We start from the raw sequence: 71,192 nt of genomic DNA on the forward strand, positions 1-71,192 counted from the left end.
GGACATAGAGACGAGCATAAAAAGAATAACACAAACGAGTGTTTGGACAAATACAGACGAGTATTGAGGAAAGACACAGACGAGCATCAAAGAATAACACAGACGAGTGTTTGGGATAATACAGACGAGTATCGGAAGAAGGACACAGACGAGCGTCAAAGAATAACATAGACGAGTGTTTGGGACAATACAGACGAGTATCGGAAGAAGGACACAGACGAGCGTCAAAGAATAACACAGACGAGCGTTGAATCAATACAGACGAGTATCAAAAGGAGATATAGACGAGTATCAAAGGAATGACACAAACGAGTGTTTGAGAAGCTTGGTAGATGGACTTACTAGGGATTGGGATTTGGTTTTGAAATGGTTTGCCAGGACGGAAGGCAAAGGATTCACAACACGGGGGGTTGGACTTGAAAATTTTGTCCGTATGAGGAAAAATAACCACGGAGACTAGTGACGACTAGACTCGACAATAAGATGACAGTAACCACGGGGGATTACAGGGATATCGGTGCTTACGAAGCATAAGAATTACATTAATCCCTCAGGCCAAAAGGCGGGGTATAATCCTGTAAGAGTGGCAATCGTTCGAATTGCCACACACCAAGTATGGTTATCCAAACGATCGAAAAATGAGATGGGTTGAATGCTTACCCTTATTCGCACTCTAATTTGCACGCAACATACGGGAAATAACCATGACAAGACTAGAGACGACTAGACTCGACTAGAAGATGATAGTAACCACTGGGGATTACAGGAATATCGATGCTTATGAAGCATAAGAACTACATTAATCCCTCAGGCCAAAAGGCGGGGTGTAACTCTTCGGAGCGGCAATCGTTCGAATTGCCACACACCAAGTATGGTTATTCAAACGATTGAAAAATGAGATGGGTTGACTGTCCACCCTCATTCACACTCTAATCTGCACGCAGCATGCGGGAAATAACCACGACAAGACAACGATTCTGACGAAGAAAGACATTGTGTCCGATCTATACTAGAGAGAGAAAATGAGACTTCTTCTGGGGATTGAAGATACCAGGTACCGACACCGTGGCTGGAAGAGATTTGTAATATAGTAGCAGATATCAATCAGAGTTTGTAAGGATAACATCTCTGTGGGGATGTAATATTGTCTTGATTGAGTGCTGATTTGTATTATATGGCTTATGCTTTGTATGCATGTTTGAATTTTTCTATGGCGTAATGATCCGGTTTAACGGATATGCTATGCTTTTGAGGATGCAATGTTATATGCAGTGAACATTATATGTAGAATGCCAAATAAAGACATTAGTGGGGTAAACACCAGGGAGAATCCCCTTAGTGTTAAGAATCATGTAGAGATGCCAATAGATATTGGACTTTGACTTGCAACATGCCCCTTATGGTTGTTGGCTTGTAGAGTGTAGAATAACTTCTGACTTCTCACCATGTGCCTCTGCTTGGAGGATTTTCAACTTGAGGAGATTCCCTCGATTCACCATGTCGGAGATGATAGATCCAGGTAAGGAGCCTTGATTAGGGAAATAGAAAAGCTCCTAGGAGAAATAAACTCCTATGCTTTAGGGATGGAACAAACTCTCAGGAGAAATAAACTCCTTGCTTGGGGAGAGAATAAGTTTCCAGGAAAAATCCGATGATCGGGGAGAGACAGGATAACTCAAAAGATTGTGCCCTAAGCTTCATGACCCATGAAGGAATTTTCCCTAAAGGATCCTTGGAGAGATTTTTCGAATCTCGACGTAACTGCCCCAGATTGGTTGAACTCAAGAGAGATTCCTCGACTTGATTACCCCAGATTGATCGAAGCTTGAAGAGATTTATCGACATGATTGCCCCAGATATGCTGAATTTGAGACGTCAAACCTCGATTCAATTGCCCCTGATTAGGTATATCTTACTAGAATCCTCAAGCTTTCTTTGTTTTGAAGTCAAACAAACATGGAAACAACTTTACCGCACTAAACGGAGTCTTCAAACTCTTCCCCTCAGGGTAATCAAAGAAAGCATTAACTGTTCATGCCCAACAGAGTTCTTTAGAGAACCTACACCTTGATGGTCAACATTTGGAATGATTAGCTTTTACTCCTCGGAGTTCTCAAGTCTCTTGAACTTTGACATAGTCAAGTTACTCACTGATTCTCACCATGGTAATTTCCTTGATGTTAAGCACATATTTGTATGCAAAAGAATGTTAATTCTAAGAATGATGATTCTAATGCAAAGCCTATGTTAGTCTTGAAGTTTAAAGAAACTTTTTATGAAATGAGGTTGCGACCTCTTGTGAATGGATCACTAGTTGACACAACCTCGATTTTTGCATATGGAAGATAAAGCAAGCATACGAAACCCACATAGATATGTATCACGCTTCATTGGGAGTTAGTTAAACGCTATCTCATCGGAGTGCGCTTTCGAAATAAACCCTACTTCAATTAGGACTTTTAAGGGTTGTAACTTGGCTGGGTTCACGGTTTTCAGAAAACAAAGGATTTTTAGGCTCAAAATTATTTGTATCCACCCCCTTCGTGATGTTCTCCAATCCTATGTTCAGTTAACTCGACACGAGTGTTCATCCCTCACAAGGAATTTGGAATGGTTGAGGAATCAATGAGGTTCTTTGGACATGGCAGTCGCTCACCTTTTATTCTTCTGATTCATTACCACACGACTTTGTTCTTGCTTGGCAATTTCATCATTTTTTCTCATGCTTCTTTTGCCATTTTTATTTTCATCATTTTCTTCTTATAATTTTTTGCCTTTTCTTTTTTACTATATTTTTTTTGAACAAGCCGTGTGATCTCACATTTATCTTTGATTCGTCGGAGATGATTGCGACTGCCTCGCTCCTTCGATATTATGAAGGATGCCATTGTGGTATCGTCATCTCTTGATCTCTTGATGGAATAAGGATAATCATTGAGGTTTTGATATTCCTCAACCTTTTGAAGGATAATCATTGTTGTATCCTTAGATACATACCCTTTTGGTGAGTTTTGAACACTCGATCAAGTTAAATGAACACTCCCCTGCCCTAGGGTTAAAATAAGGGTTTTTATGATTAGAAAAGAAACTCCTACTTCAAGGCTCAAAGGGGTTGACGAGGGTCTATCTCCCTTATATCTCCGGTGTTTGGGGATTTGAAATAATGCTTGTACATCCTCAGTAGGGTTTTATTCAAAAACACATGGTTAGAGATTTTGCATTTTTATTTTTCATCATTCTCCCTCAACTTTTTGCCTAAGCAAGCAATTAGTAAAGTTGGTATCGTAATGCCAAAAACATTTTATGAGTGAAAACGAATGGATTACTTCAAGACAAACATAAACAATGCATTATGATTTTCATTCAGAAATTAACAAGTTTTTACCTGCTAGCAATGCTTAAACAAACAATGAAATGTTACAAATGAGAACGCAATGAAGAACTGAATGTCCGCCATTGTTGAGGAGACTTGACTCCGTCTGGACTTATTGCTCTTGAATACTTCCTGCAGTTTTGAGACCTTATAGGGACTTCAATTTATGCATAAACCTCTTTGAGTGAACGACACATAATCCTCGGTTGAATGGCTTTGTGCTCCAGCATGGTAGTCACTTAGCATTGTCATGTGCTTCTTCTAAACACTTTAGATTACTTCAAAAGAGAACTCCAACGAAGTTACCCAAGAGTTGTAAATTTTTGCCTTACTTTAGGGATTCGAGCAATGCGAGTGATGCAATGCTCAAGATAAGAGTACGTCTTGCTTATCCCTCAATCGGGAGCCCCAAGCATAGTTGCTAGAGTAGTAATCGCCATCACAAATGGAAGTACCTTGCATGGTCATCAAATTGAGAAGATCTACTTGTGGTGAAGAAGACCCAATACTCGAATCTTAACCTATTGAAGTTCCAACAAATAAGGAAGCGAATGGGAACAAGGCAATAGAATCATGTCAATTTATTTCTCATATTCTTCTTGTCTCTATTAACAAGCGAAGGCCGCTGAGAAGGAAATTACGCGAAAAGGCGACTGAGATGTGAAGTAGAACCTTGAGAATGAGAAGCATTGTGTAGAACACTCTTGATTACCACACGGAAGAAGATCCTGACGAAGTCACCAAGGAATTTGTAATGCTTTAAGGGATTCGAGCAATGCGAATGATGCAGTGCTCAAGACAAGAGTACGTCTTGCTTATCCCTCGATCGGGAGCCCCAAGCAACTTCCAAACATGTACAGGAGATGATTACCTTTTTAGCTTCAATATCCAAACCAATCAGAGTGAGAGTAAATGACCTTTATAGCTCTTGATATCAGGCATTAGGCACAAATACACAATGTCTAACTCGAAGGAGTCACGACCTTTAATGGCTTTCAACCTTTTCTCCAAGAGGTCGAACCTTTTGTCAAATTCAATACTTGGAAACTTGAAGACTTCAATGATCAAATTGTTCTCATGATGTGTTTCCTTCTTAAGAGTGATAAGAATTTGAATCCATAAGACCTTCTCTTGAGGTGAGATTAACATTTGCATTTGGCTTCTGAGGAACTTGTCTCAACTCTTCGTGTCAAAGAGAAAAACTTGAAGAGACTCCATACATTGATTCATGTTAATCCCCATTTCTCGTCTCATCTTAGTCAAAAACCTCACGGAGTTGTTCCATAGTTGATCTCGGAGCTTGTGGCAGTGAGAAGTCAAATCCGTTGTTGATCTTGAAATCTGAGTAGAAAGGGTCCCATAAATCTCTGAAAGAGCCATGAAATGCATGATAGTATGAATGCATGTTTCCTTTATGAGAGATCCTAAAGTCTTTTCACACACTTTAATTTCTCTTTTATCTTTTTTGTTTTTGAATCAAAGCTTCATTTTGTATATAATATTTTTTCTCTTTTTTTTTGTATTTTTTCTCTCTTTTTTTTTTTTGGAAATAGACTTTAGGATCCCTCATAAGTGAAGTGGGTAAAGAAATGATGTTATGCAATGAAAAAGCATGAGATCAATGTCCATATAATCTTAGTAGCATCTGTGCAATCTCTGGATAATTGATGTGAAGCCTCTGTATAAGTCAAATGTCACAGGATCAAAGGTTCGACGCCTTTTTGAATACCAGAATATCAAGAACCATGAGAACAAACCAAATAAAGGTCCGACCTCAACTATGAAGAAGCAATGGTATGTAGGAGCCAAGGTTTCCTGTCCCACCCCAATCTCACGGGTAAACCAATCCATTTTATAACCGTTTAAATTTATGTTTCTATTATTTGAGGTTCTTTGAACATAGATACATATGTCAATTTGGCTCATACCTAACGGGACATGAAGTTACTTAATGTTGATTATTTATTTCTCAAATAATAATTATTAATTTTAATTTAAAAAATTTATATTAAAAAAATATACATCTAATATTAAAAAAACATTTGAAATGAGACATGAATTTATTGATCAAAATATTGATTATTAACGGGACATGAAATTACTGACCAAAATATTTTTTTTAATGGTACATGAAGTTACCTAATGTTGATTATTTATTTCTCAAATAATGATTATTAATTTTAATTAAAAAAATTACATTTGAAACGGAACATAAAGTTATTGATCAAAATATTGATTATTAACGGGACATGAAGTTACTGATCAAAATAATATTTTATTAATTATACTTTCAATTATTATTTTTTCACGAATAATCAAATATTTTTTATTAAAAAATATATATCTGAAACAAATTCGCGTCTCGTACCAGAACCCGTGCAAACGCATGGGTTTGTTATTAGTTATTATTAATGTAAAACCAATTTAAAAAAAAACTAGTGTCTGACCCGTGCGTCCGCACGGGTACCCGTCGGTCTTGCGCATTGGGTTTTAGGGAAATTAAATAGGATAGAAAATATTAATAGATATGGGTAAGTTCATATAATAATGTTAAATATTTGAAATAGGTAAAAAATATATGTTGGGCCTTATTGTTGGTTAAAATATGTAAGTTAATAGGCCATTAAAATTCATTGGGCCTTAGATGGTAGCCTTGGTGGAGATTACCTAATTTTGTTGGTGGACTTAATAGGATTAATAGGCCCATAAAAGAATCCTATTATTATGACCATGTTACATAATGTTGCAATTAAAATTAAAAGAAACGTTGGACTTCATAAGTATTCAACGTGTTGGCAATCAAAGGAAACGTTGTGTCTTCATAAGTCTGTGTTGGGCATCGTTGCTGTAAGAAACGCAGGGTTGGGTGGTAAGTTTGAAGAACAACATGTCACGGGAAAGAAGGTATCCTCTTCGAATGAGGTATGTGCATATGTTTCTGTTTATGTTGTTTACAGAAGTTATTATAAGATTTTCATCCACGACATGCTGTTTTGATTCCAGTTCACCTGATTGGTTGGAGTTGCAAACACCGTGGAAGCGTCTTACGATTGAGAGAATACTGAGTGGGTCACATGAGAGGGAGGATGTTTTGGAGGAATGGAAGAAACATTATGACAGATTGAATCGTGTTAAAGATGTTGGTGAAGTTTCTAAGTTCGGCCAAAAGATTGAATTTGTAGATGCTGCTAGGGTTGTTGAAAATAAAGGGTAATCCTATAATTTTATTTGGCTTTGCATGTTATGATAGTAGGTATTGATAAATGTATGGTATTGTGGGATGTTTACTATAGTTTATAATAGAAATTTTGTTATATTTTAGTCTGTTATGTTGATTGTAAGTGTGGTGTGTGATGTTTGTAAAGTTATATAAATAAATGGATATTGCAGGTTTAACATTACAAATTTGAATGTGTTTCCCAAAGAATGTGTTCACAACTTAGTGAAATAATTAGGTTGTATGTTATTGTGTTGAAGGAATAATGGAGATGGGATAGGAAGTGATTTATTGAAAGAGTGTGTAGAAGGTGTGAAAGGGAAGGAAAGAAATGATGCTGGTGAAGTTTTGTTGAAATGCGACAGCATAGGCGGAGATAAATTGAAGGATAAAAGTGAAGGTGAAAGGTGGGAGAAAGGGAGGGATAATCATGTAGGGTCATCTTCTGCGGGATTTTCAGATACCGCTGATTTGAAGGAATACATACTGATCTTTTCTGATAGTGAAAGGTAAAGGTTTTTTTTAAGTGATAGGGAATATATTAGAGTAATAGGTATACTGAGGTTGTTGTGTTGGCATTGAGGTGTAAATGTGGTGTTTATTTCAGGGAAATGAGTTCTATATATGAGGAATTGGAAAAAGAGTACTGGACTCGTGAAGTTAATGATGTAAAGAAGTTTTGCTCAAATGTTATGGTAAGTAGTGCGTAAAGTTTATAGTTATTAGTACAATGTTGTTATACACAGATGTAATGTAACTGATATTGTTTGTTAATGAGTGCAGCATATTCCTGCAGAAGTAATAGACAAATGTGGTCTTGCTGGAATGTCACATATAGTTCTCTATGATGTGGACAACGGGTACCCATATTACTGCAATGTGAAGAAGAGGCCAAAGAGAAAGGAAACATATTTGTACGGAGAGTGGTTCGACTATGCAAGGGCAGCCGAATTGAAAGAAAGAGATAAAGTGCACTTTGTGGTTCGATACCCGCCAGTGGAAGATATTATGGTAACAGTGGAGCGCAGTGGTGGTCGTTGATAAAGTCGTTGGTTTGGCAATGTTTGATGGTGGATGAATAGGACAGTTTTTTGTTAGTTTGGTTTGTATGTGAATTATGGTTTTGTTTTCTTATTGTTAATTTTGGCAATGGTGTATGTGAACAAAGATTAACAATTATGGTACTATGTCTGCTTTTTAATTGAATATTATCAGTTTCGGGATTAAGTTTTATTGATTGTGCAAACTCTGCCATGGTTTTATTTGCAAAACTGATTACCATTGTGTTTCTAAATTAATTATTGATTATTATAAGTAGTGAAACAGGATCTCTATCAAAATTGATTATCATTGGGTTCCTAAATTAATTATTGTTGGTTATTATAAGTAGTCAAACATGATCTTTATAAGTAGTGAAACAGGACCTATAAATGGTTGCCTATTAAATCTAAATGGTGAACATACAACAATAGACTTATGAAGAATTGGAAATTCAATTTAATAGTATATGTTAAACAATAATATAGTAATATTAAATAGTTATAAAATAGTTGTAATGTGTTATATTATATTGGGAGGTGAAACATCAATTGGGTTATGGGCAGTAAATGTGTTTTCATGAGGAATATAAATAAAATGAAAATTGTTTTGAAGTGATGTAAATGCAAAGAAGACTAATTGAACAAATGCATTGAATTCTATTGGACGGTGGAAAAGTAGCAGGTATGTGAAGAGTCCATTTAGAGTGTTATATAAGTAATGTGTAGGAAGGTTAAAAGCACTAAAAACTGAAGCAGTCATCATTTCTCTGTAAACAATAGTGTAGGCTGCGAATTTCTAAAAAGATGGAAGGAAAAGTTGATCAAGCAATGAAAGGTAAAGGTAAACATATCATTTGAGTGGTTGTTCTGTTATATTTTGAACTAAAAAGCTGAATATGGTTGCATGCAGGTGAAGAAAACTCGGTGAACAAAATGGTGGTGGGGAAAGTTGTCACTTCTGATAACTCTGTGTATGTTTGAATCAGTCTATGTTGAGTATACATTTTTATGTTTTTATTTAGAAGGTTTGATAACACATCGGTTTATTGGTCATGTTGTTTGTTTGTATTCTGTTTCAGATGCCATGAAGCTGATGGTGAGGATGTTAGCTGCCATGCAGAGCAGCCTGTCGAGATGTCATATTGTATCTGGAAGAAAGATGTGCTGAATGGGAAGATGGCTCAGTCATGTCTTCTTGTAAGTTAGTTTTCGTTTTAGGATTATTGTCTTAGGACCCTTAATGGGAAAAATTAATGTTGTTTTATATCAATATTGTAGGAAATTCTTGAGCATGTTGTGGCAAGTCGCTGGCTAAATGGAGTAAGGTTTGTAGATTTGGTTGACTGGGAAAGGGAAGTTAGGTATGAATGTGAAGTTCATCGTACCGAAAAGGGTCAGATGTTCGTGGAGCGTGGTTGGTACAAATTTTCCAAGGACAGGAGCCTGCTTGATGGAGACTCTATGGGATTCAGCATTAAGGATCCTGTCAACAAGGAGATACTTGTAACAATGTTGAAATATGATGTAAAAGTTTGTTATAAGTATCTATGTATCAATATTTTGTAATTCCCTGGTGGACTTAGGTCCATCTTTATCTTAATATATAAGATTTTGGTATTTAGATGTTTTGCTATACATACATTGTTGGCTTAATAATTTAAATGAGAAAGGTACCATAAAAAAATAGATACATATGAAGATAATCTTGTAAAAGATAAAATGCTGTTAGTAATAGGTATATTAATTCACTGTCATAATTATTGACCTAAATCTGTTATAGAAGAAATCATACATTGTTAAAAACTTCTCTGTACACAACATTTGTAGTTGTCTCCTTGAACTTGTTATGTTCATCATGTATGAGTATTTTGATTCCATGTTTTCTTGTTACTCATGACAATGTGACATAAATTTGGCCGTGGGTAAAAACATCTCTTGGTAAATACAAACTGACATTATCCAGTGACTGTCCCTGGGATTTGTTAATTGTCGTGGAATAGGAAACCATAACAGGGAATTGTCTTCTGTTCAGTTTGAATGGCCATGGTGATTGGGATGGTGACATGTCCATTCGCGGTATGTAAACCAAATTTCCAGAACCTTTTCCACCCATTATTAAAGCTTCGAGAACATCGGTTGCCAGTTTTGTTATGCATAGCCTTGTGCCGTTACACAAACCTTCAGATTGATCTATATTTCTCATGAGCATTATAGGTGTACCGACCTTTAGTTTTAAGTGATGGTTAGGCAAACCTGATGTGCGTAGTGAACTTAGAAACTCTGGTGTGAGGATATCAACCACTGTGGGGTCATGAATCTCAGACTTGTCGATCGAATTTGTGTTATAATAGTCATGAATATCCCATGTATTATTGTGCGGACATAATTAGTAAAAGCATAAAACAAATAAATATAATGTGCAAATTTATATATTTCTGTAGTATAACCTGGCATTAAGTTAAGTATATGGTCGTTGATTTGATCAACAGTATCAAGTGTAGATGCCAGGATTGCCCGACTTTTAAGGTATTCATTCGATTGAAAATTATTGATGAAATCAAGGTAGGTGCTATTGACAATCGCCTCAATGGGATCATCGAATTCTGTTATCAAAATATCTGGTGGTATTTCTATTTCGGCGATGTCGTCATTAGGCTCAGATATTCTGCCCTCTCCTATCCTCAAGAGCCAATCTGAAAACTGTGCTAATTCGTTATTTTCAGTATGTGTTGTTCCAGACCGAAGTCGCATATTTTTTTTCAATGTTAAGACCTCAACTGAGTGCCATATGTAAGATGCATTTATGGCACAGTGTACAATATTGGAACGACTACCTCTGGGAATGACAAGTAAAATCTGTCTGAAATCACCACAAAAAACAACCACCTTTCCACCAAAGACATCTTTTGAATTCTTGTCTGCACTCATAACATCTTTCAAAGTTCTGTCAAGTGATTCTATTGCATACTTATGTGCCATTGGTGCTTCATCCCAAATTATAAGCTTAGTCTGTCGTAGCATGTCTGCAACATCATCATTCTATTCAACCTTGCATGTAGAATTGTCCATAGTTGGTACTGGTATCTTGAACTTTGAATGTGCAGTTCTACCTCCTGGAAGTAACAAAGATGTTATTCCGCTGGTTGCAACAGTTAAACATATATCATGTTTGGATCTTAAAGCTGCCGCGAGTGTTCTCCACATGTATGTCTTTCATGTACCTCCATATCCATGAAGGAAGAACACGGCTGGATTCTGAGACACCACAACATGCATAATTTTTTCATAAATAGCTCTTTGCTCATCTAATAAATATAACGCACAATGTAAACTAGTATTAATCAAAAAGATTGATTGACTTCAAAGTGTAAAATAAAATTAATGTAATTGCTGGAAGAGAAACCTGTAAGAGCAGCATAAAGATTTTGAAATTCGAATTTCATTGATGCAACATCATAATTACACTCATCATATATCAGTCTATTGCCCAATTGTTGAAGAATGTAGGTATCAGGATACGGAATAGGTTTAAATTCCCTAAGTGTCCTTCTATTTGCTTGAAGGAGTTCCTCAATTTGTATCAAAGTCAGATTTTGCAACTGTGGTTCTGTGAGGATTAATTTTGCAGTGATATGACGAATTGAGTTATAACATTGTTGATAAGTCATTTTAAATTGATCATATGTAATTATTTTGTTCCGTATTTTACCAGAGTAATACCAAACCTGGATTAAAAGCCAACTATCGTTGAGCATGCAGGATACCATCAGATAGTAGGACCCAAGTTTCTTTCCAAACATGTGCAGGACGGTTAACAGCCCCAGACAACAAAGAGTTTTTGAAGTAAATGACCGCTTCCCCAATGACTTGCCTCTTTTATAGCAGCTATGTATTCTTTGTCGTCTTCAAGAAACCCTATTGCAAAACAGGCATCTCTAAATGTGTCAAATTGTTGGTCACCAACTGTTCTAACTTCTTCATAAGTTGTCGGTCCTTTTGCCACTGTTAACATCATGCGGAGATAAAACAGTTCACCAGTTGTTGGTGGAACCCATATGAGACGTCTAATCGTGAATCCTTTTTTGCATGGTCTCCATTCTCTTTGTTTTTTGTGATAAACATATTTGGAGACAAATTGACCATAAGTTAATGATCGTGCTTCTTCATATTAACCATTTGCCACCAGCCATGCAGTAAACATAGATTCAGCGACACTTGCATTTTCCAAAACATTTTCCATGCGCGCATGATCTATGTAGTAGATAGGTTTTTCCCCGACCAAATGATAGAACATACACTCGACAGCAAGTCTTCTGCCATGAATATTATAAGAGTAAATACGCCAGCATGCTTCACTGGGGGAGACATACCTGCAATCGAGATATTGTCGGATTTCATCAACAGGTTGATTGTCATTTGTTGAAACAGCTGTTGTTATTCTATCATAGCCTTTATTGATATATTTGAAAAGATATTTTATTGAAGTTCTCTGATTACACCATTCCATATTAATATGTGTGTTGTGTTTCATAAGAAATCTGGTGTGTTATACGGGACTACATGTCGGTTGTCCAATGTTATTCCATTTTTTTCAACAGTGAAGGTTTTTGATCTTTTTCTATAAAGCGGATACCCTTCTGCGTCAACAATAGTGTGTTCGATGAACTTTTTGGGATAGTATTTACTGCATCTACGATTCTTCATACATTGTGCGTTGAGTCGCGAGAGGCCGCAAGGTCCGGGCATCATATGTGCCTTAACCAACCTGTACAAATTGGGGTGGACTGTCGGGTCAGGTATCTCAGCAGAAATAATCTTGTCTATGTCAGAAGGCGTTGGGTATTTGCTCTGGGGGTGTAGGAATATCAATATGTGTGCATGGGGCAATCCACGTTTCTAGAATTCAATGGTGTACATATTTATAAAATGCAAAGTTAGATTGGCGTTGAATTTTTATAGTGGATAAAGACAACATAATAGTGTAGCATAATTAAATGAGGCGACTTACATGCTAATACTTTTCCCACGACATGATTTTTTGTAATATCATCCATGAGTGCATCAAACTTAATTTTGAAAACTTTTGTAATGATATGTGGGCGATTATGGGGTTGGAGACCAGTGCCTGATAATGCTCGTTTGATTTCAGGCCAATTTGGGTTGCAGGTAAAAGTGACAAATAAATCAGGGAATCCCAAACGACTTGAAATAGCCATACCGTCAAAATATAATTGATCCATGTATCTCTTGCTACCAACAAATGTCGAGGGAAAGACCACACATTTTCCCCATTTCTGCCGTTGATTTCTGCTATCTCCATCAGTTTGAGCACTCAAATTATTATATTTGCCTACTCTTAACTTAGACTGATTATCCCTCAACCAATTAAGTCATTCAGATTCCATCATAGCATAACCATTGACTAAGAATTACTGAAATAGACGTCTTGAGTAAAGCAGTGTTTTTGCTTTTTTGCGCCGTTGTTGTAAGAGGAAACAAAGCCAATCCTTAATGCTCTGACGATTTTTCTTAGCGACTTCAGTTTCCTGCCTATATTTGTGCATTATGTTTTTATTGTAACCATCTTCACCATAAGGAAATATAAGAGGATATTGATATGCCAAATATGTCGGATGAAACTCATCAATTCGTTGCAAACCACCATTACGGCGTTGAATTAAGATGTCTCTTTTATCATTGGAATCAATGTCACCAACAATGAGTGCAGCAACTTCTGACACGGTAGGCCTGTTATAAACACGACCATCTTCATGTCTATCAGAAATGAGCCTGAGTTTTAAGTCCGTGAAAGAATCTGTCTTTAAAACATCCCTTTCCATTCTCAAATCCTTGGCATGGATGTTGTGCTCATCTAACATTAACTTCAGTTTGTTGACAATTGGTCGGGCGATGCGTGTGTTGTCCCTGCGGATTTTCAACAGTTGCGAATAAGTCGGTAAAGAGAATAAATTTATGAAGAAATAATGCATAGGTGACATAACGGCCTTACTTAAAACATTGCATTATATTTTCAACTTCATTATCAGTATCGTAGATGTATAATTGAGCATATTGTGGATCATTTCCAGTTTCTAGCAACAACGTCCCTATTCGATGACAGTTCTGCCCATGCAGTCTCAAATTAGGTGGTCCTCCTCTTTTAGAGTATGTTGTGTCGAATTTCATTCCGGGGGAAGTGAATGAGAACATTGCGTTGTATGTTCGTATATTATTTTGGTAGTTTTTACTCTCCGAATTTGTTGTATCAAACAGAAGATGTTGCAACAGTTTTGGAGGTTCATCAAGGAATGGCAGAACAATTTTTCCCCCACGGCAGCAACTATGGAATCGAGGAACTGTTGTTGTCCTATTTCTGTCCACTTTTTCTTTGTACCACATACATGATTGACAGAGAGCACATTCATAACTTTGGTCTCTAATATCATAATATTCTATAAAAACAGCAAGATAATTAATTCTATTAAACACAATATTGAGTAGTTTCATGGTCACCATAAAAGTTAATGACTTTCCCATAACTGTAACATATGGAATATACCTTGGAGATGGGGATCTTGTAAAGGTTCAGGATCTGCATGATCATCATATTCTGAACTATTAGGCGAATTTAAATTATTGTCCGAGTTGGATCCATCATTGTTGCGATAATGTGAGTCAAGTGGAATATCAGACCGTATGAAATCACTGGACCTTTCACCAGTTGAGGTGGATGCGTGATTCATTATGTCATTCAGAAAAACCCTGTTATTGGAAATCCCAACCACATTCTTTGACGTCCTGCGCTTTGAATTTGTATTTTTAGTATCATCAACTTCAGTGGGCATTAAATTTCTTATTCTTTTTCTGTTATCCAAGATTATCTTCCTCCGCTTTCTAGCCATGGCAGTTTTAGCAGTAGATTCAACTGCTACTGGAGATGAGTGAACTACATGTAAATGGGAAGTGAGGTTATCTGTTGTGATCCCGCTTCAATATTTTCTTTTTGCTTTTAGTATAAGTTTTCTCCTATTTCTGGCAAGTGATGTTGCAGAAGCACTCCCCAACAGTTGTCACCATCATAAAAAGAAAAGTATGGAAAATATTACAAATAATATTGATTTCTATATGTTTAGTAAATAGCCTTATCTTACAGATAGCATGCTATACAAAACAAAAGAACACTAAATGGAGACTGTTACAGAATGAGGAGGCAATGAAGCTGTTGAAAACTCAAAAATCTCTTGGCCATTTAAAGTTGCATATATGGAGTTGGAACTGAATACGAAGAGAAGGCAGTTATACATTTAAATTAGAACAAAGGTTACCTCATGCATCAACAACACAGTAATTATAGTATGTGTAAAAAGTATATTTATTTAAATGATATATAGTAATACTATTTTTTTATTGGGTGAATGTGTTACACCTTTAAAAACAATGTAAGTAAATAAAATATTATAATAAAATACAAAATGAACAGTTTCCCGATTATCTGCATGTACAAAGTTGACTTCATAAGGTTGTTTTCTCTTGCATTGAACATAAATTGTTATCGAAAGGGTCATCTGCTTATTAGGGTTTTTTATGATGGCAAGTTCCCAGGGAGGTTGTTCTGGTCGGATTCCTTCCGATGATGATAACAATTTGAGGTATGAACAATTGTTTTATTTGATTTTCCAATTGCCCTACATAATATGTTAGTGCCATAATAAAAACGAAGAAACATATACTTTCCATTCTGTATGCTATTTATTGCGAAATCAAATTGTATATATATTAATCTCTAATTCTTCTAACACTTTGGTTGTAAAATGTATGGATATAGTTTTCATTCACTGTTACTGTGCATGATGTTCGATATTTGTTTGTGAATATTCATCCTGCTTAGTAAACCATAGTTAATGTGTGTTTTATGCAAATATATTTTTGTAGCGTAATCAGTAATGAAGAAGCGTTAGAAATCATAGGAGAATTAGTTGCTGAGACAGGCTATGATGCTAAGAAGGCAACCAAACGCAGGGAAAAACGATGTCACGTAAATGTCGTCCCCACTATGTCAACTCTTGATATAGGCACAGAAAATATAGTACATGATCAGAGGAGTCATAATGCAGTTGTTAGAAAGGTAAAAGAAGAAACAACAGAGATGAACACAACTGAAATGAGGGTTTCAAAAGTCGGTGAAGCAAGCGGATCAAAACAGAGTAAGAAAGGAAAACAAAAAGTGTGGAAAAAATCAAAGGTCAAGACTGATATTATCGTAGACTGCTCTACAGGCGCTCACAAATTTATTTGGAAGACTCACGTCACAAATGCTAAATCCACACAGCAGAATGTCATGGTAGGCCTAGCATCTGAGTACAATTTTCAGGTTATCGACCATGCAAATAATGTTTCTCATGTGAGTAACTATGCCTTTTTCCTGTATGCAGCATTTTCCTCGGGAAATCGCCAGAAGATGCATTCGGGTGTTTCAAGAAGAAATCAATCTGGTGGATGTGAAGACAAAGAATATTGTAACCTGTCATGTGCATAAAGCTGTTCGAAAGAACGTAACTCAACAATATGAAAAGTACATGGCCTTAGGATGGTAAAAATTCTCTGAATCTCTCAAGTTGTGTAATGGCGATACAATCGTGTGGAGTATGCTACGTTTCTCTCCGTATATTTATGTGAAGGTTGAAAGATCATGAATTAGGTTTTGTTGGTAGTTAATTTTGTCATATGTGAAAACTTTAGTTGTTATATTATGTATTGGGAATATTTTTTGGGTTACAATGTAATTTGTATAAGTACTAAGAAGTTTATTTTGTAATATCCGTAGACAAAATTGGAACATAGTTACATATGACCTTTGTGAAAATGTACTGCTAACTGTTTCCAGATTATAATGTATGGTTTGTAACAGAAGTTTTCCTGTGATATTAGATTATGCACAGCTTTAAACTGTCTATAGATTCAAAATCTACTAAAATACTTTATGTCAAAAGAATCATTTCATACAACCGTCGTTTCCTCTTTTCATGTTCGGTAACAATGAATTTCAGTATATGTAGAAGAACATTCAACATGATATTTAATTAGGTACATGGCATCACTTTTTATAATCTCTTATGTTAGAATAAGAATAAAGTAAGTTTCAATTCTAATAACAATGTTTCTAATCTTCAACAGATAGAATGATGTATGACAAATATCAGAAACACAATAATTGTTAATACAATCGATAATCATTTGAATAGTAAACACTCTGCATTATTATATAATGAATCCATGACAGAACTGAAATCGGAACAATTCATAAAATACTTAGAACAAAGAAACAAATCGCACACATCCTTAAAAAGGAACGAAACTAAAAACTTATTTGCCGAACAAAAACAGAAGAAAAGTACACACAGTTTCTAATAACAGATCTAATCATCCTTCTCCAGTTTAATTATCTTCTTTAGCTTGTTTGATGACAGTTCTCCATCGCATAATCCTTCCAAAGTTGTTGACTCTGTTGATGCACCAGGAAAATGCCTCTTACCACCAGGGGTGACAGCATCCGGTTTGTGCTCAGAAGTAATTTCAATGTCCTGAAGTTAAGTTCGAAAAAGTTAATTCATGATTATCAACACAAATGTAAGAAAAGTAAATGCATAACATTTTCTCATAGTAACTACTTCACAGTCTTCAAGTGCAACTGTCTTGGCCTCATCAACACTCTCTTTAATATGTAGAAAGTTAAACATAGTCATATAGATTAATATACTGGCAGAAAGCAAAAAAGGCACGCATACAGAATTTAAAATTTGTACCTTCACAGCCTCTGATATTATTGTTTGGATTGGAGTAGGTTCCTTTGTAGTTAGGAAACCAAAAGCAAGATTAGTGGCAGGTTCATTATAATATCATTAAATCTATTATAAAATGAATAATACTTTATAAGAATGTACCTCATTGTTTCCCCAATTTTCCTTAAGTTGTTGGACAAAGGGTCGTTTTTTATAAGCATAACGACTAGACAGTTCTTCCAGTGTGGATGCCACTTAACCTTCATAGCCATTTCCATATTCAACTTCTCATCAAGGGCTAATGGGAACTCCAACGGATCAGTAATTCCGGCCTATATAAAGAAGTAGCAGCATTAGTGGAGACATACCACGGCAAAAGTACATTCTTCTATGTGTTTATAAAAAAGTATAAAACCTTGATCATAGTGTCACGAAGTTGAGCTGCAGATAACCCCAAGAGTATTTCACATTCTTTGTTCCAGAAGACAAAATTGCAACTGTTACCGCCATGTGCAACTTCAATCTCAATCTTATACCTGAAACATCATAAGAAACCTTACCGTTAGAATAGCCACAACAAACAGACTGATATAAACATGACGTTAACAACATAGGTTAGATGATAAGAACAAAAACCTATAGATTTCAGCCATGGTTTCATGACCAGCCTCACACTCAAAGGGAGCTTTGTCGCCCCGTGCTATAGATTGACACATATGGCAGGCACGATAGTACCATCCAAATGGAGAGGCGACCAATAATTTTGTGGTAGCGACAGTAGCACAAAATGTAATCTGGACAAAGAGTAGATTATATTATTGATTATCACCTCAAATTGTGATGGGTCAAATATACTATGAAACAATACAAACACATACATCCCTCAGTTGAATAATGTCAGCAATAGGTAGAACCACAGCCTTCGACAACAATTTTTGCATGGGAGAAAGCTGAGTATTTTTAGAATTATGCGAGGATAAATAGGAATTTGATCCAAGCTGATCAGATAAAGTTACTATGCTTTCTTTGGGCATTCTGCAGAAAATTACAAAGTTAACATAGGCCTAAATAAAGCAATGAAACAAAAAGGGATAACAGTAACAACATACTTGTCTAAAAAGTCTTTCATGAGAGGGAAGTCAGGATCAACACATAAAACAGTCACATTATAGGTGTTTGTTACAGACAGAGGAAACTTTCCTGCACAGATAAATTAGAATTGTCAGTTATTTATATGGGAATTTGCTTTAAAATGCCATTTATATGTGATGAAGTAACCTTCTTCTTTGAATTTGGCATACTGGAGCAACACAATTGTAGGAAGTGATGCATCAACCATTTCTTTGTTAAACCTCGTGAACTGATCCGCATATGATTCCCAAAGAGTAGAGTTCACCATGTTGTTGCTAAACCATAATGACAAAAAATTAGCATATAACAAATTATTGGAAAATAGGAGAGTCCTAAGCATTCAAAGAAGAAACATGTGATCACGCAACACCATATTTATTTGTTGCTTCTTTGCACCAGAATTAGTCTGTGCATAACCAATACTGTCCACCATTCCAATGACGTCTGAAATAAACATATAAATTACATAGAAATCCAAAACCATGTAAAATCAAGAAAATAAACAGGGTCAAAAATCATATACTGAGCAGGACATCTTTGACAAAGTTCCCTGTTATGATGTCTGAAAAACTTGTAAAAACAATCGGCTTCGGCGGTATGTCATGCTTGTCTTTATCGCCAACAGAAGTTCCAGCAGTAAACTTTATAATATGTTTATGGCCTGACGCCTTAAATGCCTGAACATTCGCAACTACCTTAAAATTAGATACAGTATAGGTATGACCTCATAGACATTTTTCCTTGAACACCGACACATGCGGTGCTGGAGCAACAACATGAATATCATCACCCTGTGACAGAAACCAAAAAACGTTAGCCATTATCGATCACACATAATAGGGAAAAACCATACGTAAATCATAATTATGACAATTACAGATTTGTCTACAAATATCATTTCGAAATGTTCCTTGTTATTCGAAACAACATTCCATCTGTGGTGAATCCTAACAGCAATCTTCCAAAGCTCTTTTCCATCGTTGATGTTTGATATTGTTTCCACAAGCCTAGCCATGATGATGCAAAAACACAGAACACACAGTTGAGTAATCACAAAAGACTGGTACATATATATATGTAAAGCACTACATGAGGCCATTTATGGGTGCAAACCGTTTGGAACGTGGATGGGCAGAGGGAGTCAAAAAATCGTAACTGCACCATCATAATGGAGGGGAAGTTGAATGCTGAGAATTTCAATGATCAAGGATGAAACTGCCGCAGCCCACAATATTACAACCAATGATCAAAAGGCAAGAATGGGAAGGAATGATGTGAATTATTGTGGGAAGAGTTGCTGATGTGGCATAGCCTAGAGATGGGATAGTGTGTGAACTTTCTTATATGATAAATAAAACTAGTGCGATACCCGTGCATGCGCACGGGTACGTGTTGGTGCCGTGTCATTTGGGTCAACTAATAGTTCTTTGTCTACCTTAAGTTTTTGTCAATATTTTTGATGTTTCATAAATATTTATTTTAATATATTTGGATTATTTATGCCTCTTAAGCTTCCATTTTTTTGAATTGTATTTAATCCTGTTAATAATAATTTATTGTGTAAATTATTAATTTTTGTACCCAAAATGTAACTATGTTGTATTTATACTATTTAATAAAATGGAATGCATAAGGTACTACATGATGAAGGGTTCATGCATAACAAATATATCACGTGTGTTATAATTGTTAAAAGATATATTTAATGAATCCCAACAGTTATAGAAACTTTTTGGAAACATAATAGGATACAAAGAGTCAGTAGTGGTACACTGCATTTTGTCTCTTTTGTTTACAGACTTTAGAAGTACTTCCGAAATAGAAGGTTCCTAGGTTGTTTGTCATTTTGGAACCGTTTTAGTTTCTACTTCGCAGAGCACGAAAATGGGTAGGTCCGACCGCATAGTTGAAGATGAAAGGTACTTCTATGGTTTTTTTTCCATTTCTAACAGTGACTCTTCGTCTTTCTTCTTGCATGTGTGTTTTGGTTCTCGATTTTTGTTGGGTACCCATTTGTGTGGTTTTGTTATTTTTGTAGATTAACCGATTATCCCCTTGCCTGAATCACATTGCTAATAATTTTCGGTATGCATGCAGTTTCTCATCTAAGGATGGCGTTGATGACATTGCAATGAATAACGAAGGAGAAGCGGCTGTTGTTGTTGGGAAATCAGACGTCCATACATCCGCTGCTGGTGCTATGAAGCGGTAAATCATTTTAAATTATTAAGTTTTGAATTTAAAGGGTTCTTATTTTATTTGTTTTATATGTTTTGATATTGTGTTTATGCTATTGCGCTTGTTTTTCATATGTAGTTGTTTAGAAGCCGATGGCGGCCAGGGAAGTGGTGAGACTGTTGCCAGAGAGTGTTTGAAGGCCAAATCGAGGAAGGATAAATTTGTGTAAGTATTCTGTTTAGGACATTTATTTTGTGTATTTGAAAGACCGCCATTAATGTTTTTGATGATACTCCAGATATGTTAGCTCAGATGAGGAGTATGAAGGTCTGTTTGAAAAATATAGTGTAAATTAGATGAAAGTTGTACATTTATTGAAGGATCCTTGTGTCGATGACCGTAGCTCTGATTCGGGGAGTGATGAGTTAGGGGATGAAGGATATGATTTTTACCACAGTTGGAAGGTTGAGGTTAAAGACGGACAGAGCATGCAGACTAATGTGCAGGTAATACTTTAGTACTGTGAGTTTTTATGTGTTTTGATATAATGGATAGGGTCAATGATTTTACTATTATATGTTTTCGTTGCAGTCTTTTCCTGCATGTGTTTCAAAACACTATCTGCTGTGGAATCAAAGAGGGATTGAGCTTATAGATGAAGATACTCGGAGGAGTTATTATGTGGAGATTGGCTGGCCAATGCGTAACGAAAAGTCGTTTAAGAGGGAAAATTTATGGGTGGAGGATGGCACAACTATGTAAAGGATAGGGATGTCCGAACTAGAGATACCTTGTGGTTCACCATAGAGAATCCTCCGAGACGGCTATATGTTACGTTGGTGAAGGGGTAGGGCGTTTTGGATTTGGACTTGTAATATTGACTGTGTTTATTTTTTGGGTAATATGTATTGCCTGAACAGTATGGTTGGTTTAATTGTTGTTAATTTTTGGTGGGATAGAGGGGAAGTTTCTGGTTTTTTTGATCTTGCAGTGAACAATCATATAACAATTGTGAATTAAGTTTTTTTATGTATTAAATGATAAGATAGGTGTGTTATCGTTATGGTAGTTTTTATGTTTTGAATGAATTATTATATTATTTGCTGAAGTTCCGATATATTAGTGTTCTTGATTAATATAAAAAGAAGTTCTAATAATACTATTACATCTAATAGCGGAAAGACAATTTGTTCGTTTGGGACTTATTTTTATGTTGTAAAGTTTTTTATATTGTTGTAGTTATTTATTAGGTTTGTTTATTAGTTTTAACATAACGTTTAACGTTTGGAATTAATTTTCTATTGAAGAGAATTATGACATTAAGTATTTTGGTGGCTGTAATAGAGGAATGGTCATGGGTGAGTAGTAATGGGCTTTTAGTGTCATTAGTGATGAATAGAGTAATATATTACTGCACATGAAGTAGGAAACGTTGTGCTTGTTTCTATACGTTACGTTGTTTCACTTTTTAATATAAGGTTTATGCCCTCAAAGATTTTAAGCCTAGTTTTTCAGAAGTTTGGTTGAGGAATTAGTGCAATGGGGGATAACAGTTCACTGATTTCTGGTGGAAGGTGATTTCCTGCGTGTAAATTTGATTTGTAATGTAGACGAGATAATTAGCTAATGTTGATACACGTTCTGTTATTTCTTTTTGCATGTTCAATCGTTGATTCATGTTTTATTCGAAATTATATACTGATTCTGATTAGTCTCTGTTCAGCAGGAATGCAGGGAAGATGAAATTTGATGAAACATGGGATATGCTCAAAAATGAATATCGCATAAAGAGGGTGTTGGAGGAGAGGCGAATTCAGAAAGAATGGAAAAGAAGTTGGGAATTGCTGAACATTGGGAGTGAGGTTAATGTGACGTCTGGCAGTGGTCCTAGAAGAAGTGCTCGTTTATGGAGTCAAATAACTGGGAAAGAGGTTGTGGTTGAAAGTTTGACTGATGGGAAACATGATAACAGTTTGGGGAGTGGAGATGTGGCTAACAGGAGGTCTTCTCCTGTTATGATTGCAAAAGAAAAGAGGAGCAGAAGGGTGGAATCCATTGATACGAAGGAAGAGGATGGATACAAATACTATTCCTGGTGTAAGGTTATTGATTCTGTCAAAGTAGCTTCTGAAAATGTGCTTGTAAGTATATTAAGTTAGTTATGTTTGGGTTAAGTTTTTTCAAAGACTCTTTTTTTTGAATTTCCCCTACTTCTATTTAAGTTGTATGGTTAAAGATGATATATTACATGCTATTGTTGCACCAATTTCCTCAAGAAGTCGTCCGCAACTGCTTGGACAAGCGCTATACGCGCGTCTTGTTTCGTGATTCTGACTTCAAAAGGGTATTCAAGTGTGAGCTTCATTATTCCAAGAGGGAGTATGAAGTTGAGAGATATCTTTGGAAGGGTTGGTGCGATTTTATTAAGGAAGGAGGCATTCAAGATGGTGACCGGCTGAGGTTTGTAATATGCGATAAACCTTGTTCATCAGTGCAACCTGGGACACAAATGGTAGCTGTGGCAGTGGTCAACCGATCTCGTTGTGGATAATGCAGTTGAAATATGAGTGTGTTATGTAATGATAGTTTTAGTAATGATGGTGTGACAATAGTTATGTATTAGTGGTGGGGCCGTGTTTGTTTTATGTTTGATGGAATTTTAAGACTTATCTTTATGTTTCATGTCAGTTGTTGGATAAGTCCTATAATATTTTATATGTAATATTAAGTTTATTTTGTGGTTATTATATTAATAGATGTGTTTTATAAGATAGTTTTTAATGAATCTTTATAACCGAAATTAAATGTGAATGTTACAATATTGATACCATATATGTTTGTTGTTATATAAAAGACCAAAAACCGCATTGAATCAGGTATAGTTTGCAGTGTTTTGAGTATCATACAAACATAAGTTGTGTCTTTGGTTTCTACTAAATGGATAAAACAGGAACTCTCATTCATTCCAGACAGATTGACTGTTTTTTAATTGCGAAAGTATGTTCACAGGTATGTACAGCAGTTTCTTGTGTAATTAAGTATTGGTATTATGTTGTTTATTATGTTAAAATTGTCTCGACTCATAAATTAAGTATTGTAAATTTCAAGATGTATCCTGAAATTGATCCAGAATTCACACTGAATTACAATGACGAAATAAACAAAGTTTGGACAGTGCTCAACAACCAAGGTGTCCACCATGAGTTGATCTTTAATAAAGTTGGCGATCATCCGATGATAATAAGTGGTTGGTGCTTGTTAGAAGCATATTATGCTTTTCCTGTGGGCGTTATTGTTGAATTTGGTTATTATGGGGACAATAATTTTGGAATAAACAGGTTTAAAGAAGTGGGAGATTGGGTGGATTTACCGTACTTTCACAGCCGATACACATTTGATGACAACATTCATTCGTTTGTTGTAACAGTTTCTCAGTCTTCATTAAATGATGGAAAATTAGTTTAGTAACTTATTCTAATACTTTTCAATTTTTTGGGTTAAGGTTTAATGAAGTAATTGTGTGATTTAACAGTTTGTGTTTGTATTGCAGAAGTTGGGGTTAAATACTGCAAGAATCTTGGGAAGTTGTGGGTATGAAGCCCTTGTTTTGTGTGGGGACAGCGGTATGCCCACAACAATGAAACTGTCAAACATTCATGATCCTTACAATACTGAGTTAGGTCCTGGGTGGGATATGTTTTGTAGATGTCATAAAATCGATGCCGGTGAATGTATTGTATTTAGAGTTGATGTCCGATGTCGTTGTGCAATATGTTACGTTTATAGGTTTCCCGGATAGTATATTGCAGTAACTGGCAGCTATCACTATAATTGCTTTTGAAGTTTTTTAGTGTTGATGTAACAATCAGTATAATAAAAGCAACAAATACAGGAATTATATATTGTCAAAGATCTCCTTGTAAACTACATTTGTAGTTGTTGTTTTAACTTTTGCATGTTGATCATGTATTAATATCTTGATTCCTTATTTTGTTGTCACTCTTGATAGTGCAACATATATTTGTCCATGTGTAAAAACATCCCTTGGTAGGTATAGACCAACAGTATCCAAAGACTGTCCTTGGGATTTGTTAATTGTCATGGCATATGACACTATAATGGGGAACTGTCTTCTGTTGAGCTTGAACGGCCATGGGGATTGGGAAGGTGACATATCCATTCGTGGGATGTACACCCGATTGCCACAGTTATTTCCAGCTATTATCGAAGCTTCAATAACATGTGTCCCCAATTTTGTTACTATCAACCTTGTTCCATTACATAGTCCTTCTGACTGATCAATATTCCTCATGAGCATAATTGGTGTTCCAACCTTTAACTTTAAATGATGGGTAGGCAAACCAAATGTACGGAGGGAACTGAGAAATTCTGGAGTTAGGATATTTACCACTGTGTCGTCATTGATTTCGGACTTATCAACAGTATTGGAGTTGTAGTAATCCCGCATGTCTCCTGTATGAAGAATATAATGAGTTAAGTGAAATTAATATGAGAAGTTGTTTTTCGTAAAGTGTAGTGAGAGAGTTGTAGACCTGGGATTAAGTCAAGGATATGATTGTTTATTTGTTCCACAATTTCTAATGTTGAAGCCAGAATTGCTCGACCCTTAAGGTATTGGATTGAATGAAAATTGTGAATTAAGTCAGGATATGTAGCATCAACAATGGCGACGATTGGGTCTTCGAATTGTGTTATCAACAGGTCAGGTGGAATTTCAAAATCTGTAACACCGTCATTGGGCTCAGATACTTTTCCTTCGCCAATTCTTAACAACCATTCAGAAAACTGTCGCATTTCATCTTTATCATCTTCGGTCGGTCCAGATTGGAGCCGCATGTTTTTGGTTAATGTTAACACTTGAACAGAATTCCATATGTAAGACGCATTTATGGCAGAATGTACAATATCCGAACGGCTTCCTCGAGGGACAACAGGTAAAATCTGCCTGAAATCACCTCCAAACACAACAACTTTTCCACCAAACATCTCCTTTGAGTTACCGTATTTAGACATTACGTCTCTGAGCGTTCTATCAAGTGCCTCAAACGTATGCTTGTGTGCCATTGGAGCCTCATCCCAAATAATTAGTTTAGTTTGTCTAAGCAGGTCTCCCACATCATCATTGTACTCAATTTTGCAAGTAGAATTATCGAGCGTTGGCACTGGTATCTTAAATTTTGAATGTGCAGTTCGACCTCCTGGCAACAATAATGACGCTATACCACTGGTTGCGACTGTTAGACATATATCATGCTTCGACCTTAATGTTGCCGCCAGTGTTCTCCACATGTATGTCTTACCGGTTCCACCGTAACCATGTAGGAAGAAGAGTGCACCATTCTGAGACTCAACTGCGCGCATAATTTTTTGATACATCGTTGTCTGTTCATCTGGGTCAAGGTTATCATTAAGGTCTTTCATAAAATTGGTTTTCTTCAATAGCATAACTAATGATATAGTATTATAAAATTTAGTTAATAATAATTTCAATGGTTTACCTGTAAGTCCATGAAAGAGATTTGTGAATTCTGTCTTTGTTTTGGCAATGTTATAATTGCGTTCGTCATATATCAGTCTATTACCTAATTGTTGCAGAACATATCCATCTGGATAAGGGATTAGTTTGAAATCTTTTAGTGTCCTTTTATTTTCTTGAAGCAGCTTTTCTATTTCAATCAGGGTCAAATGTTGCAATTCGGCATCTGTGAGAACCAATTCTGTTTTTCAACATTTTAAATAAGAAAATTATGCATTGGCTAATAGAAGAGATCCATTTATATATATATATATAGAGAGAGAGAGAGAGAGTCATAGATAATATAACTGCAACAATAATTTAGTAAATATTGTTTAAATTTAAACTCTTAAAAACCTGTATTTAAAGCCAATTGCCTTTGAGCATGTAGGACACCATCAGATAACAGCTGCCATGATTCCTTCCAAACGTGTGCTGGGCGATTAACAGCACCTGACAATAGCATCACCACAAATAGTTTTCGGACAAAATGTCCAGAGCCCCATTCACTGGCCTCTTTGAGTGCACCAATATATTCTTTGTCATCTTCCAGAAATCCCATGGCAAAGCATGCATCTCTAAATGTTTCATACTGGGTATTACCGACCTTGCGAATTTCTTCATAACTTTTTGGTCCCTTGACTACCGTCAACATCATCCGCAGGTAAAAAAGTTCACCTGTTGTTGGTGGAACCCATATCAATCTTCCAATGGTGAATCCCTTTTTGCGGGGCCTCCACTCCCTTTCTTTTTTGTGGTAAACAAACTTAGATACAAATTGACCATAAGTGAGTGACTGTGCCTCAGTATACTTTGAGTTCGCAGATAGCCAACCAGTAAACATGGAATCAGTAACACTTGCATTCTCCAATACATTTTCCATTCGATCGTGATCAGTGTAGTAAACAGCCTTTTCGCCTACCAAGTGATAAAACATACGTTCAACTGCCGGTCTTCTACCATGTATGTGAAAGGAGTAAATTCTCCAGCATGCTTCACATGGTGAGATATATCTGCAATCTAAGTATTGTTTTATTTCATCAACCGGTTCATTGTTGTTGGTTGACACCGAAGCTGTTATTATGTCATAGCCTTTGCTAATGTATTTGAAAAGATATTTGATTGAAGTGCTCTGGTTACACCATTCCATGTTTATATGTGCGTTATATTTGAGGAGAAATCTTTTGTTATAAGGTACCACATGACGGTTGTCCAATGTGATACCATTTTTTTCAATAACGTGGGTTTTTGATCTTCTCCTATAAAGGGGATAACCTTCTGCATCAACAATAGTTTCCTCATTAAACTTCTTTGGGAAGTATTTAGAGCATTTACCATTTTTCATACAGGTTAATGTCGTGCGCGCCACTCCACATGGGCCGTGCATCATGTTAGACTTAACCAACGCATACAACCTCGGATGAACAGCAGGGTCTGGTATTTCAGCACAGATGATGTTGTCAATGTCAGATGGTGTGGGGTATTTGCTCTGAGGATGTAAGAAAATCAAAATATGTGCGTGTGGCAATCCCCTCTTCTGAAATTCAATAGTGTACATAACTATAAATGTACCAGTTAGTTAACATGTAATTTCAATTTAGGAAGAAGAGGTTAATTAATTAAAAGAACATAAAAAGGCATACTTACAGGCCAAAACTTTCCCTAGAACATGCTTTTTGGTTATATCTGCAATGAGTTCGTCAAATTTGATTTTGAAGACTTTAGTAATAATATCGGGTCGATCGTGTGGTTGTAATCCAGTTTCGGACAAGGCACGAATAATTTCTGGCCATGTTGGATTGCAAGTAAATGTAATGAATAGGTCTGGAAAACCCAATCTACTTGAAATTGCCATTCCGTCAAAATACAGTTGATCCATATATCTTTTTCCCCCAACAAAAGATGAAGGCAAGACAACTCGCTTTCCCCGCTTTTGTTGTTGTCTGCCATCATCGTTATTGCATTCATCTGTCAACTTGTTATATTTTCCCACTTTTAATTTTGATTGATTATTTCGCAACCAGTTCAGCCTTTCAGATTCCATCATACAATAACCATCGACCAAGAACTGTTGAAATAGACGCCGTGAGTGTAGCAAAGTTTTTGCCTCCTCGCTACGGTCTTGTAACCTGTATGAAAGCCAGTCCTTGATGCTCTGACGATTTTGGCGGGTAACCTCAGTTTCATGGCGATATCTATGCAATATATTTTTCCTATAACCATCTTCACCATACGCAAATATGAGAGGGTATTGATATGCCAAATATGCTGGATGAAACTCATCAATACGTTGCAAACCACCGTTGCGTGCTTGAATAATAATGTCCCTATTACAAGCAGAATCAATGTCTCCCACAATTAGTGCAGCAACTTCTGAAACCGTTGGTCTGTTATACATGCGTCCATCCTCAGGTCTATCACATATAACCCTCAGTTTTAAGTCTAAGAATGCATTATCTTCCAGGACATCCCTCGCCATTCTAAAGACTTTTGCATGAATATTGAACTCATCTAACATGATCTTCAAATTATGGACAGTGTTCTCGTCAATTTCAGTATTGTCACTGCACATTTTATGCGACGTTAAAAAAAATATAGGTAATGATCACGAAGACCTTAACTATTTGTGGAATATTACAAATACCTGAAACACTTCATTCTATTAGTAACTTCATTATCTGTGTCATAAATATATAGCTGAGCATATTGCGGACGGTCTCCATTTTCTGGTAGTAGAGTACCTATTCGATGACAGGTTTGACCGTGCAGTCTCAAAGTTGGTGGTCCTCCTTTCTTTGAATATGTGGTGTCAAATTTCATTCCAGGAGAAGTAAACGAAAACATTGAGTTGTATGATCGAATATTATTTCGATAATTTTTGCTCTCGGTAGATGTTTTGTTAAACAGCAGATGTCTCAACAGTGGAGGTGCCTCTTCAAGTAAAGGTACAACAATTTTACCACCGCGACAATAGCGATGGAATGTGGGAACATGTCCCTTTTTGGTTTTACTAGCACGTTCTTGAAGCCACATGTGTGCATGACAATATGTACATTCCCATATTTGATCCCCTATATCAGAATATTCTGCAGATTTATAAATTATCATATTGTCAGTAGTGATCTAAAAATTTGATATGCCGTTGAAATGTTTAGTCTTTGTAATATTACATTGTAAATTTGAATCTGCTAACGGTGCTTGTTCCATATCATCTTCAGAGTCAGAAGTATTGGATGAGCTGCATTCATCCTCGGAGTTAGACAGTGGCACTTGGGAATACTGTGTTTCAGGTTGTATGACAGAAAACTTTCTATTCTCTAATATAAGCCTTCTTTTCTTGCGAGCATCAATTGAATGAGCTCTATCTTCTACATTTGGAATAGAAACTGGGGAGACTGTACTTGGGGATGGGGCACTGGTAGGATGACCACAGGATGATTTCTTATTTTGCAATATCAACCTTCTTTTCCTCCTTGCATCACTTACATCAGTTTTATCTACCAAGTTTCGAGAATGATCTGATTCAGTGCATTGGGCATCTCTCTTCTCCTTCATTCTAAGTCTTCTACTTTGTCTAGCAATAGAAGAGTTAGTATGACTGGTTTGTTCATTAGTTTCTACCATATTTCCTAAAGTTAGCTACGAATTAGATCAATTCCAATTACAATATTAAACTGTATGAATTCTACAATATAAAACTGTATGGATTCACATTACTCAAGTGATAACAGCTGTTATGAAACAAACAGATATAATATTAATGGGGTATGTTGGAAAGTTCATTGGGATAAGGCAATAAGTGAAGCATTATCTGCTATATACTTTATACAATGCAAATGGAAGGTCTTGTCATTATAATTTCAAAACGTTATGCACAATCTTTATATTACCTATTATAATAGTCTTTATTAATGAGAACATGAATGGACATTAACATATTTCTAACTCTTATGTGTACCTTTATTTAACTAAGTTGGTGATCCCATTCAATCCAATTGAAACAGGTGCTTAGATAAATGTCAACAATTTGAAGAGAATACATACAATGTCATATGCGCAGCTATATTAATTTTGATTATTTATAACATTCAACGGAGCATTTTGTCAGGGCAGGTTAGCTGTGTTGATTTCTCAGCATAATTGAAAGTTCAATTTCATGTTAGGAACTTTTTAATACGTTTATGACATTCAACGGAGAATTTGGTCGGTGCATGCTAGTTCTGTGGACTTCTCAGTAAAAATGAAAGTTCATTTTCACGTGAGTAACTCTTGAATAAGGTTTATGCGTCTATTACCCGTGTAGTCGTAACCAATATCGCAAATTGTGGTCGTTATTAGTTGTGACAATATGTTTTTACAATAGCATGTAATGCTAGTTTGGATATTCGAGATGAGTAAAAAACAAAGAATATCATAGCAATTGAATAGATGATTAAGGGAAAACAGAAAAGTCTTATATTAACATAACAGAAATTAAATTACATAGTTGTTACTAAACCAAAAGAAACAGACTTACAAGTCCACACCATAAAACAAAAACACACCCAAACATACTTAAAATTATGCAGGAACTACTAATCTATCTTCTCTATTTTTATAATTTTCTTTAACTTGTTTGATGAAAGTTCTCCATCACACGTGCCATCCGAGGTTGTTGACTCGCTTGATACGCCTGGAAAGTGTCTTTTTCCAGTAGGAGTAATTGGATCTGTGTTGTGCGTTGAACTCACATCAAGATCCTGATACATAAGTGAAGAAACATCACCAAATTAATATTCAACAGTACATTAAAAGTGGAGTATATTTCAGTACAGTAAACGTCCTTACGACAACAAAATTAGGTTCCGATCTAACAGTGGTCATTGCTTCGACAGCAGCTGGTTTCATCTACAAATCATTCGAAAGATAGTACAAAACCATAATATGCGCAAAGTCAGTTTACAATGATTTTATGTTGCATTACATGTGCAAAGATTAAATTCAAATACTTCATCTGTGTCAAACTGATCAGCAAGCTCTTTCACAAAAGGGTCATTCTTCAATAGCATAACGACAGAGGCATTCTTCCAACGTGGTTGCCACTTAACTTTGAAAGCCATCTTGCAATCCAACATCTGATCCAATACCAGTGGGAATTCCAAGGGATCATGAATGCCAGCCTGTAGGAGATTGCAAGACAAAGATCAGTTAACTCTGGCATAATTGTCTATGTTTTTCCAACGGTATGTAAACGGAAATACCTTAATCATTGTATGACGCAGCTGAGAAGCAGACAATCCCAAAAGTAACTCACACTCTCGATCCCAAAATAAAAAGTTACAGCTATTCCCGGCATGAGTAACCTCAATCTCAATCTTATACCTACATTCACAGTATACATAGAACTCAAAAAGGTCATGTTCAGTACCTTGACAAACACCCATATAAATGGAATAACATAAAACATGTGACAAGGATGTTAACCTAAAAATCTCTGCCTCAGTGAAATGTCCAGCCTCACACTCAAACGGAGCTCTGTCACCACGCGCAATACATGAGCAAACATGACAACCACGATAATACCAGCCATACGGAGAGGCAACCAGCATTTTAGTTTCTCCCACAGTCGCACAAAATGTAATCTGCAATTATTATGGAACCAAAAGATAATACGATACACAGTCAAATGCAACGAAAAAATGGAAATATATACTAAATCAGAATAAAAGGCCAACAACTTCCAAACATACAGTTCTGAGTTTTATAATATCCCCAATAGGCATTACAACAGCCTTTGAAAGCAATTTTTGTACAGGAGTCATCTGTTGATTTTCAGAGTTCTGTGCTGAAAGCTGTGAATTGGAACCCTCCTGGCCAGACAACGTAATCATGGAATCCTTCGGAAAACTGTCAAAGGAAGACAGTAATGAAACAATCACATTGCATAAAAATTAAAACCACACAACAGCAAATCCAGGGAGCATACCTTTCTATAAACTCTTTCATCGGCAGCAAATCAATATTCAGACCAAGGACGGTAACATTAAACGTGTTTGTCACGGACAGTGGAAACTTACCTATTCAAATAGAATGTTACATAACCATCTGTATCAAAATAAAAGGATATCTAACACCACACTTCATCAATTACTAACCCTGTTCCTTGACTTTAGCATATTGAATCATGACAAATATAGGACCTGAATCATCTCCGCGCTCCTGCTTGAACTTCATGAATTGTTCAGCATAGGATTCCCAAAGCGTGCAATTGATAGTATTCTCACTGAAGAAATAATACAAACCATGTCATCTACATAGTCACATAAGATATGTTCGACAAATTACACAATAAATATGAATACAAACCCCCCGTCACGCAGCATCATGTTAATCTGCTGCTTCCGGGCACCTGTTGTAGTCTGTGAATACCCAATACTTTCCACCATACCAATGACATCTAAAACACATACAGCCAAAAAACCTTAAAATGAAACAACACATAAAAAACAAATCCAGTAAAACAGAATAGAGATAAAATATTCTACCTATTAGCACATCCTTGTTAAAGTTGCCGTTTATTATATCAGTAAATTTAGTAAACACCAACGGCTTTGGAGGTATTTCAGCGTTGTTATCATCCGTAACCGTAGTGCCAGCAGTAAACTTCAACATAAACTTATGAGACGAAGGTCTGAAAGCCGCAACATTAGCCTGAACCTTAAAATTGGAAATAGTGTAACTATGATCCAAGACCATTTTTTCAGAAAAAAGAGATACATGAGGTGCAGGAACAACAACATGTATGTCACCACCCTGGAAAAAACATTAAAATCAAACATACAACAAACCAGAAACAATATATGTAAAAACTACCGAACAATTCACTTCATTACCGATACATCAACAAAGATCATCTCAAAATGCTCCCTCTTGTTTGAAACAACTGTCCATTTGTGGTGCACACGAACAGAAACTTTCCAAAGTTCTTTGCTGTCATTGATGTCACATATTTTTGCTAATGGTCGTGCCATAATGAACACTGGTATGATACTGCAGAAAAGTGTAGCCAACCAATACTATAAATAACAAAGCCATGCAGGAATTACAAAGTATTCATTCCACTCTTCATTACATAACCATAACCGATGGTGAAGCTGAATGGAAAGAAGCATATAAAATCCTCATTAAGCATAGAAGCTGCATGGACAAACCGAATTAAATGCCAATTATATGAGACATCAATGGTGGAATATGGAAGCATAGAAGCTGCATGGACAAACTGAACTTAATGCCAATTATATGAGACATCAATGGTGGAATATGGAACAACATACCTTCATTAATCATCAAATGAGACACATGGCGCATGAAGAAGAAAGAAATTCTGCTCTAAGACTAAGCCACTTGGCAGCACCACATTGAAAGTTCAAAAAGATAGAACTTTCTTATATTATAGATTATGATTGATATTAGAGTGACATGTGTCTAGGGTCGCCAAGAGATATTATCATAATGACATAGTTAGAGTTGTTATCATAACAACATTAAATTTATATATATTAAGATATTAAGATTAAGATATTTGTGTAGTGTGGATAAGTCGTAAACATAAACGCTATTATTATGTTACATGACAAATTAACGTATTCGTCAAATTCGCAGCATATAAAACTGCTTTTAACTACGATTAAAAACACTATAAAATACAATTCATATTCTTAAAATTTTGTTTTTGATAATATTTTAATATTATTTAGTATCGTTTGTATTATCCACTCATGATTCGAATAAAGTTTACAATTGTTGGTGTGTAATTGATGAAAACACCAAATGTACATGTGAGAAAGTGAGATACAGATTTATATGCAGAAACAATTTTATTAATTTTCTAATCGATAACAGTTTATAAGATGGTTTGTGTTGGTAATAGTTTATAGGACAATTTTATCTATTTAATTTCATGCCTTTTATTAATTATTATTATTATTATTATTATTATTATTATTATTATTATTATTATTATTATTATTATTATTATTATTATTATTATTATATTATTGTTATTATTATATCATAATTAACCGAATTAAAGTTAATCAACTGTTTTTATGTCATTTATTGTCATTTTTGTGTGTTATTAATAGTTATATCTATTTACTTTATTGGTTTTATCAATGAAATTTAACGGTAAGAGTTTATGTTTTACTTTTTTGGTTAAAAAGTTATTTTTATTTAAAAGTCTATTTTTTTCCCTTCTTTTTGCATTTACATCTTACCGATAATGAAAATAAATACAATTGAATGTATAATTATGATATAAATATTTGATATAAATAATGAAAATAAATAGAACTGAATGTATATTTATATATTTATGATGCTTACATGAATATATTATTCAATTATAATATTATATGTCTAATAAACATATATGTGTATCATAAAAAATAAAAAAAAACATATATGTGAATTATATTTAATTTGAATCATTTTATATATAAGAGAAATTTTGAATAAATAACTTTTTTTTTTAAATCAAAGGAAGATTAGTATTAATTAAAAAAACATAAGAGAAATAAATAACTATTCTTAACCGTTAGTATAACTATTTTTTGTATATTTTTATTTTTATTTGTAATATGAATAGAAATAAATATGTAATAAAAATTTATTCATTTATAATTAAATATAAAATTTTAAAAGTTATATCAATATTTAATGAATTCTAATAACTCATAATTATACTTTAATATCAGTTACATTTTTTTTATATGAATAGAAATAAATATATAATTAGTAAAGGTTAATTTTATAAATTATTTTATTATTTTCGTATTACTTAACTATTAATTATTTAAATTAATTAAAGATAATAGTAATCAATTAAAATAAATCCATATTATAATTTATGTACTTAATTTTAGAAGATATTTCATTATTTTATTTCAAGTAGAACGATAATTATAAATATAATTAGAGCTTATTATGTGGGCTAATCCACCGTGTTTAGCTCGATCCTCGTAAATTTCCAATTTAAACAATCCAAGTTATTTTGTTTGCAATTATTAACGGATTGTGATATGAAGTAACATTTTAAAACAATAATGTTAAAATGACATAAATGCAACATAAATAAAGTTATTTATTTCCATGTCACATTTTATGCAATAATTTGCTTATTTTAATATTAATTGACTATTAATTATTCATATTATTTAAATATAATGATCATTAATTCAAATAAATATGCGTTATAATTTATAATTTATGTACTTAATTTTATAATATATTTTATTATTTTAATCTTACTTGAATTATAAATATGCAACTTCTGATAACTGATATATTTTGTGAGAAACGAAAACAATCAATATCAACTATTATATTTAATTAACGTTTATGATTTAATAATTTCATATAAAGAGCAGAATCTTTTCTATTATTTTTAATATTTAAAATTTTTATAAAAATATAAACTTACCAAAAATATTATTGTTATTTAAGTAATTTTAATTTTTTTCATGTTTTCTCGTACATTATTTTTCTATATGTTGTTTTATTACTGAGAATTTTTGATATTATTTATTTTATTAAAATAGACATGTCTAAGGTATAGAGATTTATTTATTTATCACCTATTTATTCATTTTTAAAAAATATTGAAGAATTTGAAATTAATTTGGGTAATTTTTTTATGGGTCATGCTAACGAGTGCCCCAGGGGCACTCTTTAAGCATTCTAAATAAAGAAAATATTCTTTCAAAAGTTCACCATTTCAATTTTCGATGCATTAATTATGCATATTTTCAAGAAAAACTTACTTTTTAAAGCTATTAAAGAGTGCCCCTGGGGCACTTGTTAGCATTTCCTTTTTTTTATTTACAAATTAGGAAATTATTAAACACTTGACCGGGCGAGGCATGAATAAAATTAGTTGGTCCCACGAAGCATGTAAGGAGGAGCAAACAATAAAGGAAGGACAAGAGGTGTTAAAGCCGGCACATTGGATTGGCTTTTGCTTAGAGATTAGAAGAAAACAAAAAAGTGATCAAGCGCAACAGCGAAGAGATCAAAGATGGGTTCAACGGAGTCACCGTTCAAATCAGATATATTGAAAGGAAAAGTAGCGTTGATAACAGGTGGAGCATCGGGAATCGGGTTTGAAATATCAACACAATTAGGTAAACATGGTGCTTCCGTCGCTCTCATGGGCCGTCGGAAACAAGTTCTTCAATCCGCTGTTTCTGTTCTCCAATCACTTTCGATCCCAGCGGTTGGTTTTGAAGGTGATGTCAGGAAGCAAGATGATGCCGCCAGAGTTATTGATTCCACTTTCAACCGTTTCGGTAAGATCGATATTCTTGTTAATGCTGCTGCTGGTAATTTTCTTGCTGCCGCTGAGGATCTCTCCCCAAATGGATTTCGAACCGGTCAGAATTCTCTTCCCTTTTCAAAATAATATATGTCTATTATTTTGACCTAAAATCACATTATTAAGTTCAACTGTCACCACTCCTACAAAATTCACAAATTTTAATTCTTGTTTGCAGTTTTGGATATTGATTCTGTTGGCACATTCACTATGTGCCATGAAGCACTTAAATATCTCAAGAAAGGGGGACCAGGAAGGGACTCTTCTAGTGCTGGTGGATCAATAATTAACATTAGTGCTACCTTGCATTATACAGCTTCTTGGTATCAAATTCACGTATCTGCAGCTAAGGTTTACTTTAAAACACAATCAATATCTAGTGTAAAATTTATATACAATGATAATGTATTTCCACTAAACTCTTTAATGTTCAACAGGCAGCTGTTGATGCCACTACAAGAAACTTGGCACTGGAATGGGGAACAGATTATGATATCAGAGTCAATGGGATTGCACCAGGTCCAATAAGTGGCACTCTTGGCATGAGTAAACTGGCTCCTGAAGAATTAGGTAACAAAGCCAGAGAAGAAATGCCTCTATTTAAAATTGGGGAGAAATGGGATATTGCAATGGCTGCTCTCTACCTAGTATCAGATGCAGGTTAGTAACTTCCTGGAGTTACCCAAATATTTTAGATTATTTCTTAAATCTTGTAAGAACGTTAAGATTGTGAATCTTGGATTTTTGCGCAGTTTAGGGATCTGATTGTGAATCTTAAAATATGTTAGGTTCACAAGATATTATTATGTGATAATAGGGATTCTGATCATTTTATCCACTGTTCTCACACTAGTTGTATCTCTTGACTGCTCGAGTGTAAGCGATTTGAACACCTTTTTTTTGGCTAAAGTCTTCCACAAAATTTATGTAGATATTTTGTAATGTATTTTTTCCAAGTAAATTAAACCATTTAAAGGTCATGTTTATTCATATGATATCTCTCCATAGCAAGTATCTTCTTCCACGGTCCATCTCTTCAACATAAAACCAATATTTTTTTTCTTCCTGTTTGTTTTTTGTTTTGACCGTCCTTAGCTTTCTGTGTTCTTTTTCTAACAATGATTTTTTTGGGTACAATAACAGTGATTATTTTATTCCTTTCATTTCATTTATTTATGTATTTGTCAATGGAAACTTAATTTATTTAAATCTGTGAAGGAAAATTCATTAATGGCGACACTATGATAGTTGATGGTGGACTTTGGCTGAGTCGGCCTCGTTATATACCGAAAGAGGCAGTGAGGCAAGTATCACGGGCACTAGAAAAGAAATCCAGAAATGAACCAGTTGGTGTTCCCAAAAGCAAGCTGTGAGCCAGCAGATTCAGTAGGAGACCCTCCACGCTGCTTTAAACAATACAATGAATGGAGGATATGATCTCGGTAACTTATAAGTTGAAACTATTTCTCCAACTTAGACATATAGAAATTATGATAATTTCAAGTTGCGGCTACATCCCACAGTTTAGATCACATGATTGTGCATTATGCTATCTGTGTTTGTTGGAACTGTATTCAAATTCAGGTGTAACTTTGAATGTGATTTGTGGCAAGTGATTACATTCTAATAAACACATACTTAGTCATTTCTTTTCATGATTGGTAATTTTAAAAAGGTTTTTAAATACCACTGGGCATTCTTCTGATTATACAGATATGTTCCTAAAATGTAATTGTCATAAGGAAAGAATTAATGAAATTGTGTGATGCAGACTCAAATTTTGCTAAAAGTGTCAACAACATAATTACATCCCCTATCCCCAAAAGGAGGAGCGAATAGCCGAACTAAGAATCATTTTCAACCGAATGAGAAGAAAAAAGCCGAACTAACAATCATTTTCAACCCTTTCCAGAATGAGAAGAAACAAAAAAAGCAATCGTTTGACTCCTGCTTATCATCGAAAATATCAGCATATATGTTTGCTGTTACATCACTAAAGTAGAACAATACAAAAAGGTATCCATTGTGACTTTTAATAATGAACTTAACCAGTTTATGTTATAGGGGCAAAAGTACCTCTTGGAAGTTTACTTGGAATGGCTTCACAAAATCCTCAAATATTGTTTTCTTGTTTTCTTCAACCTACGGCAGCGAAAAATAGGCTTGGCATAAGAAACTCTACAACTTAGTCATAAGTTTGATTATTGGCACCACTTTATAATAAGTTTGATTATTGGTACCACTTTATAAGCTTAGTTTCAAACCACGATGCACTGTCACGGCAGTCAAATAATTCATTGCAAGTTCTTCTGTTTCTTCGATGCACTGTCACGGCCTGTCAAACCATGATGCACTGTCACGGCTGTCAAACCACTTTAAATTATTGTCTATCTACCTTTAAATTATTGTCTATCTACTTAAGAAATAGTTTACCTTGTAATAATGTCCAACCAAGCCCACCATACAAAGTCTCTAAAAATTAGGGGTTTCAAATTAGTTGTTGAGTTAAAAAATATAAGATAAGATTAATTATGAGCTTAGTTTCTTTCTTTGCAGTACTATCTCTAAGTGAATTCGTGAAGTCAGTCGTTTAGTTTGATAGTGTAGCAGAGAAAATCTGAGATCTGTTGGTGCACAAAGAATAAAGATGATGACGACAAAGAGAATAACGGCGCAAAAGATTAATGAGAGAGAATAAAATTGTTGATAATAAATGATAGCTATTACAGGGCTATTTATACAAAGAAAAATCTTGTCACGTAGGCCCTAACAGACTAAACTTAGTGAACAAGTTTAAGGTACAAACAGTATAGTACTACAAAATACTAAAGTACCCTTACTACTAAACAACTAAGCTAATGGGACCCAGAAGCTACAACTTCTGGTCAACACTACTCCTGAGTAACCATCAGAAGATCAACCCGAACTCCTGGTGCTCATCTTCTGAATATTGAATTACTCTTCAATACCATCCCTTAATTCATATTCTTCACTTAAAGCTGACAACGCCAATTTCATCCCTCAAGAGCAGAAATTGATCTGTCTTGATTGTCTTCGTCAGAACATCTGCTATCTGCTTCTGGGTGCTGCAATGCACAACCTCTAATGTTCCATTATGGACTTGATTTCTCAGGAAATGATACTTAGTTTCAATATGCTTGCTTCTTCCGTGTAACAAAGGATTCTTGGCAAGATTGATTGCAGACTTGTTATCAATCATCAGCTTCAGAGGCTTCTTCACTTTAATCGTCAGATCTTCTAATAGATTCAGAAACCACACAGCTTGACATGCAGCTACAGCGCCTGCGATGTACTCAGCTTCACAGGTTGATAGAGCAACAACAAGTTGCTTCTTGGAACTCCAAGAAATAGGACCTCCCAGAAACATAAACAAATATCCAAAAGTGCTCCTTCTATCAACTATGTCTCCACGCCAATCAAAGTCAGAATAACTCAATAACTCTGATTCTTCCTTTCTCCCAGAAGGAAACAATATGCCATTACTTCAGAGTTCCCTTGACATATCTCAAGATTCTGACAGCAGCTTGGTAATGGGACCACTTAGGTTTACTCATGAACCTACTAACCAATCCAACTGCGTAGCATATATCAGGCCTGGTATTACACAAATACCTTAGAGAACAAATCAGTTGTTTGAAGACCGTAGCATCAACATCTTCACCTTCAGAATCAGAGTCCAACTACTGATTCGTTTCTGACGGTGTAACAGCAGCTTTGTAATTCTCCAGCTTGAATTTCTTCAGAAGTTCTAACTCATACTTCAGCTGATGCAGAATGATACTATCTTCTGAGTACATAATCTCCATCCCTAGAAAATATGACATTTTCCCAAGGTCTGTAATCTCAAACTCATTCATCAGCACCTTCTTGAACTTCATCAGATCTTCTGGACAACTCCCCGTAAGCAATATGTCATCAACATAAAAACATAACAGAATCATATTGCTTCCAGAATGTTGCACATAAACTCCATATTCCATCTCACACTTCTGAAACCCTTGCTTCTTGAAAAATGAATCAATTTTCAAATTCCAAGCTCTGGGTGCTTGCTTTAATCCATACAGAGCTTTATGTAATTTGTACATCATCCCTTCCTTATTCTTTTTCACAAAGCCAGGGGGTTGTGACACATATACCTCCTCTTGTAATGGACCGTTCAGAAATGCCGACTTTACATCCAGATGCATCAAGGACCAACCTCTGTTCGCAGCTAACGCAATCACCGGTCTGATTGTTTTATGTCTAGCTACAGGAGCAAACACCTCAAAGTAATCTAGTCTAGGTTTCTGAAGAAAACCTCTAGCCACTAGCCTCGCTTTGTGTTTACCAACTGATCCATCTGGCTTCAGCTTTACCTTGAAAACCCATCTCACGCTGATGGTTTTCTTCTTCTTTGGAAGTTCTGTCAGCTTCCAAGTCTTATTTCTTTCTATAGCCTCAAGTTCTTCTTTCATGGCATTCAGTCAGACTTTCTTCTTGAGCGCTTCTTCTATACTTACAGGTTCAGAATCTACTAACATGGCACACTGAATGACATCTCCCTCTGAGTCAACTTTTGTGTCTTGCAACATGTCAAAATCTGCAAACCTTCTAGGTATAGTTCTGACTCTTTGTGGCCGTTGAGCTACTTCAGAGTCACCACCTCCAGAGTCTCCACCTTCATGATCATCTCCAGAAGCTTGTCCTCCAGACTCTACGTCTTCACAGTTTTCCCTTCCAGAATCATGACTACCACCAGATTCTGGGTCATCATCAGAATCTGGATCAGAATCAGATTCACCATCTGACTCATCTTCAGAAGATGCTTTATCTTCTGACTCTAACTCTTCTTCAAAAGTTATCTCTACCTCAGAAGTTGGTTGAGACTCTCTCCAATCCCAAACTTCTGATTCCTTGACAATGACGTCTCTGCTGACTTCAACTCTATTAGTTTCTGGACAATAGAGCTTGTATACACCTGTACTGTGGTACCCCATCAATAACATCACTTTGCTCCTCTCGTCCAGCTTCCTTCTTCTAGCTTCTGGAACATGTTTGTAACACACTGAACCAAAAACCTTCAGATGACTAACACTTTGCTTCTCTTTAGTCCACTTCTCTAAAGGAACAATTTCCTTCAGCCTCTTCGTTGAACACCTGTTGAGAACATATGCTTGCAACAACTTCTCCCCATAGATTGTGAGGAAGCTTCTTCTCTTTTAGCATACTTCTCGTCATATCAAGCAAAGTACGATTTCTACGTTCAGCAAGACCATTGTGTTGAGGAGTATAAGGAGCAGTAACCTCATGCTCAATTCCATTATCATCACAGAACTTCTGGAATTTTGTAGAGTTATACTCACCTCCACCATTCGTTCTGAGAATCTTTATCTTCTGACCACTCTGCTTCTCAATCTTCACCTTGAACTTTTGGAATTATGTGAACACCTCAGTCTTAAACTTGATAAGTGTTACCCACGTCATTCTTGTGAACTCATCCATAAAAGACACAAAATACTTATTTCCTCCAAGTGAAGGTTATGGAAATGGTCCACACACATCAGAGTGTACTACTCCCAGAGCATGCTTTGCTCTTGGAGCAACTTCTGATACAAATGGCAATTTGGGGTGTTTGCCTTTCATGCATACCTCACATGACTTCTCAGGCTTCATAATCTTTGGAATGCTATGTACAAGCTTCTTAGAACTTAGATGCCCCATGCTTCTATAGTTCAAGTGTCCCAACCTCTTGTGCCACAGCTTACTATCACCTTCTGAGCCTTCAGCACTCAGACACTCTGTTTCAGTTGTTTCTACATTCAACTTGAATGTTCTGTTGCTTCCCTGGTCAGATTGCATAATCAACTTCTGATTGGAATCATACAACTTTAAGAGGTTGTTCTTCATAACAAGTGAGAAACCTTTCTCAATGAGCTGACCTACACTCATCAGATTGCTTATGATTCCAGGAACATACCAAACATCCTTGATCAGAACAGTCTTTCCATTCTTCACGTTGACTTTAACATTTCCCATACCTTCTGCAATAAGGTACTTATCATCAGCACATCTGATCTTTGTCTTCCTTTTAGAATCAAAGTCTATCAGCCATTGTTTGTTTTCAGTCAAGTGATTTGAACATCCAGTGTCCATATATCACCACTCTGACAAACATCTTTCGTCAGACTCTGAAGCCATCAATAGCACAGGTTCATCATCTGAATCACCTCTAGCTATATTTGCTTCTTCTGATTTCCTTCCTTTGTTTGCCAAACAGTCTCTAGCAAAATGGCCAAACTGTTTGCAACAGTAACATTGAACTTTCTTCTTATCCTTTCCCTTCTGATATCTCTTCTCATCAGAAGTTGAGGCTTCCTTCTGGAATCTATCACCACGTCTATGCTTCTGGTCCTTCTTGACAAAAGAAGCCTTCAGAGCTTGCTCAACTTCTCTCTCAGAAGTTCTCTCAATCAAACGCAACTCTTGTGCTTCTAGACTGCTTTGCAACTCTTCTATTCTCATGGTTTCCAGATCTTTAGAATGTTCAATAGATACAACAATATAATCAAATTGAGGAGTAAGAGACCTCAATGTCTTCTCTATGATTACTTGTTCAGAAATGATTTCTCCACAAGCCTTCATCTCATTAGTGATCACAATCATTCTAGAGATATACTCATAAACCTTTTCATTGTTCTTCATGTTGAGATTTTCATATTGCTTTCTCAGGGATTGAAGCTTCACCTTCTTTACTGATACGTCACCACCGTAACACCTGACCAGTATATCCCACGCCTCCTTTGACGTCATAGCATCAGAAATCTTCTCAAACACATTCACATCCACACACTAATGGATGAAGAACAACGCCTTTTGATCTCTCTTGTTCGTTTCTCTCTGCGCTTCTCTTTGTTCTTCCGTTGCATCCTCTGCAACCGGAACATATCCACTAGTGACAAGATCTAGAACATCTTGAGCACCAAATAATACATGCATTTGAATCATCCATCTATTCCAGTTTTTACCATCAAGAACTGGAAGTTTGGTATTCAAGTTGCTTCCACTCATTTTTAAACTTGTACAGAAAAATCAGATTTCACTCACACTCGCACAGTGTTTCCCAACCCACAAATAACCAAGAAAAAATGTGATTCAACACAACTTTGTTTCCCAGAAACAAAGTCAATCACACAGTCACACAAACTCACGTTCACTCGTGTTTCCCTGTGTTTGAAACTGGAGCTCTAGATACCAATTGTTGGTGCACAAAGAATAAAGATGATGACGACAAAGAGAATAACAACGCAAAAGATTAATGAGAGAGAATAAAGTTGTTGATAATAAATGATAGCTATTACAGGGCTATTTATACAAAGAAAAATCTTGCCACGTAGGCCCTAACAGACTAAACTTAGTGAACAAGTTTAAGGTACAAACAGTACAGTACTACAAAATACTAAAGTACTTTACTACTAAACAGCTAAGCTAATGGGACCCAGAAGCTACAACTTCTGGTCAACACTACTTCTGAGTAACCATCAGAAGATCAACCCGCATCAGAACTTCTGATGCTCATCTTCTGAATATTGAGTTACTCTTCAATAAGATCGAAGCCATTAACTTGATTTGACTCGTTATTTCAGTGAAAGTCGCCACCGCGCTTTATTGTTTCCAAAGGAAATGAAAAAAGAGCGAAATAAACCCAAAGTTTATTTTTAAAACAAAAAGAGATCTTAGGTACGGGTATTATATATATATAACAATTTAGTTTTAAAATGTTTTAAAGTTGAAAATTTATGAATATTACCAAACAACTTTAATTTTATTTGTAAATCGTTTATTTTTAACTTTAACTTAAAAGTAATTTTTACAACGGAAAAAAACTCGGTCAAACAATGTCTATATATTAACGGGAACCTGAAATTACTTATTAAATATTGAATATTAAAGTGAACATAAAGTTACTAATCAAAATAGTGAATATTAACGGGCACATGAAGTTACTGGCCACAATATTGAATATTAACGGGAACCTGAAGTTACTGATTAAAATATTGAATATTAACGAGAACATGAAGTTACTGATCATACAATATTGAATATTAAAGGGAACCTGAAGTTAGTGATTAAAATATTGAATATTAATGGAAACATGAAGTTACTTATCACACAATATTGAATATTAACGGAAACCCGAAGTTATTGATTAAAATATTGAATATTAACGGGAACATGAAGTTATTGATCACACAATATTGAATATTAACGGGAACCTGAAGTTACTGATTAAAATATTGAATATTATGGAGAATATTAAGTTACTTTTTTTTATAATTGTAGTTCATGAATTGTTTGCTATAATCATCCCATAAAGCAACCTCAATGGCATTTCCTCCAATGTCACGTAATGTGATATTGGTACATGACTTCTTACCGCCACCTCCCATTTGTGTCTTAACAACATCTTGTAAGACACCAATAACATCTATTTCAAAGAAATCTGAGACATTAGGGTTTTCAAAATAAACAGCTCATTCATGATAAACAACAAAATCAGCATACAATAGGAATGATCCAATGAAATAACTAACCATATAGCATATCAGGTTTGAAACGTCCATTGAGAAAGTTTCCAATGGCATGAAAGTTGAATTTGTGTGGTGGGATGTTCGGTATGTCTGTAACACCCTTCAGAGTACATGAAAACAAGGGTGTCACAATTCAAAATTAATTAAACTTCGTTCAGTTATGTCATGCATTCATTGAGGCAATCATCGTCAATTAAAAACATTTCATGTTAACACAGCGGAAATTAAAATCACACAGATTAAGTTTAACATCTTTAAAACTTATTCTTCAAAACATCAAAACGTAACCAGAGTTATAAAACATAAACTCTAAACATCGCGCCCCCAGTGTTACAAATATCAAAGCATGACACCTGACGCTAACTAAACAACTGATTCATGAGCTAATCCTCACCGAGTCGAACAGCCGCTATCCTCAAGGGTGCCACAATTAATAAAATAATTCAGAGTAAAACATGAAAACAAGGGTGCCACAATTCAAATTAAACCAATTTATCATAAATTCATTGTCATGCTTTCACTAAGGAACGGTTCATCATAATACATAAACACCTCATGTTAACACAGCGGAAAATTCATCATTCGGATAAGCATAACATCATCTATGCAGTATCCCACAGAATTAATACAATAACAACACGATAGAGTATCATCATAAACTCTAAGCTAGCGTTCCCCCAGTGTTACAATATCAGAGCATGACACCTGACGCTACACTAATACACTGACTTATGAGCTAATCCTCGCCAAGTCGAAAGCAGCTATCCTCAATCTGAAAATGTCAACAGTAAGGGTGAGTCTCATCACAGTTAACAAATGTTATTGCATCTTAAATAACAAAACATCATAGTTATATTATTCACCCAATTTCATCATATTCAGATTATCAGGAATATCTATCGTTTACACAAACGTCAACAGAACACATCTTTCACACAGACAATCATACTCAACATTAATTCAACAAAACACGCTATCAACACATCATCAATATTTATAACACTGGAATACTTCCAATCATGTTATAAAAGTATGCATATGTATGAACTGACACTATGCATGTGGTACCAACCTCATCAAATGGGAATAACCCATGACCGATCCAACATCATCAAGATACGGCCCTGCCAGCACAGATTCCACACAATGGGAATCATGCCCTTCACTGATCCAACACACCCTTATGGATACAGTATCATCAATGAACATGAATGAATGCAACATATACAACATACTTATGTTAGAACAAGATTTGTTCTGATCAATATTCTTAGTTTTGATGATAACAAGTATATGAATTTTGTATGAGATAATGTGGTACTCTAATACTATGCAATTTCCGTTTCAGGAATTATATAAGAGTATGCACAAAATCAGCGCAAGAAGCACTGACTCATAAGGTTCAGCATGCAACATCAGAACATGGTCTGGCAAGACATCAGAAGATGGTCAAGCAGAATCAGAACATGGGTCTAAGGAAGCATCAGAAGAACTTGAGATCAGAAGCAGAAGCATTGAAGTTCTCATGGTATCACGCTCAGAAGCACTTCAAGGTCAGAAGACAATAAGATGCTCTACACCAAGCTGTTTGACTCTGATGACATTCAAACGTTGTTTACACAAACATCAGATCAGAAGCAAGTACTAGACTGGCAGGCTACGCTGACTGACAAAAGGAACGTTAGAAGCTATTAACGGCAACGTCAGTAGACACAGCGGAAACAAGGCTCGAGGTAGTTGACAAAAGAGTGAAACATTAAATGCAATGCTGTACGGATTACGCAAATCATTAAATGCTCCCAACGGTCATCTTCTCAAGTGCCTATATATATGGAGTTCTGATGAGAAGCTCAATACAACACTTGCGCATTATACAGAAACGCTGTCAAATTCAAAAGCTCTCAAACTTCATCATCAAGCTCACTACATTGCTGTTGTAATATCTTAGTGAGATTTAAGCTTAAACTTAAGAGAAAATCACAGTTGTGATAATAGCTTTATAAGAAGCATTGTAACTCTTAAAAGAATTTGTTTACATTAATTTGTAAGTACTAGAGTGATCAGGTTGTTGATCAGTATACTCTAACAAGTCTTAGAAGTTGTCTAAGCAGTTTGTTCCTAGAGTGATCAGGTTGTGATCAGGATACTCTAGAAGACTTAGCAGTTGTCTAAGTGGAAAACCATTGTAATCAAGTGGGATTAGTGGATTAAATCCTCAGGTGAGGTAAATCACTCCAAGGGGGTGGACTGGAGTAGTTTAGTTAACAACGAACCAGGATAAAAATCATTGTGCAAATAGTTTTTATCTTACAAGTTTTAAAGCTACACTTATTCAAACCCCCCATTTCTAAGTGTTTTTCTATCCTTCAATTGGCATCAGAGTGCCAGTTCTAAGGTGCAAGCACTTAACCGTGTTTAGAAAAGATTCAGGAAGAGAAAAACGCTTCAGTAAAAGATGGCTGGTGAAATTCCAACAAACACATCTACATCTACATCTGGCTCTGCTGAGCAATACAATGGAAATGGTAACAATGGTTATACTAGACCACCAGTATTTGATGGTGAAAACTTTGAATACTGGAAAGATAAACTGGAAAGTTACTTCCTTGGTCTAGATGGTGAATTATGGGATCTTCTGATGGATGGTTACAAACATCCAGTAAAAGCTACAGGCGTAAGACTTACCAGACAAGAAATGGATGATGATCAAAAGAAGCTTTTCAAGAATCATCATAAATGTAGGACTGTTTTGTTGAATGCTAACTCTCATGCAGAGTATGAGAAGATATCTAACAGGGAAACTGCCTATGATATATATGAGTCATTGAAAATGACCCATGAGGGAAATGCTCAAGTCAAAGAGACTAAAGCTCTTGCTCTAATCCAGAAATATGAAGCCTTCAAGATGGAGGATGATGAAGATATTGAGAAGATGTTCTCAAGATTTCAAATGCTAACTGCTGGATTGAGAGTTCTGGACAAAGGCTACACCAAGGCTGATCATGTAAAGAAGATCATCAGAAGCTTGCCCAGAAGATGGGGCCCAATGGTGACTGCATTCAAGATTGCAAAGAATCTGAATGAGGTTTCCTTGGAAGAGCTAATCAGTGCCTTGAGAAGCCATGAGATATAGCTGGATGCAAACGAGCCTCAGAAGAAAGGTAAGTCTATTGCATTAAAATCTAATTTTAAAAAATGCACTAACGCTTTTCAGGCTGAAGAAGTAGATTCTGAAGAATCAGAATGAGAAGAAGAAGATGAACTGTCCATGATCTCCAGAAGGGTAAACCAACTCTGGAAGAGCAAGCAAAGGAAGTTCAAGAGCTTCAGAAGTTCAAAGAAATTTGAACGAGGAAAATCTTCTGGTGGCAGAAGATCTGACAAGAAGAAGGTCGTCTGCTATGAGTGCAATGAGCCTGGACACTTCAAGAATGAATGTCCAAAACTTCAGAAGGAGAATCCCAAGAAGAAGTTTCATAAGAAGAAAGGTCTTATGGAAACATGGGATGATTCTGAATCAGAATCAGAATCAGACTCTGAAGGAGAACAAGCCAACTTTGCACTGATGGCCACAGTGGATGATGGATCAGAATCTACATCAGAATCAGATTCTGAAGAGGTATTTTCTAAACTATCTAGAGATGAGTTAGTTTCCAGTTTGACTGAACTTCTGGAACTCAAGGCTCATCTTAGTATCAAATACAAAAAGCTGAAAAAGCAATTTGAATTTGAAACTAAGAAGCTGGAATTGGAAAATTCTGAATTGAAGGAAAAAGTTTCAAAATTATCCAAAGATAGTGGATCTCCTTCTGAATCAGAAAAATCCATTCCTAGTCTCAATCATATTCTGAAAGAATATGACTCGAGCTTCAGAAAGTTCCTATCTAGAAGTATTGGCAGAAGTCATCTTGCTTCTATGATATATGGTGTTTCTAAAAACAAAAGGGTTGGTTTTGGCTATGAGGGTGATACCTCACATAAATTTGAACCTGTTGATGATTTGAAAATAACATACAAGCCATTGTATGATCAGTTCAAATATGGCCATTCACGTGATATTAGGCTCATTTCACATGCACAGAGTTTTAACACTGTACACACCAAGAAGCATGTGACACAACCTAAGAAATATCATGCTTTCAAACCTAAAGAATATCATGTTGTTCCTCCTGTTAACTATTATGCTAAACCCAAGTTCAATTAGAACTTGAGGAAGACTAACAAGAAAGGACCCAAGAAATTGTGGGTACCTAAGGAGAAGATAATTTCTGTTACAGATATCCTTAGCTGCAAAGAAGTCAAAGCACAAAATTTCATGGTACCTGGACTCTGGGTGCTCGCGATACATGACGGGAAGAAGGACTATGTTCCAAGACCTGGTGCTTAAACCTGGTGGAGAAGTCAAGTTTGGAGGAGATCAGAAGGGCAAGATTATTGGCTATGGAACCATAAGTATTGGTAACTCTCCTTCCATAACTAATGTACTTCTTATAGATGGATTAACGCATAACTTATTGTCCATAAGTCAATTAAGTGACAATGGTTATGATATAATCTTCAATCAAAAGTCTTGCAAGGCTGTAAGTCAGAAGGATGGCTCAATCCTATTTACAGGCAAGAGAAAGAACAACATTTATAAGATTGATCTTTCAGATCTTGAGAAGCGGAAGGTGACTTGCCTTATGTCTGTTTCTGAAGAGCAATGGGTCTGGCACAGAAGATTAGGACATGCTAGTTTGAGAAAGATTTCTCAGATTAACAAACTAAATCTGGTCAGAGGACTCCCAAATCTGAAATATAAATCAGATGCTCTTTGTGAAGCATGTCAGAAGGGCAAGTTCTCCAAACCTGCATTCAAATCTAAGAATGTTGTCTCTTCCTCAAGCCCGTTAGAACTTCTGCATATTGATCTGTTTGGACCAGTCAAAACAGCATCTATCAGAGGGAATTAATATGGATTAGTCATCGTAGATGATTATAGCCGCTGGACATGGGTAAAGTTCTTAAAACACAAGGATGAGTCACATTCAGTGTTCTTTGAATTCTGCACTCAGATCCAATCTGAGAAGGAGTGCAAAATCATAAAGGTCATAAGTGATCATGGTGGGGAATTTGAGAACAGATTCTTTGAGGAGTTCTTCAAAGAAAATGGTATTGCCCATGATTTCTCTTGCCCTAGAACTCCACAGCAAAATGGAGTTGTAGAGCGAAAGAATAGGACTCTGCAAGAAATGGCCAGAACCATGATCAATGAGACCAATATGGCTAAGCACTTATGGGCAGAAGCAATAAACACTGCATGTTATATTCAGAATAGAATCTCTATAAGACCTATTCTAAATAAGACTCCTTATGAATTGTGGAAGAACAGAAAGCCCAACATTTCATATTTTCATCCTTTTGGATATGTGTGCTTTATTCTGAATACTAAAGATCATCTTGGTAAGTTTGATTCTAAGGCACAAAAATGTTTTCTTCTTGGATATTCTGAACGCTCTAAAGGCTACAGAGTATACAATACTGAAACATTGGTTGTAGAAGAATCAATCAATATCATGTTTGATGATAAGCTTGGTCTTGAAAAGCCAAAGCAGTTTGAGAATTTTGCAGATATAGATATTGACATATCAGAAGCTGTAGAACCAAGAAGCAAAGCTCCAGAAGCTGAAAGTCTCAGAAGCAATGGATCAGAAGATGAAGTTGCTGCATCTTTAGAGAATATCAGAACTTCTGAAGAGCCAACAGTCAGAAGATCTTCTAGACTCTCCTCAGCTTACTCAGAAGATGTGATCCTTGGAAAGAAAGATGATCCTATCAGAACAAGATCATTTATAAAGAATAAAAATCAGAAGTAGTGATCAGAATCAGAAGGTGTAAAGTTCCTTCAGAACAACACAGCTGTCATCAAGTAGTTTCTGATGGTGAACACGTGTCTGTACGGTTAGTAAAAAGCGTGAGGAATCTGATGGGACGCCGTCCTAGGCAACTGTGTTAAATCATTTCTTTTACCATGTTCTCTCATCTAACGTCACTCATCATTTAATGCAATTGATTTCTTTTGATTCTGTAACTGTTCATTCTCAAAATTTTATTGCATTCTTTTTTAAATCCGTCTCTATAAATACTTTTCAAATCATAACGTTTATCTTTTTCGCTCTCATTCTCTTTTTCTTCTTGCATGCATTTTTGCAACCTTTTCAGTCTCTTCTCAAACCCTAAGCGCAAACCCAGATTTTGTTCTTCAAACTTAAGTTCTGTTTCAATGGCCGCTTCATCATCTCACAATGTTGACTCATCTGTCCCTCTCCATCTTCAAGAAGAAGATCAGCAAATCACTCCAGTTGTTGCCTGTTCTATTCCCAAGAAGGATCTAGAAGTTATCTGTGAACTAATGGTAGACTTTGATAGTCTAGAAGAGCATAACTTTCGTCTTAAGGAAGACATCATTTTTCAAGGATGGGCCTCATTATTTTCTGAGTTTTGTGGACCAGTTTACCCAGATCTTGTAAAGGAATTTTGGGTGCATGCAGTTGTTGCTCCTAAATCCATTTTGTCTTTCGTCCATGGGAAGTTCGTGGTCGTTACTGAGAACATCATGAGAATGATGTTTGATCTGAGAAACCCTGAGGGTGCTTTTGAAATTGATCAAAGGGCTGATTAGGATGTTGTGTTGTCTACTCTCTACACAGACGTAAATGAGACAAAGCGTGTCAAGGACATGAGGGATCTTTATAAAATCTGGACCAAGATTCTTCTGGGTTGTTTCTATCACAGGAAAGGAACACATGCTGCAGATTTCGTCAACAATGAGCAGAAATACATCCTGTATTGCATTGCTACTCAGAAGAAGGTTGATGTTATCTTCATTATCTTCAATCACCTGTGGAATGCTGTGAGGGATTCCAGAAATGCCTTCAAAGTGAAGAAGTGTACTATCATTCCTTTTGGAAGGATCATTACAAACCTTCTGGTTCACTCCAAGATTGTTGAGAACTTGGAAGCTGAAGGTACAATCAGTGATCTTGTCGTTACCACTGGAAGTTGCTTGAATGCTCTCACCTTGAGAAAGATGAGTGTCATTGATGCTGTTATCAAAACCCCTCAACCTCTTCCTGGAGCAAGAAGCAGAAGACATCCTATTCTTGCTAACTTTGAACCCTTCTTCAGAAGTGAGGTACCAGGAGTCAGAACTAGATACCTGAAGTCACTCAAGGAAGATGAAGGAGTAAAAGATCAAGAAAAAGGTGCTCCTGCTAAAGAAGGCCGCAGGAAAACTTCTACTTCTAGGGCTGCTGCCTCGGAAGATGTTTCAGAAGCTGCTCCTGAAGCTGCTGAAAAGAAGGAAAGAAGGACCAAAAGAAAATTTGATCATCCTTCTGATAATCAGGTGAAGGTAGTTCGGAATGTAGCTGCTGCTATTGTTGAAAAAGTTGTTCCAGAAGAAGTTATTGCTGAAGTTGTTCAGGCTGTTTCAATTGAATTTGAAAAGAATAAGAAGGAGGCTGCTGAAAAGAAAAAGAAGAAGAAGTCAAATAAAAATGTTGAAAATGTTAAAGCTGTTGAGAAGAAGAAGATCAGAAAGAGGAAGTTAATAATTAATACTTCTGATGAAGATGAGGATGTTCAAGAAGTTGTGAATCAGCAAGTTAAAGTTTCTCAAGGACCAACAGCTCAAACAGTTGAAGGTCAGAATGTTGCTGAAAATGAGAAGGAAGCTCTGGAATCTGCCAGAAGACGAGAAATTTCTCGAGGAAAGGCAAAGATTGTAGTAGAACAGAAGAGTAAGAAGCAGAAGAAGCTTGAAGCGGTGTTTGAAGCTGTTCAGAAGGTATCTAAAGGTATATATCTCTCTGAACCTGATTCTGTTCCTGCTTTACGTTTAGAAGTTGCACCAATAGTTGTTGCCCAAACCCCTGAACCAGTAAATTAACCAGATAAAGCCCCATCAAAATCACCCATCAAAGTCTATGTTCTTACACCTCCCACTTCTCCTGTAACCAGAATCCTTACTCCTCCTCCTTCACCCATTCCAGATGTTCCCATCCCTTCTCCTCCACCCACAACCAACCTCGCTTCTGACCAGGCCCTTGATAATCCTGTTCTTGATATACTTCCCCTACAAACTCTCTTTCCACCTCACACAAATATATCCACTTCTCAACCACCTCCCCATGCAAACATTTAACCTACTCCATCCACCTCTCAAAACAACCCATGTGTTTCTGATCTTCCAGATTCTGCATCACATGAGCAACTGCTCCGTGATTGCAACTACACTCTCAAGCCTCGTCTTGAAGCTGAAATGGTAGTGTTAGATTCTGACAATGAAGCAGAATCTTCTTATCAGTTGGATAGAGAGCCTCAACCATATTCTGTCCCTAACCCTGTCTCTCCAATAACTAAAATAAAATCCCGCCGAGTATACCCTATTGGTGTAATTTTTGAATTGGTAAAGAGGAATCTCAGAAGAGTCTTTGATACTCTCAGAATAGTTGAAAGTGCTGGCCTGAATGATGTTGCTATGCGAAAGTTCTGGAGAATCTTCCGAAGAAAAGCTGATGCTTGTTTTGAAGAACTTCAGGAAGTTTGTGTAGAAGCTGCTCCACGGCCTTGTGGAATTCTGAGAAGTTATGAAGACTTCTGGTTTGCTCGTCTCGGAGGGAGATATATCTTTGAAGAGAAGAGGTTTGTGGATGAGCTGGAATAAGCAAGAATTGCTGCTGCAATGGAAGCTAACCCTTGCAGGGAGATTGTGATCTGGAGACCTCAATATCCTGTTCTGCTTGGAGACTTCAGGACACTCTTTGCATTTCTGAGGGAAAATCCTTCTGAGGAAGACCTAAGCTTGGTCATTCCAGAAGTTGTTGACCCACCAGAAGTTGCAGGTCCTTCTGCTCCACGGAATCTTGCTGCCATTCTTCAGGCTCTTGAGAATGGAGATTCTGAGGTTCCTGCTGCAGAGTATGGAGATGCTTCTATGGAAAAAGAAGATGCTGAAGATCATGTTGCTGAAGCTATTCCTGTTGAGGAAAATCCTGCAAATGATCTGACTATGGAAGCTGCGAATCATAATGCCATCCCTCTGGAAAGAAGTTGTGAAGCTTCTTCTGATGAACCTTCCCGTCTTGCAAGGACTTTGGAAGTCATTCAGAAGAACCAGGATGAGCAGAGATCAATCAACACTGAGTTTCGTGCTTTCATGGAGAGGCTGAATGAGAGCAACAATGGGATTCATGATATGCTGGCCAAGATCATGTCAAAGCTAGGGTCATCTTAGTCATTGAGTCTTAGATTGTTTTCTTTTGTTTTGCTGCATCTGTTTTTCTATGCATCTTCCCTTGCCCTCCCTCTTGTACTTCTGACAATCTTTTTCCTGTGCTTAATGAAATTATCCTTTTCTTCTATGTGTTTGTCTTGTTTTTTCATCTGAATCTTTTGTGTTTTTGATGTTATGACAAAAAGGGGGAGAAAATGTGATAAATGATCTGATTTATTTTATCAGTTGCTGGGAGAAAGGCTCCACATTTCTAACAGAACTTGCAAAGTTCTATGTCTTTAAGTGTTGTCTTGCAGGAATTGAAGATCCTCTTTAAAGCTCAACATGAGAAGCAAAGAAATGAGGAAAAGCAATTCTATAAAGAATGAAGCTCATGGAAATTGAATCAAGCTGAGTGCTATAAAGCTTCAAGATCAGAAGCAAGAAGGAAGAATGTTCTGATATTCTGATGATAGAATATGCTTTCATTCTTATTCCTTATATGTTCAGATGCATGTTTTTAGTTACAAAATATGCTCTGAAACATTATGTTTGCTTGATCTGATACATACTATATGTTCTGAAAACATATTCTATGTTCTGATTCATTCATGCTGACTTTTGTCGTTTAGTTTGTTCTGTAACATTTCAGGATGTAGAGATGCTCTGGTACATTCAACAATGTTCTGATACAATCTAGCATGCAATGACTCAAGAAGAAATTCAAGCTCTGAAGCTGTCCAATGGAAGCAGGAATCAGAAGCTATAAATATTCTGAAGATCTATGAAATTCAAGTTCTGAAGCTGTCCTATGGAAGCAAGAATCAGAAGCTGTGAATGTTCTGAAGATCTAAGCATATGTGAACGTCTCAACTGATACTCAGGGAAGTCTTTTATTTATAAAATTCTTCTAGTATTTATTTCAGGGGGAGATTAATTATCTCAGGGGGAGATTTTTAATCTCTGGGGGAGACATATTCACACAATGTCTATATGCTTATGCTATAGCTGTGTAATTGTCCTTTCTCGTCTGTCTTTTCTAATCGCAAATTCATATCATTTATGTATGTTTTTGTCATCATCAAAAAGGGGGAGATTGTTAGAACAAGATTTGTTCTGATCAATATTCTTAGTTTTGATAATAACAAGTATATGAATTTTGTATGAGATAATATGGTACTCTAATACTATGCAATTTCCGTTTCAGGAATTATATAAAGAGTATGCACAAAATCAGCACAAGAAGCACTGACTCAGAAGGTTTAGCATGCAACATCAGAACATGGTCTGGCAAGACATCAGAAGATGGTCAAGCAGAATCAAAACATGGGTCTATGGAAGCATCAGAAGAACTTGAGATCAGAAGTAGAAGCACTGAAGTTCTCATGGTATCACGCTTAGAAGCACTTCAAGGTCAGAAGACAAGAAGATGCTCTGCACCAAGCTGTTTGACTCTGATGACATTCAAACGTTGTTTACACAAACATCAGATCAGAAGCAAGTACTAGACTGGTAGGCTACGCTGACTGACAAAAGGAACGTTAGAAGCTATTAACGGCAACGTCAGTAGACACAGCGGAAACAAGGCTCGAGGTAGTTGACAAAAGAGTGAAACATTAAATGCAATGTTGTACGGATTACGCAAAGCATTAAATGCTCCCAACGGTCATCTTCTCAAGTGCCTATATATATGAAGTTCTGATGAGAAGCTCAATACAACACTTGCGCATTATACAGAAACGCTGTCAAATTCAAAAGCTCTCAAACTTCATCATCAAGCTCACTACATTGTTGTTGTAATATCTTAGTGAGATTTAAGCTTAAACTTAAGAGAAAATCACAGTTGTGATAATAGCTTTATAAGAAGCATTGTAACTCTTAAAAGAATTTGTTTACATTAATTTGTAAGTCTAGAGTGATCAGGTTGTTAATCAGTATACTCTAACAAGTCTTAGAAGTTGTCTAAGCAGTTTGTTCCTAGAGTGATCAGGTTGTGATCAGTATACTCTAGAAAGTCTTAGCAGTTGTCTAAGCAGTTTGTTCCTAGAGTGATCAGGTTGTGATCAGGATACTCTAGAAGACTTAGCAGTTGTCTAAGTGGAAAACCATTGTAATCAAGTGTGATTAGTGGATTAAATCCTCAGGTGAGGTGAATCACTCTAAGGGGGTGGACTGGAGTAGTTTAGTTAACAACGAACCAGGATAAAAATCATTGTGCACATAGTTTTTATCTTACAAGTTTTAAAGCTACACTTATTCAAACCCCCCCTTTTCTAAGTGTTTTTCTATCCTTCAACTTATACCATCGTCAAGTCTAATGAGTAACATCATCAAATACCCATTTCATCATCATCATCATCAAAGTATGTTTATATACACTAGCATCATTCAAATACAATCAATCATCATCATCATCATTAAGAACATACATGTGTCCACATCAATCATCGTCATCAATAAGAAGAACACACATGTATCCACATCATTCCAACACAAATCAATCAACATCATATAATTCTCAACAAATCATCACATCATAATGTTTTTCAAAACAACATCTTATATTGTCACATTTCATCGTATATGTCAACAATACATCATCCAATTAAACAAATCATCACATGATTAATATTTCAACATAGCATGTATTTAACACATCTCATCACATATATGTACAATACATCATTCACCAAGAAATAAAATCATATTTAAAAATAATTGAATTCACATCTCATTCCATCATTTAAGCACGTAGGCTATCTCGTAAGATTCATCGTGCTCGAAACGGCACTAAAAACAGACTTACGGTTCGAAAGTTACACATCATTTAACTTTTCCAGGAAAACAATCATCGCTACAGCACGCGGTGCAACCCAAGGTTCGCGGCGCGACCTGAACCACACAAACGCGTTCGCGGCGAAACAAATGCACGCGGCGCGAAACTAGAAAACAAGTACGCCTTCGCGACGCCAACACTAGGACGCGGCGCGAACTGGCGATTTCACAGACTTTCGGGTCTGCGTCGGATCCTGCGATCTCACCCAATTTCAATCCAAAACTAACTCCAAGCGTCATATACAGGCAGTTAATCATCAATTGCATCATTATTCATCATCACACATCAAAACAACACATAATCAATCAATAATCCATGCAATTTTCATCAATTTATAACCTCCCTAAACCCAACACATGATCCAATTGACTCAACAACATCCCTAATCAATATTATTATCTAAGAACACGATAATAGATGATAACTGGAGAGTCCCCCTTACCTTAGCCAAGAGTTCTTGATTGGTCTCTCCCTCCATTGCTCCTCTTTCACGTACCAGCTTTCCAATCTCTCATCTCCTCTGCTCTGCTTTTCACGTTCCTTTTTCCTTTCTCCCAATTTTCCTTATTTTTATGAAAAAATAACATTTTAATTAGTAAAGGGCTTTACTAACATAGCACCCCCTCTTTACTAACACCACACTTGGCCCAAATAGCCCATCTCATAATTCTTTCCAAATAATTCCACAAAATATCGAATAATTCCAAATAATAATTTAATTTCCGATTAAATTAAAATTAGAAAATATGGGGTGTTACAAGTCTCATCATAATTAACAAATGTTATAAGGTTATAAAGCAATAACACAACATAGTCGCATCATTCACCCAATTGATTCATAAACAGACATTCAGACAAGTTTCATCATCATAAACAACCGACCAACACATCATCAATAATTATAACACTAGAATGCATCCAATAATGTTATAAAAGCATGCATATGAATGAACTGACATTATGCATGTGGTACCAACATCATCAAATGGGAATAACCCATGACCGATCCAACATCATCAAGATACGGCCCTGCCAGCACAGATTCCACACAATGGGAGTTATCCCCTTCACTGATCCAACATATCATCATGGATACATCATCAACAATGAATATGAATGAATGCGAACATACATGAACATACTTATACCATCGTCAAGTCTTTGAGTAACATCATCAAAATACTCATTTCATCATAATTATCATCATCATCAAAGCATGTTTATATATATACATCATTCAATCACAATCACATCATTAATCATCACATAGATTATTTCACAAGGTTCGCTCGAAACGGCATACGAAACGGACCAACGGTTCAAAAGTTATGAGTTTTACAAAATACTTCATTTTTCAAAAACCTTCAGTGGTATTCGGTTACCCAAAGGCCAGTAACCGGTTACCCTGTTTTACGAAACTCATTTCCCTATTTTTTGTATGGGTAATCGGTTACCCCCCTTTCAGTAACCGATTACCGACTCTCATCCACCAATCTTTGCCATTTTACACTGCACTAATCGGTTACCCTACCCTCAGTAACCAGTTACTGCATATCTGCAACCCCAAATATGCAGAATTACAGCATTCTCATCATTTCAATTTCATCCTAATTTCACCAGAACGAATTTCAGGAATCAAAACTCACATACAACACAACATACACATCATAAAATACACAACAAGCATCAATTGAAGTCATAACAACACAAACATCATAGATTCCAACAAAATGATCAATTATCATCCAATTGATCCAAAATCCCTAAATCTATCATATGACTTAATCGATACGAATTCTACATCTATTTTATGCTATCAACCCCTAACCCGATAATAGATGTTAACCAGATAAGTCCCCCCTTACTTGGATATGAGATTGTTCTACTCCCCCGGTTGCCATAGCTTATGCCGCCGCTTCTAACTTTCTCCGAAAATCTTTTCTAACAACGTGAAGAGACGTACCAAAAACCTGTTCGGAAATCGCTTTGTCAGATGAACTTAAAATCATCAAAACGAAAATCGCTCTGGTCAGAAGTTACCTCTACGAGTCTGGAACATTGTGTCCAAGAACCGCGACGATCCAACAGTTGGATTGGGGGAAACGTTCGTTTTGCTAAGGTGTCTCACTGCAGAAACTTGCTGCGAAAATTGGACTTCATCTAGCTTTTCTCTTCCGCCATGGCTCTCTTCTTCACCTCTCCTCCAAACCCTCTTTCTCTTTGTGTTATGATATCTCTTCCTTCTTCCAATTCTAAATCCAACATAGTAGGGTTATTTTATTTAACCACTTAAATAACTTAATTGGGCCTAAGTGACATATCCCCTCCTTACTTCACAATAACTCAAATTAAACTCAAAGTTATTTTTAAGCTCATTAATAAAATAACACTTCAACTTTATTCCACCAAATTAATTCAACGAAAATACTAAATAATTCTAAATAATAATTTAATTTCTGATTAAATTAAAATTAGAAAATATGGGGTGTTACAATGTCCACCTTGGTGACAGTAGTCCCTCCATTAAAGAGAATCTTGAGTGGGTTGGAACATACTTTGAAAGGGCCATCATTAACCACAGGTTCCCCATTATAACAATTTAGTTTAAAAATATTTTTAAAGTTGAAAATTATGAATATTACCAAACAACTTTAACTTTATTTGTAAATCATTTATCTTTAACTTTAACTTAAAAGTAATTTTTACAACCGAAAAAAACTCGGCCACACAATGCTTATATATTAACAAGAACCTGAAATTACTTATCAAATATTGAATATTAACGGGAATATGAAATTACTTTAAAATGTTGAATATTAACGAGAACATGAAGTTATTGATCACACGATGTTGAATATTAAAGGGAATATGAAGTTAGTGATTAAAATATTGAATATTAACGGGAACATTAAGTTACTGATCACACAATATTGAATATTAAAGGGAACCTGAAATTAGTGATTAAAATATTGAATATTAAAGTAAACACGAAGTTATTGATCACACAATATTGAATATTAAAGGGAACCTGAAGTTAGTGATTAAAATATTGAATATTAAAGTAAACATGAAGTTATTGATCACACAATATTGAATATTAACGGAAACCAAAAATTAGTGATTAAAATATTGAATATTAACGAAAACATGAAGTTATTTTTTTTGACTTATCATCATCGGTATAGTCAGGTTCAGATGAATTAGTTTGGCATCAAGTGGATGAAAGCTCTTCTCGATCACAATTGCGGAGAATCGAATTGTAATTGTCTCTAGTCTCTACCAAGTTCAAGTTCAAAAGAGTTAAATCTTTTAATAATGCAGACAATATTAGCATGAAATATAGAAAATTAGTGTCCATATCCCACGCAGCGCACGAGTATGCATTTTGAGAGAATCTGTAAGGATTTGTTTAGAATATTTTATTGTTGTTTTGCATCACAAAAATGGGTATAAGTTGGGATTTCCGTGACTGTCCTTACGCAACAGCGAGGAATGGAGTCACCGTTCAAATCCGACATATTGAAAGGAAAAGTAGCATTGATAACAGGTGGAGCATCGGGAATCGGGTTTGAAATATCAACACAGTTGGGTAAACATGGTGCATCCGTCGCTCTCATGGGCCGTCGGAAACAAGTTCTCCAATCCGCTGTTTCTGTTCTCCAATCACTTTCAATCCCAGCTGTTGGCTTTGACGGTGATGTCAGGAAACAAGAAGATGCCGCCAGAGTCGTTGAATCCACTTTCAACCATTTTGGAAAGATCGATATTCTTATTAATTCTGCTGCTGGCAATTTTCTTGCTGCCGCTGAGGATCTCTCCACAAATGGATTTCGAACTGGTCAGTCACTCACTCAGTATTCCAATTATATGATTCTGTTGCTACATTCACAGTTTTGGATATTAATAGATTCTGTTGCTACATTCACAGTTTTGGATATTAATTTATTATGTTGCTATATTCACATATTAATAGATTCTGTTGCTACATTCACAGTTTTGGATATTGATTCTGTTGGCACATTCACTATGTGCCATGAAGCACTTAAATATCTCAAGAAAGGGGACCTGGAAGGGACTCTTGTAGTGGCGGAGTAATAATTAACCTTAGTGTTACCTTGCATTACACAGCTACTTGGTATCAAATTCACGTATCTGCGGCAAAGGTGTTGTGTGTATTAACATAAAACTCTTGTTTATTCAACAACAATAACTAGTTGTGTGTGTATTAACATTAAACTCTTGTTTATTCAACAGGCAGCCGTTGATGCCATTACAAGAAACTTGGCACTGGAGTGGGGAACAGATCATGATATTAGAGTCAATGGGATTGCACCAGGTCCAATAAGCGACACTTCCGGCATCACTAAAATGGATCCCCAAGGAGTTGGTAGCAAATCCAGAGACCAAATGCCTCTATATAAACCTGGGGACAAATGGGATATTGCAATGGCTGCTCTCTACCTAATATCACATGCAGGTTAGTTAGTAACTTTCTCTATTAGAGTTAATATCCATGTCTTTATTAATTTGTCTATGGAAATTTGTCAAGGAAAATTCATCAATGGCAGCACTATGGTAGTTGATGGTGGACATTGGCTGAGCCGGCCCCGACATATACCAAAAGAGGCAGTCAAGCGAGTGTCTCGGGCACTAGAAAACAAATCCAGAAATGAACCAGTTGGTGTTCCCAAAAGCAAGCTGTAAGCCAGCAGATTCAGTATTAGACCCTCAACACAGCAGGGTTACTTCTTTAAACAGTACACCAGACGGTCTCAGTATTACCAACTTGGAATTATAAATTTCGATGATTTAAAGTTGAGGCTACATCCAACAGAATATAAAAATAAAAAAATTGTGATTGTTGGACTTGTGTGCAAATTCAGCTGTAATATATACTCTTGTTAGCTTCGTACTGAATAAAACTCAAATTTGAGCTTATAACTTTATTTTCAACTAAAAATACCAGAGTTTAATACAGAATTACAACATTGTGAAATACAAATACAATACATGACAAGGTAAGTGTATTCAAACCCCAACTAATTTAATTTAGCAAAAACATGGCTGAGTATATGTGAAAGGTCTCCCTCCAATGCTAATCTAATCGGTTTTAGACATTGGAGAGGTAAATGAGTTGGTTGAATAACAGCTCCATCCAATATGTTCTTTCCCCAATTGTTATGTGTACAAGTGCTGACTTTCTAATGGAAAAGCTATCTTCAAAAGTGAGTTTGTAATACAAAAACCCAAATGTATTAACATCTATGGAGAGGAGCCGGATATATATCAGGTGCCTCGTACAGTAGACGATCATTATGCGGTAATGGTCCATCCTGCATTGTTTGGAGGAAAAAGGGGTATAGTTCCAAATGAGCAATAAAGACGTAATAACAAGAAGAAAATCAAATAAATTCTAAAATAATAATATTCCTGACAAAGAAAAGCCAGGAAAGTCTTAATCTGCTCATGTACATTCTAAAATAATAATATTCCTGACAAAGAAAAGCCAGGAAAGTCTTAATCTGCTCATGTACACCGTTCATTTAAAGATTTTTTGCTCAATCATATTCGTTAAAAACATTTTGACTATAGGTTGTGATTTCTTGGCAATGTAAGACTTCTTGCACTCGCAACATATAAAAATTAATCTTCTTACAAATTCAAATCATATGTCTCATTCCCAACAACAAAATGAGCAAAATTCCAAATCGGCAATCTTTTTTAACCATTTTATGCAGTAGCGGCGAGAAAGTACCTCTTCAAAGTTTACTTGGAATGGCTTCACAAAGTCCTCAAACATTACTGGAGACATTGTTTTCATTTTTTCTTCAACGTCCTGTGAAAACATAGCTTTTCATCAGAAGAGAGAAGAAAGGAAAGAGCATCAAACTCAGTGCGTAGGGGAAAAATAGGCTTGTATCAAAACTCTGACTTGTTCATAAATTTGATCATTGGCCCCACCTTTCTTCATAAATAGCTTAAATTTACCCATAAGGTAGAGTAGGATTATACATATTTCACACTTCAAGCCCAAAGGGCTCTTGCCTGAGAGATGTTCAAAAGATAAAACCAATTTTTGGCCTCCATTGAACATCTTATAAAACGATTTCTCATACACAACCCTTTCATTCACTTTTAGTCTTTGACATAAGTGAAACATAATTACTTTTTGTAGTCACTGCACCACCAGAACGAAAAAAAGCAGATATAGAGCATAGCTTACCAATCCAGTTATTCTTGACTTCTCCAATAGTTCTCTTGCAATCAAGTCCAGGATGTGCTTATTATCCATCAAAGCATTCATTGCAAATTCTTCAGTTTCTTCAATGTACTGTCACAGCGTATCAAACAACTCTAAATCCTTGTATATGTACTTCAGAAAATAATTGAAGTATAGGGACCACATAAGTGTTCCCTTTACTTGCCTGATAACATAGAACATGCGGGTTTATTTGATTCAAGATTGACTTCAAATGTCATGCAAGAAAGATAGAAAGTAAAATAATATTACCCTTGTCAACTCCCGGATAAATAGCTCAGATAACTCTGCCGACATTTTTGTAGGAATTACTTGAGGATCATCCCACTAATCATGAATGTAAAAAAAAAATCAAATGTTATTTCCAGTTCACAGTACAAAGAGTGGTATACACTAACAAAATTTCTGTTACAAAGGAGGATTACTCTATATCTTATCAAATCGCCATCTGAAGCATCTGGCGGATCAGCTAAGCCAACTCTTTTTGTTAAAGCTATTAACCCCAGCTTTCTATTTTGAGGGCTGATTACCATCTCCCTAGCAATCTGAAATTAAATTCAAAAGAAAGTGAACTGATTAAATCGAACTTAAAGTATATTACCGGCACATATTACATACTATGATTTAGTTTAATTTGATACACATGTTAGTTGGTATTTTATGAGCAAAAGTATATTAGAGAGTACAAGTATTACAAAACTGCCATTACATTTTCACTCTGTTTCTTGTTTTCAAAGATTAGCATAGGAAGTAATGAAAACTAATTTCTCCAATTAACTTAAACTAACTTCAACTCCATTTATTTTTTAACCTAATAGAATGCCTTAAAATCAGTCCATGATAACATCGGCAATATCAATCATTTCCTCGAGGTAACAAACATATCTTAAAATGATATAGTATTTACCTTTGTTATCTTTTCTAAATCATCCCTTCCTCCATCAGTAATATCACCACCAAATACAACACGTTCAGCACATCGACCACCATGAGCCACTATCATTTGCATTTTCAAGTAACCAAAAGTTGTATAACCTTGGTCTACCATATCTTCTCGAGGGTAGAAAACAGATATTGCAGTTTCCTGCATAAGTCAAACAGAAAGTCATACAAACTCATAGTAGTAACAGTAATCAAATATCATCATTCTGTATATTATTATAACCAGATATGGTATCATACCTTACCACCGGGCAGAAGCTGTGAAAATGCATGCCAATCAAACCGCGGAAATAAGTGAGCAAGCACAATATGACCGGCTTCGTGTACAGCAAGCAGTCTCTTTTTTTCAAAAGATACCTGTAGTACAGAGAAAAAATTAAATACAGAATGTTTCGTTATATTAGATCCACAGCAAAAGTAATTACAAAAGACAAACATACTCTTTCTTCACACTTCTTTTGTTCATCCTCGGTGATAAGAACACCCATACCCTCGAGCAGCTGTTTATCTAGAACATCAACAATGTCTTGCTGGAAAATTTTGGAATGCCCTTTTCTCACCTGAAACCAACAACTTTATAGGATTAAAATAAAGGAAACATAAAAGCGGTAATTTTAATTTCATGTTTCACTCACCATAGATTAGTTTCAAATTAACAAGATCAAATTGCCATCATTGTCAAAATTAATACAAGATGCTGAAATAATATTAAACGAATTTTGTGTATGAATTATTTATCAAGACTAAGAATGAATAAAATTAAATACACTACTGGCAAAAGAGTCATACTTTTACAGATCAAGGCATATCTATGCCTTAGACGAAACAAAAAAGGACCAATACTTGGTAGCTATAAAAAATCGATATATTTTATTCCCTTCTGTATTTAGTTGTAAAATAATTGTCGTGTAGAATCAAGTATATTATAATTATATATGCTTAAATATGGAAGAAAAAGAAAAACAGAAAATGAACAAGACATAATAATCTTACTTGCCTTATATAATTTACAATCCTATGTAGTTAAATCTTATTTTCCTTTTCTGATAGTTATATCTGAAAGCACCAAGAGGAGCTAGTGTATGCAAGAGGTGAAAATTGAAGAATAGTAGCTATAAGCCTACAATTGTCTATGCATGCATATGAAACCTACCGACATTATTGCTGCTTCATTGACAAGGTTTCTTATATCAGCTCCAGAGAATCCAACGGTACGGAAGACAAGCTGTTCAGGGACAGAGAAAGAGTATAGTCAGCAAAAAACACAATTGATATGATTAGCTGGTTTAAATCCTAAGACTCTGTTGTGTAGTTTAGACACATAATTACACAATAATTATGCCTCTATTTTCTCTTATTAAAGAGACTTAACAATTCCCTAAACGATGATGTGCCTATTTAGAGAAGATAAGAAATCAACCGAAAGTTCAATTGAGAGAAGGGGAGTGAGTGGGAAGAGAGATAGCAGTGAACTAAATATATAGTTAACAAATATACCTCGGTGAAATGCACATCCTCTGCAAGTTGCTTTCCAGAACTGTGCACCTCAAAAATTTTGACTCTTTGATCTGCATCAGGCAAGCCAATGTACAGACGACGATCAATTCGTCCAGGTCGAATAAATTCAAGATCTAATTCATCTGGCCTATTTGTGGCACAGATAAATATGACCGCTTGTCTAAGGGATAGCCGGTCAACACCAATTTTTTCCTTCCTATGTTCATGAACAGACAACTACAAAAGTCATTAACTAGAAAATATGATGAAGATGCAATCAGCATGGATCTTCATACAAAATGGTAAGACGGAAGTACTAGAAATTAATATGACATCATATAAAGAGAGTGGACTAATTAGTTGCAAAGTGGATGGTTCTTCAACGCAGAACTTCAAGAGTGACTTAAAATGGCAACATCTATGAAAAGTATGATACCAAAAGGGAAAAATCCATTCAAGAATTGCAATATTCTGAATAAATGTAAACACATGGTAATAACTTACTCTCCATCAAGCTGTGAAATAAGAGCCTCAAAAGTTGCTCTTCTACGTGGATCCTTCCTAGTATGTCTTCCAGCAATGGCATCTATTTCATCCACAAATACAAAACAAGGTGCCTGCAGAAAAAATCATTAATATTTAAGTTGGAAAATAATTTATTTCCCTATTTTATTTTTCAAATTATTTTTCTTTATTCTCCACTAAAGAGTGAATTAATTGTAATTTATGGTATTCTATTTTATTGTTTTCTATTATTCACCTCTCTGGGGACGACTTCTCTACCCATCTCAAAAAGTTGGGTAGAGTACCTTCAACCAATCAAAAGATCCCATTTAATTTTAACATATTTAATTAATTATAAAATTATACAATTATTTGATGTTTCCAAGACATTTTAAATTGGAGGTAACTTTACCCAACTTTTTGAGTTAGGTAGATAAGAATTCACCTCTCTTTTATTCTCCATTAAGGAGAGAATTAATTGTAATTTATGGTATTCCCCCTGTTTAAACGAGCTTGAGGACGAGGAATAAAATACAACAGTATTTTATCATTGTTTTCAATACGGTATCAAGAGCACTAGGTTTGGATTTTACAATAAAGCTTTCCACACCTAGTGGGGTTCGGAGCGTACCCCTTTAAAAAAAAATTGTTCGACCCGCTTTACTATCCGACCCCCTTCACATACTCGTTTAGCCCCTATGGTGAATCACAAAAACATCTTGAGGCAGTGTAGTAAGTCAGTTTATGCATTCTCCTTTCGAGGAATGTCTTGAGGCATCAATAGGATACTGAGATATTTGAAGGGAAATTCTGGAAAAGGCTTATTTTTTAAGAAGATTGGTGAAAGAAATGTGTCTCTTCACCGATGCTGATTGGGTAGGATCATCACAGATAGAAGATCCACCTCTGAATATTGTACCTATGTTTTGGGTAATCTTGTCACATGAAAGAGCAAGAAGCAAGGAGTTGTAACAAGTAGTGCAGAAGCCGAGTTTAGAGATATGTCTCAAGGTATTTGTGAGGGACTCTGGGTCTTTAGATTCCTAGAAGAACTTAAGATCAAAATTAAGCACTCTGACAGTAAAACTGCTATTATCATAGCTCATAACCCAGTTCAACATGACAGAACCAAACATATTGAGATTGATCAACACTTTATAAAGAAGAAGTTAGATGTTGGAATCATATTGAGATTGATCAACAAACTGTGGATATTCTGACCAAAAGTTTGGCAAAACCTACCTTTAAGCATTTGATAGACATGTTGGACATGATACATATCTATGCACCAACTTAAGGCGGGTGTTAAAAAATATTTTATTTCCCTATTTTATTGTTTCTAATTATTCTCCTTTATTTTTCTTTATTCTCCATTAAAAAAAAATTAATTATAATTTATGGTATTCCCACTATATAAACCAGCCAGGGACTAAGAAATAAAATACAACATTTTACTATTGTTTTCAATAATTTATAACCTACCATACTCAAGTTATAAATGAAAACAGCACCCATTGAATAAAATGCGCTGAGCTAAGCTTACGTATCGAGAGGAGTAAAATGTTTTCCTATTGATGAAATATGTAATTACAACAAAATTTTAGGGATATTTACAATATCATCAGCCACAAGGCTATAGTGGAATTGATTCGGGGCAAACAGTTAAAAAATAAAGTATTCATACTTTTAAAATTATAATCAAGGATTTGAAACATGTTAAAAACATCTAATTTCCATTTATCTGACAAATGGTAAAAATGGATAAACAAATCTCAGCAAGAGCCTCTCTAACAAAGAAAAAGCAAAAAAAAAGGACCCGGACTATCATCGAAATTTTAAATTGCATTTAAGATTAGCAGTGGTTAGTGCTTAGTTGCTTACATTTCTCCTAGCAAGGGAAAACATCTCATTAATCCTAGCTGCTCCACTCTTTTCACTATCTGTGAACTCAGCACCAGAAGCAAAAACAAAAGGCAAACCACTCTGTTTTGCAAGTGTCCTTGCAAAAAGTGTTTTTCCTGTTCCTGGAGGTCCAGAGAGTAGAACACCCTGCAATTTTGTTTTTCATCAAACAGCTTACCTAGTATTGTACGTCACTTGAAACGTATCATTGAGGACAATGACTGGCTAAGCATATCAAAATTTTACCCGAACAAACTTCACATCCCTTTCATAGAATTGCATAGGATTTCTCATATAGATCATCAACTCATCCAGCAGATCCCAAACATCACCTCCCAACACAACTTCCTTGGACATAGATTTAGTTTCACCAACATCTCCAACTGGCTGACAAACACAGGAACATAACTAGTAAAGAAACTTGTATAAAACGAGGAAAATTTACAACATTTGAACCAGATACTTGATTTAAATTTGGATTCCCTGCATCGGCATTTAAAACTTCATCGGGGTCAATATTAATACAAAAATTGCAGTAAATAGGTGTCTCTTCCAATAGAAAAGAGCACTAAATTTAAATATAGATCCATCAAATTAGTTTCCTTAAATCATTACCGGGGTCGTCGTGTTTGTGTTTGTGCTGGTGCTTCACGGATAAGACCACCATATAGCGATATTATTTATAACAATATTTCAAGTGCTTATGATGAATTAAAAAAAAACAACGCATTTTATAGGGAAAAAATCAACTAAATGCTATAATTTTGATTTGTGATCTATTCTCTACAGTTTATGCGGTATCAAAAGCTTACCATAATGAAATTATTCGCATAAGCCATATCAAAGAGTTGATTATACTTCTTGTAAATAAATCGATTGGAAGTGATGTGCAGAAGGGTTAAAGACTCCCTTATAAGCCATAGAATTAGTATTCCAGGTAAAAATGCAATCACAACTTTCAAAAAATAATGGATCTGTTGCTTCTGAAGGAGATCTACTTCCACTCCAGAACTTGTAATGATCTCAAAAAGATAAGGATCGAGAGGGATATCAACCTACAGATAAGAATCATGTTAATCAATCAGATGCCCCCAACAGCAAGAGAACCTTGTAGATTTGATATTTCTAATCAGCAGTGTCAATTATTAAGTAACTTACAACATATTCCAATGGGAAACCTTCTTTCATTGTCACATATAATCTTTTCATGTTTTCCGTAAAGACAACAGCTGCTACCTGTCCAAAAGAATTGCTTAGCAATTGCATCCTAACCAAACTTGCTTTCAAATTTCATGTGCATAAAATTTAACTAGATATAAGGATTCGTATGTTCATATGTTAGTTAGTGTTAGACATGTACCATCATTTGTCATCTTACAAGTTCAGCAATAACTAACTAACTCATTGTTAATTATGCTAGTTGTTCCCTTTTGTTTGGGAATTGGTTTTTGGAGGGTTTTGGAGGGTTGCGTATATATTTTGAAATGTGTGATATATTTAGAAAGTTTAAAAAACAATAGAATATATTAGCATATAAAATTATATTGTTGTTTAAACATTTTTAAAATATCAAACAAATTTCAAAATATAGACGCAACCCTCCAAAGTCTTCCCCTCTAAAAATCAACTCCCAAACAGAGCTCCATAGGGAGCTTCTCATAGCTCCTTGTGCCACGTCATCATAACTAACTAAATGTTAGTTATTATGATGAGGTGTAGGATTAGATAGCCTAAGGGTGTAGGACTAGCATGTCTATATAATATATATGCTAATCCTCTTGTAACTGAATTCAATCAATGAATATACAATACTCCCTCCGTCCCACAATGAGTGACCCATTTGGAATAAAATGGTGTCCCAAAATGAATGACCCATTACAATTTCCAATACACTTTTTCCAATTCTACCCTCTAATTATTAAAAAGTTCACCATTTCCAATACATAATAAGGGTATTATAGTAAAAACAATATTATCTCTCTTACTTTTTTACACTTTTCTTAATCTGTGTGAAATGGTGTGCTGGGCTCATTGTGGGACGGAGGGAGTAGAATTCTCAATGAAATTCAATCTATCTTCTATGTTCTTTCTATTCTAACAGTTAGAACAAAGACACTGCATCTCAACTTTTAAATTTAATAGTCAAAGTTATCATAGTTACTGATTTGACTTTAAGTGTTAAAGAGTGTATAGAATATAAAGTGCAATAGAATTCTATACATAAATAATACCAAAAAAAAAAAAAGAATTCTATACATAAACTCACCTCGGAACTATCAAGTTTATCAAGAAAATAGTTGTAAGGAAGTTTAGGACGATAGCGCCACCATCTCTTAGCTATCCACAAACTTCTTGTTCCCTGAATGGCTGTCGCCTTTTCTGCCACATTCTTGCGAAGACTGTTTTCAACCTCTTTCATGTCAAACTCAACTGCATATTTGGCATTTAAGGAATTGAATTGCTCAGTAAGACGCTCTTTTCCAAGGATTTCCCTCCATTTATGAAGTCTTTCGCGCCATGTGCCCTCAGTTTGAACTTTGCCTGCTTTCGAACATGAGAATGTACTTCGATAAGAATAATAATTAAAAGGAAGAAAACTTTGAAATATGTTTCTCATTGGACAGATATAAAAACAAAAGCCAGCCTCGACAAAATTCCTTGATTCATATTATTATGACATATCCAGCCTAGTGCTAAAAGGAATATATATCCATTGCGCGGCGCGCGCATGTGTGTGCGTGAATAAAATAACTAAAATTTTACAAATTAAAGAGAACCTGAAATAGCCAGGTCTTTGGTTAGT

At 35.6% G+C, this 71,192-nt stretch overlaps 7 protein-coding genes and 1 pseudogene across 8 annotated transcripts in view; 2 read left to right on the forward strand and 6 right to left on the reverse strand.

Moving 5' to 3' along the window:
* Positions 1–9,521: 9,521 nt before the first annotated feature.
* LOC131618648 (uncharacterized) lies at positions 9,522–11,298 on the reverse strand. Its single transcript, XM_058889827.1, has 4 exons — positions 11,034–11,298; positions 10,852–10,935; positions 10,078–10,653; positions 9,522–9,931 (listed from the first exon to the last, which is right to left on the reverse strand). The coding sequence occupies exons 1-4, from the start codon at positions 11,296–11,298 to the stop codon at positions 9,522–9,524; spliced, it is 1,335 nt and encodes a 444-aa protein (XP_058745810.1).
* Positions 11,299–13,059: 1,761 nt separating this feature from the next.
* On the reverse strand, positions 13,060–14,532 carry LOC131618649 (uncharacterized). Its single transcript, XM_058889828.1, has 3 exons — positions 14,190–14,532; positions 13,641–14,082; positions 13,060–13,555 (listed from the first exon to the last, which is right to left on the reverse strand). The coding sequence occupies exons 1-3, from the start codon at positions 14,530–14,532 to the stop codon at positions 13,060–13,062; spliced, it is 1,281 nt and encodes a 426-aa protein (XP_058745811.1).
* A 2,514-nt stretch (positions 14,533–17,046) lies between these two features.
* Positions 17,047–19,555, reverse strand: LOC131618650 (uncharacterized). The gene is made up of 12 exons (XM_058889829.1): positions 19,418–19,555; positions 19,317–19,331; positions 19,064–19,235; positions 18,894–18,984; positions 18,688–18,815; positions 18,519–18,609; positions 18,288–18,444; positions 18,046–18,203; positions 17,825–17,945; positions 17,572–17,741; positions 17,299–17,386; positions 17,047–17,211 (listed from the first exon to the last, which is right to left on the reverse strand). The coding sequence occupies exons 1-12, from the start codon at positions 19,553–19,555 to the stop codon at positions 17,047–17,049; spliced, it is 1,494 nt and encodes a 497-aa protein (XP_058745812.1).
* A 5,148-nt stretch (positions 19,556–24,703) lies between these two features.
* LOC131618651 (uncharacterized) lies at positions 24,704–29,878 on the reverse strand. The gene is made up of 7 exons (XM_058889830.1): positions 29,425–29,878; positions 28,899–29,325; positions 27,902–28,818; positions 26,612–27,814; positions 26,238–26,456; positions 25,272–26,186; positions 24,704–25,191 (listed from the first exon to the last, which is right to left on the reverse strand). Exons 1-7 carry the CDS (start codon positions 29,876–29,878, stop codon positions 24,704–24,706), a joined length of 4,623 nt encoding a protein of 1,540 aa, XP_058745813.1.
* Positions 29,879–30,828: 950 nt separating this feature from the next.
* On the reverse strand, positions 30,829–33,573 carry LOC131618652 (uncharacterized). Its single transcript, XM_058889831.1, has 13 exons — positions 33,568–33,573; positions 33,366–33,430; positions 33,127–33,283; positions 32,779–33,046; positions 32,600–32,690; positions 32,389–32,516; positions 32,220–32,310; positions 31,984–32,140; positions 31,718–31,875; positions 31,495–31,615; positions 31,243–31,413; positions 31,082–31,141; positions 30,829–30,993 (listed from the first exon to the last, which is right to left on the reverse strand). Exons 1-13 carry the CDS (start codon positions 33,571–33,573, stop codon positions 30,829–30,831), a joined length of 1,638 nt encoding a protein of 545 aa, XP_058745814.1.
* A 2,613-nt stretch (positions 33,574–36,186) lies between these two features.
* LOC131620305 (peroxisomal 2,4-dienoyl-CoA reductase [(3E)-enoyl-CoA-producing]-like) lies at positions 36,187–38,128 on the forward strand. Its single transcript, XM_058891338.1, has 4 exons — positions 36,187–36,663; positions 36,784–36,956; positions 37,043–37,265; positions 37,824–38,128. Exons 1-4 carry the CDS (start codon positions 36,309–36,311, stop codon positions 37,976–37,978), a joined length of 906 nt encoding a protein of 301 aa, XP_058747321.1. The 5' UTR covers positions 36,187–36,308; the 3' UTR covers positions 37,979–38,128.
* A 22,507-nt stretch (positions 38,129–60,635) lies between these two features.
* Positions 60,636–62,063, forward strand: LOC131620308 (peroxisomal 2,4-dienoyl-CoA reductase [(3E)-enoyl-CoA-producing]-like; annotated as a pseudogene).
* A 135-nt stretch (positions 62,064–62,198) lies between these two features.
* Positions 62,199–71,192, reverse strand: part of LOC131620306 (ATP-dependent zinc metalloprotease FTSH 12, chloroplastic) — a 10,514-nt gene continuing 1,520 nt past the window's right edge. Inside the window, exons 3-19 of one of the 2 annotated variants that reach the window (XM_058891340.1) lie at positions 71,167–71,192; positions 70,656–70,930; positions 69,548–69,625; positions 69,202–69,444; positions 68,636–68,776; positions 68,369–68,536; positions 66,488–66,600; positions 65,984–66,200; positions 65,640–65,711; positions 64,927–65,046; positions 64,727–64,843; positions 64,452–64,628; positions 63,970–64,089; positions 63,797–63,871; positions 63,509–63,616; positions 63,041–63,121; positions 62,199–62,618 (exon numbers count right to left, since the gene is read on the reverse strand). The exon at positions 71,167–71,192 is cut by the window's right edge and continues 201 nt beyond it. In XM_058891340.1, coding sequence (XP_058747323.1) covers positions 62,541–62,618; positions 63,041–63,121; positions 63,509–63,616; positions 63,797–63,871; positions 63,970–64,089; positions 64,452–64,628; positions 64,727–64,843; positions 64,927–65,046; positions 65,640–65,711; positions 65,984–66,200; positions 66,488–66,600; positions 68,369–68,536; positions 68,636–68,776; positions 69,202–69,444; positions 69,548–69,625; positions 70,656–70,930; positions 71,167–71,192 — 2,209 coding nt within the window. In that variant the 3' untranslated portion in view covers positions 62,199–62,540. Of the gene's footprint in view, positions 62,619–63,040; positions 63,122–63,508; positions 63,617–63,796; positions 63,872–63,969; positions 64,090–64,451; positions 64,629–64,726; positions 64,844–64,926; positions 65,047–65,639; positions 65,712–65,983; positions 66,201–66,487; positions 66,601–68,368; positions 68,537–68,635; positions 68,777–69,201; positions 69,445–69,547; positions 69,626–70,655; positions 70,934–71,166 lie in introns of both variants that reach the window. The other variant, XM_058891339.1, reaches the window with a different exon arrangement.

This window comes from Vicia villosa, linkage group LG7 (assembly GCF_029867415.1).
Source record: "Vicia villosa cultivar HV-30 ecotype Madison, WI linkage group LG7, Vvil1.0, whole genome shotgun sequence".
Taxonomy (NCBI): Eukaryota; Viridiplantae; Streptophyta; class Magnoliopsida; order Fabales; family Fabaceae; genus Vicia; species Vicia villosa.

Excerpts from the sequence above, each read along its gene's own strand:
- LOC131620305 (XM_058891338.1), top strand. The coding sequence starts at position 36,309 with ATGGGTTCAACGGAGTCACCGTTCAAATCAGATATATTGAAAGGAAAA. Across the intron at positions 36,957-37,042 it reads TTCACGTATCTGCAGCTAAG|GCAGCTGTTGATGCCACTAC; the intron begins GTTTACTTTAAA and ends AATGTTCAACAG. Across the intron at positions 37,266-37,823 it reads CTACCTAGTATCAGATGCAG|GAAAATTCATTAATGGCGAC; the intron begins GTTAGTAACTTC and ends AAATCTGTGAAG.
- LOC131618649 (XM_058889828.1), bottom strand. The coding sequence starts at position 14,532 with ATGGCTAGAAAGCGGAGGAAGATAATCTTGGATAACAGAAAAAGAATA. Across the intron at positions 14,083-14,189 it reads ACAAGATCCCCATCTCCAAG|AATATTATGATATTAGAGAC; the intron begins GTATATTCCATA and ends CTGTTTTTATAG. Across the intron at positions 13,556-13,640 it reads AATATAATGCAATGTTTTAA|GGACAACACACGCATCGCCC; the intron begins GTAAGGCCGTTA and ends GAAAATCCGCAG.
- LOC131618651 (XM_058889830.1), bottom strand. The coding sequence starts at position 29,878 with ATGGTAGAAACTAATGAACAAACCAGTCATACTAACTCTTCTATTGCT. Across the intron at positions 27,815-27,901 it reads TCTAGGGAAAGTTTTGGCCT|TTATGTACACTATTGAATTT; the intron begins GTAAGTATGCCT and ends GTACATTTATAG. Across the intron at positions 26,457-26,611 it reads GCAATTGGCTTTAAATACAG|AATTGGTTCTCACAGATGCC; the intron begins GTTTTTAAGAGT and ends GTTGAAAAACAG.
- LOC131618652 (XM_058889831.1), bottom strand. Across the intron at positions 31,876-31,983 it reads ATATTATAAAACTCAGAACT|ATTACATTTTGTGCGACTGT; the intron begins GTATGTTTGGAA and ends TAATAATTGCAG. Across the intron at positions 31,142-31,242 it reads ATCAGTTTGACACAGATGAA|ATGAAACCAGCTGCTGTCGA; the intron begins GTATTTGAATTT and ends AATGATTTGTAG.
- LOC131618650 (XM_058889829.1), bottom strand. The coding sequence starts at position 19,555 with ATGGCTAGGCTTGTGGAAACAATATCAAACATCAACGATGGAAAAGAG. Across the intron at positions 17,946-18,045 it reads ACCATGGCTGAAATCTATAG|GTATAAGATTGAGATTGAAG; the intron begins GTTTTTGTTCTT and ends ATGATGTTTCAG. Across the intron at positions 17,212-17,298 it reads TTGCACTTGAAGACTGTGAA|GACATTGAAATTACTTCTGA; the intron begins GTAGTTACTATG and ends ACTTAACTTCAG.
- LOC131618648 (XM_058889827.1), bottom strand. The coding sequence starts at position 11,298 with ATGACTTATCAACAATGTTATAACTCAATTCGTCATATCACTGCAAAA. Across the intron at positions 10,936-11,033 it reads TCTTTATGCTGCTCTTACAG|ATGAGCAAAGAGCTATTTAT; the intron begins GTTTCTCTTCCA and ends TATATTTATTAG. Across the intron at positions 9,932-10,077 it reads TATACTTAACTTAATGCCAG|TGGTTGATATCCTCACACCA; the intron begins GTTATACTACAG and ends ATGACCCCACAG.